The sequence below is a fragment of the Episyrphus balteatus genome, chromosome 3 (assembly GCF_945859705.1).
Source record: "Episyrphus balteatus chromosome 3, idEpiBalt1.1, whole genome shotgun sequence".
NCBI classification, from domain to species: domain Eukaryota; kingdom Metazoa; phylum Arthropoda; class Insecta; order Diptera; family Syrphidae; genus Episyrphus; species Episyrphus balteatus.
In genome coordinates, this window is record NC_079136.1 from 69,513,958 (window position 1) to 69,586,046 (window position 72,089).

A 72,089-nucleotide genomic window follows, 5' to 3' on the forward strand; every position below is an offset into this window, starting at 1 on the left:
GAAATTGGAGGTACAAGGTGATGCCCATCATATCTCTCGACCCATCGTGTTTCGCACAGACCCTTTAATGCCGCTTTTGGCTTTCATAAAGTTGGATAAAGTTTTCTCCTGAATGTCAACTTTGCACGTTGCAATCAGTGCATTTCGAAACCGTCTTGCTAATGTAAGTTTCATTGGAGTTGGATTTCTCAAGGTGTTGGGATCCTTCTTCCGAAAGTTTTCCAATTGTTAAAAGAACTTTCTTTATTATAACGGCTCCATGTACTAATATTTTATAGACAGTAGTACTCATATAACTCTAGCTGTTTCGAGAGCGATGTTTTGAAATTTTTGAGGTTTATTTCTTCATCCGGTGCCATTGTTATCAAGATAATGTTAAAACTATGCATTAATAGAAACTAAAGATCTAATCCAGTGATTTCGGACCTTGCCGTATTTCCATCGTTTGTAGTTCCTTGACCTTGTTTAACAATATCAACGTAGTCTCATGTTCCTCACTTCTTGCGAACCACTTCTTAAATTCTAAATTTATACAAAACATACATCTTATCCATGCATGTAAGGGCGGTATTCCAAATTTATAATATGGTTTTCAATATTATTATTTCTCCTTATGGCATGCAGTTTTGATGTCATTCACTTCAGTGGATTTAGCTTGACACAATAGCACCGTAAATATGATGAATTGCCAGCGATGCTGTTGAAGTTTTCCCATCAATCATAGTTTCATAGTTAGTAGCAAAGTACATGTTAAAATGGATAATTATCTATCGATGTTGGTATCAATTTGTTAATCTGGTTGTGCACTTCTGAAACCTGACAGGTCGGGAAGAGTCGGTCATAGCGCTTGTTTCGTACCTAAATAAGTATGCTATCCCGTGGTGGAAGACATTCTTGCCATTTTTGAATTTGATGGTATGATGGATACAAATACACTTCTTCATCTATTGCAGAGCTTTTTAAATCTTTATATTGATTTCAATATAAAGATTTGATGATTGATTAAAAAATTGGTTCAGTTTTTTGTCTTTTGTGGATCATGGTGTCGAGCTGCAAATAAAGAGAAGACAAGATCTTTTAAATGCTTATTTCTTAGTATCTTTTTTCACTTAGTACCTTTCATCGCATCGTAAATCTTGGACGGCTGTGACCTCTGAAGGATCTTCTGCTCATAGCTCTAAACTTAGTAGTAGAAGTCACTGCCGTAAGTTCCTCCTTACACCCTCCGTCATGTCAAAACTTGTCCCCATAGAAATCTAAATTTCATCAGACCTTCCTTTTTCTAAAAAAAAACTCTTACACTTTAATTCATCAAGATTTATGAAACTTTTTATGGTCAAATTTTGTAATTTAGCTTTCAAACTTTAAAACAAACGAGAGGTTAAATTCGTTCAAACGAGAATTATTTAATTAAGTCCTCCCTTTTACTATATACAACCCTAAATGCACACAAAATGTCAAACTTTGTTAAATATTAAGTCTTTCCATACGGTTGAGTAGTCTTCATACTCATAAGTCAACAAAAAAACACATAATTAAGTGCAAGTTTGCACAACCTTGCAAAAATTTTATCAACTGACGCGTTCACTAACACGCTTCATATACACAGTCACACATATATTTTGCTATGTCGCATAATAATTATTAGAACCCTCGTACTCGCACTCGCATATATATTCCGCGTACGTCACAATGTATCACGATCCGCACGTCAAGAGCTAAGTTAAGAGTTTCCCCATCATTCGCATCCCAAATGAATTCAAACACAGAAAACTAGCATCATAGAGATGCAGCAGGGAGATGCTATGTTTTTGTATAAACACAAAACTGAACGCTGCTATTTTTCTATTTCTCAACCCTTTTACGAGTATCGTCCTGATTATGGCATTGGAAGTTTAAAAAAGTTTTTTTCTTTTTTTTTTTTGCAATTCCCGGTTGGAATTAATTATTATGTATACACATCAACAGCCAGCGTGTAGAATCAGACTGCTACTAAGTAATTGAAGCTCATATCGTCTCCCTGTGCGACAGTTCTCTGGCGTTGGCGAATGGCGATGATGGCATGGGGAGTGGGGGTACTGACTGAAGAGTTTGTTTGTTTTCAAGTTTTTTCCTGCTCAATGACCACCAGTTTAGATAATGTTTTGCTTCTAGTAGAATTGTGTGAAATACATAAAAGTGCAATGGTTCGTTGCGAAAAAGTATTTGTTGTTAACTTCAATATTCATTGAATTTTCAAGAAATTTCATTTTAAGTTGTTGTAGGTATTGGCCCATGGGAATGGGAACCCGGAAAAGCTTAGAAGCGCGACCTTAAAACTTACTCTTCAGGAGGCACTTGAGGGTTCTATAGTAAAAGAAAGTTAAATTTTGCTGTAGATGAACAAATTATTGCGACGAAATTCAGGCATGAGCTGAAACAATATAACCCAGCTAAACCATATAAATGGGGCTATTAGAACCGAGTTCTCAGTGGAGTTTCTGGTTTAAGTCATGACACCAAAGCAATGAGTACCTATCCTAATGGAGCGCCAAATCTGGGAGTCAGTAGAAACATTGTCACAAGGCTCACTAAAACTGCTCAAAAAAAATGTTCAGCAAAAGATTTCCTTCGACAATTGGTATAATAGCACAAATTTACAGGTTTATCTGTTCAACCTTTTAGCACTAGAAACTGTAAGACTTAACCGAGCCCCAAACTCCAGAATTCTGAAGGATCAACTAATGAAGAAGGGACGTGGAAGCATGATCGAAAATTTAGCAACTATCGATGGAGTAAAGTTAAGTTTAAGTAGCACCTACTTTAATGTCACCTAATGTTGGAATAAATCCAGTATAGTAAGCAAGAGTCGTAACTTCAGACAGGATAAGGACATAAGGAGTATTAAATTATCCCTGCTCCACAAGCTATTGAGGTATTTTTTAGGCTCATTGGATTGCACCTTTTTTTTATAACCTTTCCTTCTTCTTGCTAGCGGTTACGTTTTCATCCTTCCTACAAATATACCTTTTGCTCCTTTATCCCATAGAGATTAAACTTATTGTCACAGATCAATTAAATATTGTAATTTGCACTCAACGCAACTTCCTTTTTATTAATTTACCAATCAGCTAAGTTTTTAGCACTCGTGTCCGTAAAAATGAATTAATACAACCGACAGACGGCAATTGTTCACTGTTGAGCTACTTCAGTGTTCAATATATCAAATAATATTATCTCTTTTTTATTGTAATGAACAACATTACCCATATTAAAATCAATTTAAAAATAGTATCAACAATATTTCACCAATTCGATGCATACATCCAACGATCCACAAAACTCAAAACATAAGCCCCCATCAGTTTCAATATACAGATAGAAGTGATATCTATCGTGCGTAAAAACAAGATACACATAATCTAGAAATTAGGCAGTGTTAGCAACGCCACCTTACCATGAGTAAATTACCACACTTCTAATATAAGCTTACTACATTTTAAAATAAGCTGTTTCGCTTCAATAAATAATTGAAAAATCTTAACTGTTCCTCCTATTTATCTTCACACATCCTTATCTTCATACTTGCTATTAAAAGCATTAAAAGAAAATATTCTCTTACGTCTCATCTCCTCTTATTTATCTTTAATACAATTTATTTTTGTAAAATCCTTCACCGAACAGTATATATATATTATATACCTAATAAACTTTATAAAACAGTTAAAGGACTTGATATAATAGATAGAACATAAAAAATGTAAATTATGTATTCAAACAAAAAAAGGATTTTATGATTTTTTTTTTCTCGTTTTGCATGAAAAAATATAAACAGACACTCCATTCCTGTCGCGATAATATTCACATACAGTTCAGCTCGTGAATTTAACGTTCAATCCTTATAATACTCTATGTAGGTATGTATGAAGTTTTTTCAAATTAGTCAGTGTTGCCAATTTAAGAATTTTTATCTGCCAGATATTTGATAAATCGAACGGCAATTAGGAAAGGTAATATTGACTTCAAATCTCCAAAGGAAACAAAAAACCAAATACTAGTTATTTGAGGGTTTCCGGATCGACTTCTATGGTGCACGTACCTGGGCAAAACGAAATGAAGGAAGAAATTGGATCCAAGTTTTATAAAGGGAATTCTGGTTAGATACAGCGAAAATTCAAATTTATACATAAACATAATTTATGATCCAATTAACCAAGATCACATGTTGAAATATCACGATCAGAAATACACAAAAGTCCATCGTCTGCAAAGAGTTTGAGTCAAAAATGCTTCAATACCTTTTCCATATCATTGATATAAACAAGGAACAGTATAACTCCAAGTAAAGTTCCTTGGTAAATACAAATATTTACTGGTATTGTCCCCCAGGGTTACTGCGTTCACTCTAGTTCCCTGAGATCTGCCTTCGAGAAAACTTCGGAAACAATTTAGTTCAGTTCCTCTTACACCAATTTTGGATAACTTTTGGAGCAACATAGACGTGTTTTGAGATCAATGAACGCTGCAATAACTGAATTTGTATCATCTATTTACTTCCATTTGTTTATCAGATCACAAAGCTTAAGCTAGTTTCGCGGGAATGCTCCTCTCGAAAACCGGACTGGTTTACACTTCATATATTTTGACAGTTGAGATGATCTTGAAATTGCATCATAACATATTTCTCCTATATTTTTCGTAAATCGATATCATGTTTATTGGGCGGTAGGAAATATAGCTAAATTGTTCATGCATTTGGCATTATTTCGGTTTATTTTTATGTTCTCAAAATAATTTTAGACTTTCCTGTTTATTTATGTATGTTTTGATGAGTAACAAATCGGAAGCAATTTATACCCATTTGCTTCAATTTATTGAATCAAATTTTTTCAAGTTTGATCCTCATAATTGAGTATACAGTTTACGACAGAATTTGAAATTTCTATGCGAAACGGGTTAAGATAAGAAATGTTTTTCATTACACCCAGGCCTTGAGAAGAAAAGCTAGCAAAATTCAAAATTTTGTTCAAATAATGCGGAAAGATCATGATGTGCATAGAATATTTCAAAAAAATATTAGCGCTTCCATTGTTATACTTACAAAGACAGTGGATTGAAAAGTAAATTAAGTTTTTGTCTTCCTTTGATACACTTAAAGATAGTTTCTTAATTAACTGACTCTATAAATTGTGTGATTTAAGTTGCATGGTATTGGTAATTCCGAGTTTAAAATCGGACCGGAAGGATAAACATAAATTAAGATTTCAATTTAACATAAGGTCAAATTTTATGAAGAAAGTAATAAAAGGATATATAAGTAAACTAAAACGAAATCCAAGTTGACGATGATTGGAAACTGAAAAAATATTTAAGCAATTACGAGGGGTCACTTTGGGAAATCAAAAAATTCGCGCGAGTCGGCATATTTTTTGCTTTTGGGTAATTTTTCTTGTAATTTTTTGAAAAGAAAAGTTTTACTTATAATTTGACATGTAAATTGCTTAGCCCCGGGCCCGGACTGCTTTTTTTTGCCCACTTAAGACCGGCTGAAACAAAAACACACCTAATGTAAACTAAATGGCTTCCTAAGCTTAAAAAACTTACAATTAAAAAAAAGACTAGTTATTATGCAAAACGCAATGATTACAGTCAATTGGCAACACTGTTAACGAAGTCATCGCATTGTTTCTACATCATCATCATTTTCAGCAACAGCAAAAATCTTGAGGAGTTTTGAATAACTTTTTTTTTGTGTTCCTTCATCGCTTCCAAAATTTAATTTGCCAAAAAAGCAAAAGGCGCGGCATCGGTGACGGTGGCGTTGCGTTGTTGGCGTCGTTATCGTTGGCGTTAACTTTTACAAAAGTGAAACTTCTTTGTCAATTTAGTTAAGATCAAGATGTTGAAAAAGCAAGAAACAGTATAACGTTATTATATTCATTAATAAAATATGTTTCAGCCTCTTTTCACACAAAAAACACAAACAAAACACGAAGAAAAAAAAATAAAGAATTAAATTAAAACGAAGGGTGGCTTATTGCTCTCGAAATCCTTGAATTGGCTAAAATTTTATTTTCATAGTTCAGCGACTTTTTAATAGGATTTTTGGCGTTATTAAAGGGGCTTTACTTACTAATTGGGTTATGCACGCAGTCAGCTTTTATTATTAAGGCTTATTTAGGCTTTCGTATAATAAAAGTGTATCACAACGACAAAACAAAAATATATCAGAAGAAAAAAAAAACTGTCACCTGATGGAAAGGAATTATGAGATAATTGTGATGGATTGGGGATCTAGTTAATTTGACAGGTAGGTGTCTCTGAAAGCTTTGCATGTATACAAAATACATATTTACGTTTATAGAACAAAAAACAAAAAAACACGAGACAAAATCACATTCTGTGTCACAGGACATAATTATACAATAATTAACTACGAACAATCACACGATTTTATTACCCTTATTACCGCTAAGGTGCTTAATAAAGGTGTTAATTGATGTGACGGCTATGTTTACTCTTAGGTTTCTCAGTCACGCAAAAACACAAGACCACAAAATTTTTGTTTTGATATTTATACTATACGTCGACAATTAATGAAACGAGTAGAAGAGAAGGCTGACCATGGAATTAATTAGACAGGGTAATATGGTAAATGTCAGTGGAAAAGCTTTGGATATACATTCGCAATAAATAGCAAACGTGGGTTCTGTTTGAGGTAAATTTTTATATAGAAAGGGAAAATATATGGCATGTTTTACATTCATAACAAAATTAAATTCCAGTTTTCTATTAAAAATGATATAGAAAATAGATAGACTCGTATATTATGCGAAGAATGTTGAAAATTGTTTGGTTCATTTATTCGGTCTTTTAGCATGTTTAGGCATATTTTTGTAGTATTTACTTGAACTTGGACCTTGATTCATGAATAAACTAGTAAATTATTTTTAAGTTATTGGTAATTGGCCACCTGGGATAAATTAGAAAAGATATATTTAAACATTTTCATGATCATGATGAATAAGTTCAAATTTATAATTTCAAAACCAGAAGTACCAAAGATTTATGGTTAATCAAAAATCCATAAGCCATGAGAAAAAATTGGAGGAAAAAAACTCTTCACGCCAATGACACATGTCGGTAAGCAGTTAAGTGTGTTTTCGTGGATTGATAATACAGTTCATCCCGGGGAGTTCACGGATTGAAATTTGATTCGGTTGCGGGCCGAGTAGATTCCCGGGGAGTAAATCACGGCGTCTTCGGTAATAGGCATGAATATGTATATTGCTAACTTTGTCAAAATTTGTTTGTCAAAAAATGGAGACTTATTTGTCAGGTCGGCCTTTTTATATGTGCCCTTAATAATTATGAAAATGCACTAAGTCACTGCTAAAAAAATGATTAAATCTAGTATATAACTTAACATAATTTTAGATTTAAACTTCATTTTAATGCGAAATTGCAGTACATAGACGTATTTTTTGTTCCTTAAATTGTTTCAAGAAAGAAATGCCATTAAATTGTTTGAATAAAATTATTAAATTAGTTTTTCTTAAGACCATGCAAATAGTGACTTAGTGCTTAGTCCACTTTCATAATTATGGGCACATAGGTATTTGAATCGCTGTAAACACAAAATTTGTTTGGGCATTTTGGTACCATTTTCAACATTGCTAACAGTGATAAAACTTATGTCAAATGAAAGGTCTTGAAGAGTACTTTAGTTTAAAATAAAGGGGTAAAGTTAAAATCAAGGGTAAGGTGTTTTTGAGTATTTTAAAAAAATATTACTCAAAATGAAAAAAAAATGTTACAAAAAAAGTGGCAACACTTACTATCATCTTTTTCAATAACTAAACATCCCACCTTTAATTCAATATTAAAATAAAGTTATTTTTATTAATAGTTTTCAAAAAAAAAATAAACTAAAATCAAATAATTAGTACTATTTTTTTTTCACTTTTTGTGAAACAGACACCCTGTATAGCTCATAATTATCATAATAAATAAAAATGTATTTTATGAAAACATTTAAAATAATGTCTATAATGATGTTGTCTAAATGTAGGGATGTTGTTTTTGTTGGAGGGATATGTGGTACATATACCAATGATTGGAGATCTACTAGACTGTCTCAGAACCCTCTTTACAAATGGTATACATCCCTTTACCTCTAATACAAATACATCGTTCTCATGGAACATCAAATGAAAAGGATTATCTTCATCAAGGCATAGACTACTCATTATCTTCGCATCGCTTGATGTTGCAGCGTGCCAAGAACGTCAATTATATAGCCATCACAGCATACCATTAAGAATGTTTTCAATGAGTATTGAAACTTGATGATGGCTATAAGTCAACCGTTGAAAAAGAAAGCTTGTACTTTTTTTTATCTATACATAACATGTGTGTTCTATCACTTAAATTACGATAGCTTTAGTGTTGGCTTCATTTCCTTAAATCATTTTGGGTAAGAAAAGGTTTCTTTAAAGCATGTTTTCTATGGATATTCTCCATGCCCAAATGAATATTAACGAAATCCATGATAAGATGTTGTCAAGCTAATGCCAATTTCCTTTCCACCGTTCTACTCAACATATTAGATAAATACACCCCAATCACCTTGCGCGACCGATTTACCGATTATGACAGCGAAGGAGTTTCTTCCAATAACGTATCTTAAAAACTAGGAGAGATAGAACTTTTTGGTGTTCATTGTTTGATTAATTGATAGTGCAGTGCATTAAAAAAGTCATTTTAGAGCTTTGTTTCACAAAAAGTGAAAAAAATTAGTACTAAATATTTTAAATTTACTTTATTTTTTTTACATTTTTTGAAAACTATTACTAGAAATAACTTCTTTTTTTTAATATGGAACAAAAGGTGGGATCCCTTCAAGCAAGAAAACTGAGTTCAGAAAAGACACTCCGACCTCAAAACGAGAAAAACGGGGTTGCACTCACACACTTGCAACACAAAGTCGAAGGAGAAATCGTGGTGAAAAAACCAATACATATAAAATCGGCTCCGCGGTGATTATAATTTCCATACTAATTTGAGCCGCCGTCCGACCCGTTTCGTAGTCGAGGTCGGACTCAGGCGGAGCTTGAAGGGAATTCTAGCTTTTGAAAAAGGTGAAACACTTTAGAGTAAGTGTTGCCTTTTTTTTTTTAATATATTTTTTTTTCATTTTGAGTACTATTTTATAAAATGCTCAAAACTTAACCCCCGTATAATAAATTAAAGTACTCTCCAAGACCTTTCATTTTTTGACCTGATTTGATTATTTTGTGTACTGTGCCTTTTCTAATCTATAGTAAATGTAAAATTGAGTTTGACATTTGTTTTTCGTTTAAAAAAAAAAATACATTGCCATTCTTTCTTCTTTCTCTATTCAAGTTTTCTTAGTTCAAAATCATTCTTCATTTTATCTTAATTCAGCTTTAAACTTTTCTCCTCCATTTCTAGTTTCTAAAGCAGCTTACTGTTTTCTAATCTTAGTTTTTTTTTCTTGGAAAGCTTGCCTTTCAGATTGAAGCTGTGTGAGTTGGACAATTACTGTTTTTGGTGCAAACTTATGCAATTTTTCAGTACATTGTACTGATTCACTAAAACTTTTGTGACCGAAAACTGAGTCTGTTTGTGTTGGTGTTGTTACTTGCGTTGCGTTGCGTTGGTGGATGGAGAATCTCGTTTATTTCGTTTCTAGGTGATACTACTTAGCTTTCATTAAGAGGACATAAGAAAGTCTGTAAGTTCGAAAGTAGCAAAAGAGCTTCCTTCATTGCTTTTGTCTTCAAAAATTTGCTTCAATCTTTGTTAATATGGACTGATTTTTAGAATTTAGCTACAAAGGTGAAAAAAATGTGTAAGTGCATGATTTGTCATCTGTATCTTAATTTATAAATTACCTTTTTTAATACTTAACACCCCTTCTTTAGTTCTAAGCAGGCGACCACCAGTTGATTTTTGCCATTCAGTTGCTTTAGTAAATGAGATCCAGATGTTAAGGCAAAATTATAGTAAGCGACCGACATGGCGCTTACGATGTTCTTGTTTACAGAAAAATCCTTATTATCTCTTGTTTTTAGACTTTTCAGAGACAATTTTGATGTGACAGTTTTCTTGGGGAATTGTTGAATAGATAAACGCAAAAAATTACATCTTATTCGTTCTTAGAGTTTGAAAAAAAAAAAAAACAATTAAATGCTGTTTATAATTAAAATTTTAATTTGGTGCTCACGATAATTTGGCGCTCACGATAATTTGGCGGGATATAAGCAATCTCTGGCATTTTTTGGTATCTTTCTAGCGTTCTCCTACTTATTTTAAAGAGCGTAGCTAGCCACTCATTTATTTCACCACTACTCAGCTTCATTAAACAAAATGGCTAAAGAAGTTTTACCATGCAAACTCTTTAAGGATGGTATTGCTTCATGATAATGAAGAATTGCTCCCAACACATATTCTGGGTCCTTCGGGAATAAATAATGTTAGAATTCACTAAAAGTGATATGCGGACATTAGCAAGAATACGATGACTTGTATAAGTTCTTTACATCCCTCAAATACACAAATATCGGCATTGTTAGGAACTCAAGAATATTCTTCAATTTCCAATACACATTCGTGTGGAGCAAGATTTTGATTTGATCGAACAGCACGTTGAGCTCGCTAACATCATGGTTGCCAATCATATTCCCCACTGTTATATTCAATCTGGAAAAAATTACTTTTTGTACTCACCAAAGAATAGCAAGTTAAAAGTGTTACGAAAAAATATCGAAGGCTTATTGAAATAAAGACTTGCTCTCTCAAAACAAGTTTTAAGCTAAAGATTATGCTTAGGCTTGAGCTTTAACGGTTAAAGCGATCGATTTAACATTGAGGACCCATACAACATCTAGCTGATTTGATAGTAAAATGACTCCAGTGAATTAGAAAATTTGAAAAAGTAAAAAATGCTTTTATAAACTTTTTTTTGCTTGACCTCGAAAGTTTTTCAAATGGTTAGATTAATGAAAAAAGTATTGAAGACCATTTGATTTTATTCAGCCCTATCGGCAATTTCACGTGAGAAATTTCCCCGGGAGTAGGTTTTCTCTCCCGGGAATTTTTCTCCTTATCGGTAATCTCCATCGGAATTTCGTTTTCGGGAAAGAAGTACAGCCAACTTAACAAAACAAAAAAACCTTCGAACACATGTCTTCGAAAATTTTGACAACTCTAATTTGATTGTATTTGGTGCACAAAAACAATTAAAATGTTTAATAGTAAATATTTATATAATTTTTTTCTTTGGTGTTGATTTGTGGATTTTTATTCAATATTTTTTTTTATTTTTTGCCCAACTTATTACTTTGTTTGTTTCTTCAGATGGACATGTAATTGAGGAGCGTTTTTTCAAAACTCAACAAACGCATTTTTTGCGAAAATGAGTTATTGGTATCGAAATTTTTGGCACGACCAGGCGCACAAGATGACAAAATAAAAATGTTAAAAAAGTGAACAGTTTTAATTTAAAAAAATATTTAAAATCGAGCGTTTTTTTCAAAACTCAACAAAATTACTGGAGGTTTTTGCAAAACTCAACAAAATTATTGGAGGTTTTTCCAAAATTCAACAAAATGGCTCGTTTTTGCAAAACTCCACAAAGTTTGCCTGTGGTTGGAAAGCAATTATTATTATATGGGCATGAAATGGGCATCTCAAGAGAGCGACGAGGAGGAAACAGGGCTAAACCCGTTGATTCTGAAATAACAACTGCTGTTAGAACTCACATTTCATCTTTCTACTGCCGCGAAAGTCATTATTCCAGAAAAAAATCCAAAAGAAGCTATCTTCCACCAGAGCTGACTCTCAAAAAAATGTTCAATATTTTTGTATCGGAACAAGAGAAAACTGGAAAACAAAAGTGCAGTCTATCCAAATATAAAAAGATTTTTTACTCGGAATTTATGAGAGTATGATGCTCAGATATCAACGTGCAAAGACAAGACAAGTGTGGCTTTACAACATGGGAATCGTCAACCACATGGAAAGCCAAGATAAAGAAAACGTAACGTTTTATACTTGGCTGGAGACGGATGGCCCAAGAGGAGCAAACGAAGTAGCATCCATCGTTGTGGACTATACTTAAAAAAGCTTGAAGGAAGCCTGAAGACTCAATCTGGGCCAAAGCCAAAAAAACTACGTCTTTTTTCTGACTCTTGTGCTTCTCAAAATAAAAACACGATTTTGATGATTGCACTACAGGGATGGAAAATGACATTTTTTAATTGTACTGAAAATTTTATTTGTATTGTACTGAAATGGGGACAATTGTATTGAAATATATTTTTCATACGAGAAATTAATTTAAAATATAAACAAAATGTTATGTTTGCAAAAACTTTTGAATTTTCCATATACATTTCATTATTTTCTGCGCAAAGAGTAAATTTTATTTAATTTCGGACAAAAAAATTGTGAGGACCCAAAAATAAAAGTGCAATTTTATTTTTTTCTGATTAATGTCGAAAAAATAGAACAATGAACAAATCACTACACTCAAATTGTAACATTTATTTTGGTTAAAAAAATCTGAGGAAAAAAATACAGACGAATTGAATAAAAAGAAAAGAATTTTTAAGACACAGATTAAAAATTTGTATCGAATTAAGACAAATTGTATTTTTGTACTCGAACAAACTCATTTGTATCAAATTCGATACAATTGTATCGACTTTTCCATGCCTGTTGCACTATGCTCTTTTCTGGAAAAAAGCAAAATGTTCAAAAATATAAACCACTATTTTCCAATAACAGGTCACAGCTACATGCCACCAGATCGTGTGTTTGGACGAGTGGAAATGGAATATAGGAAGAAAGAAGTCATCATTTCTCCTGAAGAATATTACAACGTTCTTCAAAATATTGCAACCGTAAGAAAAATCGGAAAAGACTGGACCGTGTGCGACTACAAGCTGGATTAAAAAAAAAACTTATAAGGTCAAAGTTGCCTTTTAAAATAAGCTAGAGTGATATACTACGAAAAGACGGGAAATAAAGTAGCATTATCTGTCAGTGACACCTTCAGCGGATCTCCTGTAACGGATGCACATCTGAAAAGCCAGTTTTTTCAGAGTGTCCAAAAACTGCCAATTTAAAAAAGTTGCCCCAGAAAACAAAGTTTCGGAAAAAAAGATGACTGACGTACAGAAGCTAATGAAATTTTTTATTATTCCGGATGATGCCAAGGACTTCTATGAAACTGTTCTCTCCGCAAACGCTAAGGAGTCCACAGAGGATATGGAAAGACGCTATGGCGATTAAAAATAATGTTTTTTTTTTATTCAATATTTATTTTAGTTAATATTAATATAAGTTCATTGCAATGTATTTATTTCTTTAATAAATAAGATTTTTAATACTAATTTATCTATCTATTTATTTTTAAAAGAAAAATAAACGTTTTTGCAAAACTCAACAAAAACCTGTATTTGTTGCGTTTTGAAAAAACGCGGTGTTTTCGTGTTCAAAATACGGACGAATCTTCCCAAATATTGAAATAGCAATTAAGCCTGTCGATTAGCTGTTCAAGAAAGAACAACTCCTCATTTCTACTTTTTGAAAATTCGACTTTCCGGAATCATTCTGAAAAAATTTTATTCACACAAAACTGTCAGTTTTGTACGAATAAAACGCTTTCAGAATGATTCCGGACGCTTCCGGACTGCCAATCGAAAACGCCATTAAGCTTTGTTTTTTTTTTTGACATGATAAACAAATAACTGAAATAAATTGAGGCATTCCACATAATTTGATAATTTTTTCGACCAAAGCAGCAAACTAATGCTCTCGGAATGGTCTCCTTTAGTTCCATGCTTTTTTTTTTAAGGTTTTCTTATATTTTATTTTTGTCTACTATTTTTCGTTATCCAGTTGCAATATCATTTGCTTTTTGTTGGATTAAGGAAGTAATAATTTAATATTTTTAACAGAATATTTTGAAAGAAAAATACGTACATTTTGGCTTCAAAATATCTGTTCCCCATAAAAAATATGATAGAAATACTTCGGGGGAGAAACTTCATTCCCGATCGGTATTTTTGTGTGGGAATTTTTTCCTAGGAAATTTTTCCATTCAAAAAGTATTGGCGATACCGATTTTTCGGAATAGAGAAATTTTTCCAGGGAAATTGTATTGCCGATAGGGCTGATTATAATTGTTCAATTTGTTACAAGATTAAGAAAAAAAAAAACGAATTTATAATGATTTTCACAAACTTTTGACATTTGGGCCTCGAATAGCTTTTAAACGGTTAGATAAATAAATAAAATGCACGACTGGGGTCGCACGTACTTGCTCTTATGATAAAAGTAGCTTTTATGTCAAAGCTTTTTAGGCAAAACATTTTGAATCCTAGTTATAATTAGATTTTTTAAGGAATTTCATAAGAAACGGAAAAATATGTACATTTTGTTTAAAAATGTTTTTCCGTTACACGTATTTTTTGAGAAAAAAACAAAAAACGCAATGATATTAAAATCACTTATAGCATTATATAATGTCAAATTTAATCTAAGTCGCTAGAGCTATTTTCGAAAAAATTGTAACAACTCATTAATATGTACGGGAAAAGCCGACATCTGCGATTTAAAAAAAAGTTAATGTCATATTTTCGCAATCCGAATTTTTTGAGAAAAACTAAAAACGCAGTTATGTTAAAATTACGTACAGCATTACGTGTGTTAAATTTAATCATTTTAAACTTTAAATTATTCTTAGAAAACCATAACTTTCCTTACAAAAACGTAAACTTTTATCTTCGTGTATTTCTGAATCGCAAATAATTTTATTAAAGAATTGAATTTTCAAATATCTAGATACATACCTATTCTATAAACTATGTACAGTACGAGTACCTACATTCAATATTTTGTTTTCTTTCTTATCTCAATTTCATCCCGAATCAATCAATTTCTTTTGTTCAGACGTGTTTACGACATTCGAAGAGAAGACTGTGAAGGCGCACTTTGTTTAGCATTTTCTGTAAAATCATCATCTCTATCTCTTTTTTTCGTATTTGTTGGGTTGGGTTACTTGTTGGCTTTTCTGAGAGAAAGATAAAATCGACAAATAAACATCAAAGTGAGATGGAATGTTCTGAATGATTATAATAAAACATCCCATCATTTTCAGAAGGATATTGAAAGCATTTTTTGAATGCTCTTTTTTTACCAGAATTAAATATTTGAGATTTCTATTTATTGAATTTAATTAAGGGAACAACAAATCAAATACATCGTGTAATATTATGATATTTTTAGATGAATTATGTTTGTTATCAAGGTTCTTTTTTTTTTTAGTTTGTCTTAACATTTTTTTTTTTCTTAACCCTCGATCCGTCTCTTAACCAAGACATTGACCCAACAAATTTAAATTTACTTTACAGAATAAATTAAGAGAAGAAGAGAACTAAATTTAATTTAATTTCATGAACATCCAATGTTGATTTTATTCAGCAAACTAAGAGGAAATTTATGTTGTTTGTTTTCACTTTTTTTTTCCAACGCAAATTTCTATTTTGAAATTCGAACAAGTGCGAGAACACAAAGCAAAATAAACACAAAAACCATAGAATAACATAAATCAAATGAAGAGCCCTAAATTCGGTATATATTTTCGGATTTTAGTTTTTCGCTGAATTGCAATTTGCAATACGGTCAGTGTTGTCGGAATGCACACACGAGTGCTGTGCACTCAAAGTAATTAAAACAAATAAAAAAAAAAAAATTAAAAAAAAATATATATAATATAACCAAATTGAAATTCATTGGAATTCAATGGCAATGGCAATGGCGTGTAAAAGTGAATATCGTTTAATTATTTTGATTGCTATTGCCGCGATACTTCATCATCATCATGTCGATGGACAGCAAAAAACAAACGTTGGTTTGTATTTCTATCTTTTTAAAGAGTTTTCTTTTTTGTGAAAATTTTAAAGGCATTGTGAAATCACAAAAATAAAAAACACAATGGCGGTCGCAATTTTTTTTAGGTCTTATTTCAGATTGACAAATTTGTATATATGTAATTCGTACCTACGTACTTTTTCTGAGTGCTAAAGGCAAGTGATTAAAAACTAATTGTTTCAAACAACTTCTTGATGATAATATTCACACGGAAAAAAATTTACGAAAAAAATGGACTAAGTTAAAAATAAGAATTATAAGTGGAAGTAGCAGAATTGAAAAAAAATGATAAATAAATGAATTTTTAAACTTATTTTCGATTATACTAAAAGGTATCACTTTTAGAAACTAGTGTTCTCGAAATTGTAGGGAAATATAGTCAAATACGTCTGATTCATTTAAGATTCCTGCCTGAGATACGCCTCGACTTTCCGTTTATCGTGTCCTTAACGAATCTAGAGCGATTGATCTGACTGTTTCGAAACAAATTTTCGTTCAATACCTCGATGTGAACGAGCCAACGAAGTCTGCGTGTTTCAAATTTTTGAACTGCATCCTTACCTTGGGCCAGCTTAAACATTTTAATATGTGAAAATGCTACATACAACAACCCATGCATGAAAACTGACGGTTTTAAGTCGATTCTAATGAATTCAAAAGTTTGGCAAGGAAATTGGTGTCTTTGCATGGTATGTACATCCTATGTGATCATATTCTAATAAGTCAGTCATTTACGATGTTTGCCTTTATAATATGATTGCATAGACTTGTGACGATGAGTCTTGATCCATTACAAAGCCCTTCTGACACACCTAAATGACGCAAAAGCATTATTATAGATTAATTTTTTAGTTTCAATTCGTGTAATTGCAAGTCTGAAATATTGACTAATGTCTCTTTTTCAACGGATATCTCCAATATAAAGTTTTCGAGATATTGCAATTTTCTCAAAAACGGATAACGATTTTGCTTTGAAAAAAAAAATATGTTTTGCGGCAAATAAGGCCGCACTTTGGAAAGAAGAAAAATATTTTTTGGACCGTTATTAACGGTACCTACTTGCCATAGAACCGATTTCTTAATGAAAACGACACAACCGATTTTAATGAAAATTTTTACATAAAAAGGTTTATACTGATATTAAAACTAAGAAAACTTAAAAAAAAATTATTTTGGAAATTTTTTTTTGTGTGCCGGGGATGACAACAACATGTCGCGACAGTGCCAGTACACAAAAAAAAAAGTTGTATGTACTAGGAACCAGACCTATCTTTCTATATGTAAAAAACTTTCTTTTTTTGAGTTTTTTGCATTTTACTCAAAACTGGAGGGTGACAGGGCCAAACAGACTTGAAATTCCAATTCATATAACATATAGAAAGATAGGTCTGGTTCCTGGTACATGACACTTTTTTTTGTGTGCCGGTGTTATTTTTGGATTTAAAAAATAAAATTTTTTTTTTTTTGAAAAACAATTTTTTTTAAAGTTATTTAATGAATTTTATGTGTCAATCTTTAAATACGAGAGCAATTCGCAATTCAAATTAAAACCATTGTACCATGGCGTTTTCCATTGAACCAAAACATTGATGTACCGTCGACGAGCCGGCAATAGTTTTTTCTCAAACGTTTTCCAACGGAAAAAGTATTGATGTATTTTGCCGACGAATTGATTCTTTTTCGTCTTTTAATACGAATTTCTCATATTTTTACACTGATTTTAACACGCACTACAAATTTGACAGTTTTGCAAACTTCAAACGAAATTATTATTTAAGGAAAAAGATAATGGAAGAGAATTCGTTGTTTTTATTAATAAATAATAAATAATCTTACCTACAGTGGAAAAAAAGGTATTTTTCTTGTTTTTTGAAAATATTATTGTCTTATTTTTTTTTTGAAAATTGAATTTGGGTTTGGTGGTTTGGATTTAAAATTTTGTCCGCATACAACTCCACATAGTTTGTTTTCTTTTTGAAAACATATATTTTCCGTATAGGTGTAGAAAAAAATTTATTTGATTGTTGACCGACAAAAATGTTTTGAGAATATAATATTCGTTCCTTCGGGGCCCCCCTGAGAATGGGGGCCCTGGGCACGGGCCCCGTGTGCCCTTATGGTAAAGACGGCATTGTGTTGACTGATGAAAGTTGTGAACTCCAGTCCTCTCTGAGGTTGGTCTTTTATGGAGTCATGACTATGGTAGATTTTGTAACCTCGAGGTAGTTACTGGAAAGGCAATTTCCAAAAACGTTTTCTATTAAATTCTTGTTTGATATTAGTTCTAATGACAATTCAATATCACATCTATTGTGTTCAATGGCAATTCACAATTGCCCAACTTAAGTGGCCCATAGACATTTGTGTGCACACCGCATCACAGAAAGGGGCAGCGATCAGGACACCGAGACCGAAACCAAAAATCAAAATGATTTGACTTGAGTCGCTCCGGCGTTTTTATGGGCAGCTTTAGGAAGGTATTCTGCTGCTCTACATCAGCGCAAGTATTAGCTTCAAGTTTAAACGTTTTGAAACTCGACCAAAAGTAACATCGTTTAATGGAAATCTCTATTAATTCGTTTTTATTTGGCTACACAGGCAAACATTGGAAAAATCTCCCCCAAGTACCTACTATGACTTTTCCACCGAAAGGGAGTAAGGGAAATCCGAGGAAGCTTATATGTTAAAAATACAGTCTCAAAAAATAGAAAGGCAGGCCTAAGAACTCCTGGTACAAGCAAATTAAATAACAACATCAGCGTTCAGTTGCCATCAGAAATGAAATAATAGAAAACCGGGAAGCTTGCAACCGATTTCAGTTTCAATACTTGTAGAGTCGTTTGTGGTAAGTGTGCGCACTTTTGACTTTGAATAAGTATTACAAGCATAATATAGGATGTACATAAAAAAAGTAAATTGATTATTACAGATACATGTTTTGACTTCTTTAATTCAATTAAAATATAACTAATATTTATAAAATTATTTATGTTTTCCTAAGAAAACCAAAACAGGTCATATTGCGCACACTTACCCCTTCGAAGGGGTAAGTGTGCGCAGGGTGTACGGTAAGTGTGCGCAGGTACTTTTGCTTAGTAATCTAAATGAATATCTATTGTTCTTTTTTTCATTTTTTAAAGATATATAAAAACCAAATGAGGGGTCTGAGACTCGCGCTCCCATACGATTTTCTCATTATTTTGATCCATTCTGTACACAGTGAAATTTTGATGCATTTTGAAGCATTTTATGCAAATATATATATTTTCAGTGGAATCCCATGCATTTGCATGCGCACACTTGCCCCCAAATTTTTGCGTACACTTACCCCAAATGCAGTTTTTTATTGTTTTTGATAAAATATTAATAAATAAATACAAAAAACAATAACATTTTTATTGGAACATAAAGTTTAAATAGTAAGCTCAATAAAAAAAATCAATTGATTTCACTTTAAGTCAAAGACAGGTCACTGTCACAGTTTGAAAAGTGTGAAAAATTTTAAGGAAAGTTAGCTTTTTTTTCTTTTGCTTTTTCTCGAAACATTAAAAACAACAGAAGCATAAATATAACGGACATCGACGAAGATCAGATATCTAATTAATTGTGCATCAGCAGAAATTTAAATTTTTACACTAGTTTCGAGAAAATAGCAATGCGCACACTTACCGGCTGCGCACACTTACCACGAACGACTCTAATTGTTTCTGGTGTTGGAGGTACTTTTTATCCAAAAGTTTTATGGGATGCATGGAGACATAGATTGTTGTAGATCTACCGTTGTTTTTGGGACTCAAAATCATCTGAATGTGTGTTTTGTGGTATTGTTCCCAGCATCATATGTTCTACAGGCATGGACGAAAGATTGTACTTAGTTCCAAAAATGTGTCTGTAAATAAATTGTTTAACAATAAACCCGTCATCTTTTTCTTTTGGGTGCAATATTTTTAGTAAAGAGAGACGGTACATTTTTGTAGTGACAATGAGTAGAAAGTTATCGTTTCAAATGGTTCTTGTTCCTCGAGAAATTCGATTCTTCGATTGGAAATTGATTTATATGGTCGGTCAGTAAGAAATTTTATAACTTGTTCTCATTCATCTAATGTTCATACCATGATGATTTTCTTTCTGTTCACATGCTAAAGAGAACGAAGAGCATAGTTAAAAATTCTTTACTTTTTAAGTTTAAAATTACTGCGAATACTGCTTAGTAAAATGTCATTGATTGCTGTTTAATTTTTTTCGGTATGGAATTTTCTTTGGAATGCTTTTGAGAAGTAAGGTATTTTTCGAATTAATAAAATTCACTTAATAACTCCTCTCGTTTTTTCCATGTCAATTTTATCGGAACAGCCCAATTAACAAGTTTTGCTTGGTTCACATTATAACGCCTTTATTTTCCTCATTTCGAATATCTTCAAAATATTTATATTTCAAATTCACAAAAACTTTTCTTTGTCTAAAAGACTGAAAATGATGATGAATTTTATGCTGCGTTGGTGAATATAATAATCCCCAGAACTTCAAATAAAATAAAAACAATAAAATAAATAAATCTCTCCAACACTTTCATTTGTGTTATGATTATGCATTTCCTTTTTCAGCAAAGGACTTCTTTGAATGAAGAAGTTTCCAAGCTTTAGTTTGGTCTCTTTTTCAGCAATTAAAAAAAAAAAAAAACACCTTTAAAAATACATAGCCATCAAACATCCTGTTCAAATTGAGTCTTGGAAATGGAACAAGGTAACAAGCATAACACGACGAACATAGTTATAGCAAGGCTATCATCTGAAAGGAAGTAGTATACTGCGAGTGCCATAAAAAAGCAATATAAAACTTTGATTGCGAAATGAATGCAGAAGAAAAAAAAAACATAATAAATCAAACTTTGTCTTCATCTGGCGCACTATGACTATGCCTAACTAAATCCCTTTATAAAAATTAGTCACTGACAGCTTGAGAAATCTAATAAGCTGCATTATATGAGTGAAAGCTTTGGTCAGTCATTTTCATATTGACAAATTTTCGTATTTAATGAAAAAAGTTTTAATTTTACATCCAAAAACTTTTGATAGTCATTTTGTTAATAATTTTAGAAATTAAATTTACATTAGGTAAAAACTGTAGTAAGCAGTTGTCATGTCAAAATTTTAAATTGAAAATTTTATTTTTGAACTTGACAAAATAAAAATCAAATAATGACCAAAACAGACGTGCAGTTTTTTCCCTGCAGCAAAATAAAATAACAAGTTGAAAAATTTATAAAAAAAGAGAAACAACTGATTGAATTTTTTAAATAAAACAAAATGTTCAATTCATCATATAAAAATATATTTTTGAGGGACACAAAATTTGAACTGGGTTCAAAGCTAAATATTCCAGGTAATTATTATTTGCTGTAGTATTTTTAAAGTAACGCAACTGGAAATACGCCTTCCCACAGGCTCTAGCCTACTACAGTAACCCAAGTCGTTTCAGATAGACAAATACTATGAACTTCTTTAGAAGAGCAAGAGAATTACGACAAGAAAGTCAACTTCAAAATTTGGTTTATATGGAATACAACTAACTCTACTTGGAATTGAACAAATGTAGTGTGTACCGAAAATCTAGGGACCAGGAACAAAAGTACTTTTTGCTTGCCTATTTGAACACAGATGCTGCTGAAAATATATTTTCAATTGTACGTACGGTTAAATAGAGGCCCAAACGAAAAAAAATTCCTTCGGCTTGGAGACTTATCCGTAATCTAAAGGAAATTATTTTCAAGAATTTGTGCTAATCGCAATATGTACGGATGAAAAAACAGAAAAACGTTTGCAAAAAAGTATAATAACGCTCAAGAGGACTTCGACTTCTTGGAATAGGTAGACCTCCAAACGTACTTATGATGGAAAGCACTAAATTTTCCCTAAAGTTTGATGCCACTTGTCCGGGAAATTTGCAGGATAGAGTTGCCGGATTTGCAGCAAAGAGGGAAATATTGGCATTTTCTTTTTGCGTTAAAGGTTTTTGAAATAGCTGGTAGGTAAACTGTTCGTTTTTTTTTGGGATTGCTTATCCACGCCAGTTTTCTATTTCCTGAGAAATTAACATCGATGAGATTGATTCTTAAATCTTAAGACACTCATCAGAACGAAATCTTGCTGAAATTCTTAGATTATTTATAAAATCATCATGTTCGCCAACTGGGTTCCACAATGCATTTTGGACATCAAGGAGATGGATATAAAAGTTGAATCGGAACTTTTTGAAAAGATGTTAAGAGACCCTTCAATTTGATACCAGGCAAATTCAATAAATTAGGAATAAAGTGGCAACAAATTCCTGCCTTTCCAAATTTTAGAAATTTTGTACTGTGGGTGGGTGCTATCTTGACGAACAGTTTGAGTCCAATCTTATAATTTCGGATGTGATTTCGACGTTACTAAAAACCCGTCTAGCAGTGTTTCCGTCATTTGTGGAACCATAAGCAGGTTTTGGTTTGTCTACTAAGAGCCCCGACGAGCTCTCTCAGGTCGTAAATTGCAAACGATACGGATTTTGAAGAAGATATTCAAAAAAACGTATCCTGGCATGAAGTGTCTTTCAACAAAAGTGGAAGTTCATACTTCCATCGAGCACTGTAAAATGCATTTTTTATCACGCTTTTTTGAATCTTCCTTATCTGATTAGACTGTTCGTTTATAGCAAATCTGAATCCTGGAAAATATACCTTGTGGTTGAAATAATTCAGAAGTACTAATATTTTAAAATTTTATCCGTGAAATTCTTCAAATAGAAAATGCTCTGTGCATTATGTTTATTTGGTAAAAAAACAAAAGCGTGGATACAATCAAGTATTTTCATGGATCACTTTTTAATATAAACGATACATTTTTTGAATCATGAAGGACATTATCAATATATAATATTTTTTTATTTTCTGTAAATTAAATTATGTATTTATCCGTTAAACTAGGTCTAATTTATGAATCAACAAATCCCGACATGGAAAAGATATTTCAAAAGGCAATTGATGACGCCAATGAAGTCAACGAAGACATTAAACTATCCGCCGTTACTGCTGCCATAACTCCCGGAAATGCCTTTGAAACCTCCAAAAAACTTTGCAAAATGCTCCGAGTATGTATATACCAATACCTATTTAGACAAAGTGCTTCTTTTTTTTATATAACCAACCAAAATAAAAAAAAGGGAGTTAAAATCCAATTTATCAAGCATTCCACAGTCAAGTGTAATCGCGGTTTTCGGCCCATCTACAACCGTGCCCGCCGCACATGCCATGAGCATTTGCGATGCCAAGGAAATGCCATTTATGGATACCCGCTGGGATTTTTCCACACAATTGCCTACCATCAATCTCCACCCACACCCAACCCAGATAGCTGTCGTTCTACGAGATATAGTTACAACGCTTGGCTGGCGAGGATTTACGATTCTTTACGAAACTGGTATAAATACATTATATATAAAACAAACGCAAAAAAGAAGAAGAATTTTTTCTGTTTTGTGTACATAGATATTTCAAAAACAATCATATTGTTTTTTTGTTTTCCACTCAGGTGAATATCTGTCAATTGTAAATGAATTACTTCAGCTCTACGGAACGGATGGCCCAGTTGTTACACTGCGTCGTTATGAGCTTGATATCCAAGGTAATTACCGGAATGTCCTGCGAAGAGTGAAAAAATCCGATGATTTTTCCATAGTAATCGTGGGATCCATCGACACCCTGCCAGAGCTATTCAAACAGGTGAGAATTTTCAGACTGAGAGTAGTTGGCAAGGGCAACACAATTGAAACCCTCCTAACTAACACTCTCGCTCCAATTAAAAATGCTCTCCATACAGTTGCAACAAGTGGGTCTCATGAATGATGCATACCGTTATGTTATTGGAAACCTTGACTTGCAAACTATCGACCTGGAACCATATCAGCATTGTGATGCTAATATAACAGGCTTTCGATTGGTTTCGCCGGAAAATCAGCGTGTGGTTGATATTTTGAAATCCTTTGATGAAAGTGTGGAGGACCCTTTTCAAAATGGTGGGTATATAAAAAGCAATTTAGATAGATTGTGAAGGTTGTAGCTGTAGCATGATGAATAATTGAAGTTTATTATTTACACTATAGTATCCTGTCCGATGAGTGTTAACATGGCCTTGGTTTATGATGGTGTGCAATTATTGGCAGAAACTTACAAACATGTGAATTTTCGTCCTGTTCAGCTGAATTGCAATGAAGTTAGCAGTTGGGATAAGGGTTACACTTTAATTAACTACATGAAATCGGTAATGATATTGGTTTTGGAAAGTTATTTGTTGAGTAGAAAATTTCATATTAATTTTCCCGTTCACTTCACTTTATAGCTTTCTGTATCAGGATTAACTGGTGAAATTAAATTTGACAATCAAGGTCTTCGGACGGATTTTCAACTTGAGACTATTGAATTAAATCCTTCGGGTTTGTCAAATGTTGGTTCATGGTCGACAAGTGATGGATTTAGTATTAATCGAAAACCTCCTCCAGTTGCGCTTGAAGTTGATCAACGTTCGTTGGTGAATAGGAGTTTTGTTGTTATCACAGCTTTGGTATGAAGAATTAAGAGAACGTAATTATAGTCTGATAATGTTCTTATATTGTAGTCTGATCCATATGGCATGCTAAAGGAAACATCCGTTAGACTGGAAGGAAATGATCAATATGAAGGATTTGGCATTGATCTTATTGCAGAATTGGGAAATAAACTTGGTTTTAATTTTACTTTTAGGCTACAAGAAGATAACAAGTATGGATCGCTGGATCCTGTTACAGGAAAATGGAACGGAATGCTTCTAGAAATCTTAGAAGGGGTAAGTTTAATTACATATGTGATATGTTTTTAGGTTCACTGAAACTGAATCAGAATTATTATTCACTCGATCACTTTAGGTTTTCTAGATAACTTCAAAAAGCCCACACAAACACCCGAAAATGATTATTGATCAGTTGACCTAGTAGATCTGTGCAATGGGTTCCGATTACGTTTGCCATCAAATTGCTATGTATCTCTCTTCAGCATCTAACACAAATCTGCCATCATAATTCTCATCCCACCTTTCTTCGTAACTGGTTTTTATTATATTGATATCTTGGTGGAATCGTTCCCCTTGCTCTTAATTTGAGTCCTCAAGATTTTCGGGAAACATAAATATATGTATAGGTTGCAGAGCAAAAAATTTATGTATTTTCAAATTCATCAAACATCTAAGATTTTGAAAGTCTGTTATCATTTTCTCCACGATTTTTTTTTCTTTTCCAAAAAAAATTGGGACACAGCCTTGAAACTTAACTAGTTTTTTTGGGTTAACCATTTATTGTACATATGTAAGAAGGTTGTGTCCCTGAGCATAGTCTTTATTTGTGGTCCAGCGAATACTCCTTATTTCAATAAATTAAGCCGCAGAAAGTTTAGGAATTTTCCACGAGGTATTGGTATAGGAAAAATCTTCTACTTTTGGCAAGAGGAGCTTTTACAAACTGTTTCATTTGTCCGATCTTTATGTGGACAAGAGAAATCAAGATCATGTTTGATGTTACGCGTACTAAGTGCAAACTTTGATCTCGCTTGCCACTCTTTTTTCTTCAAATGATTTTTACGATCTCTACGTTCCCACAAGCACAAATATCAAGGATATTTTGTGTATCCAGACTATTACCCGACATCCGAGTAAAGTTGTTATTATTTTCGAACTCCAGCAAATCTGCCATTGACGAGTGTTTAAGTCAATATTTTTGCTGAGCATTTTCTAGGCGTAGTGCATCAGCCCAAATTTCGATTTCATAAAGGAGAATAGCATGAATTGTCGACACTCGACACCAACAGGTTTCGCTTACTTGCAGATGGCCCACCTATATTTACCGTAAGTTTGCTTAGTGTAGCTATGACTTTTGAGGCTCGTTCCGCTGAGTTCTTAATTTGCTGCCAGTATAAGAGAGTCTGGAGTCGAAAGAAAAGCTCTAGGTACTTGTTTGCCTCGTAGCTTTTAATAATCTCGGGACCGACTTGAAAATTGACAATCGTCAGTAAGCACCAGTCTAAGTCTAACAGCAGTTTAAAAAACATTACGAATGAACTTTCGAAAAATATTCTGGTTTCAGGAACACAGTCATTGCCGACATAATTGTCTCGGTGCAGGGAACTAAGTCCACATGAACTAAGTCCACTGATGGACTTCGTTCCCACTCCACTCAGCGGGAAAGAAATCCATTTTAGTGAAGTGGACTTAGTTCCCATGCTAGGTGGGAACGAAATCCACTTTCTTATGGGAACTTAGAACACACTCAAAAATAAGAAGAGGGAGCTAATTTTCTTCAACAATTTAAAAACAAGCTTAAACAACAGTTAATTTTTAGAGTCTTTAAACTTATTCTTTCGCGTTTCTTGATGAGTGCCGTCGATTTGTTCATTTGTAAAAACAGTGCGAAGTGTGTAGTGTATTATAAAATAAAAAGTTTACAACAAATTACAATGAATAATTAAATCTAATTATTACGGGTTTTCGAAAAACCAGCGAATTAATTTATGATCGAGAAGATCACCATCTATTTCTACAAGTCTTGCCAAGGAAGCAATGAAGCATAGTAATTAAAGCAGGGAGTAAAGAACTCATAAAACCTAATGAACCTCATCATCCACATGAGTATCAAGAAAAACCAATGAAAAAAATGAAAGTTATAAATGCAATTACAAAGAGGCCTAAACTAAATTAAAAATTAATCCTCCCGAAATGCCCAACGAGTCCAGGTGACGTTTTAACATGTTACAAGAAAGGAACTTTCACGAGAGCTACGGGCTTTCCAAACTAACTAACAAATCCCAATTTTATCAGCACACTATTTTGGAAAACGATTTTACATACACTATAATTTTTGTTGGCTAAGAAAATTACAGAAATATGTAATAGGAGAGATGTCTGACACATTTCAAAAACATTATTTTGTGGATGGAACCTTTAATGTTGTACCCACATCATGTGGCTACAAACAATTAATAAAATTATTTGGATTTGGATTTTGAAGTGCATGTGAATTTTTTTTGAAGCGAAGCGGAAAAAAATTTTGCCCACGGGAGAATCAATTTTGAGGTGTGAAAATAAAAATTCTGACTTGGATTCAGTTTTTTTTTCGATTTTTGTTTTGTTAGGTATTATTTATATTTAAGTACATATTTATTTCGATTATTTACCTACTTTTACTTCAAAATTTTGACAATTTTGCTAGTTAAATTTGGTAGGTATATTTCATTAAAAAAATGTATTATTTGATTAATAAAACGGCAAATACTCACCTTTATATTCAACTTTTTCTTTGTTTTAATGGGAACTAATTTCACATTTATAGGGAACCAAAACCACACTTTTTTTTGGAAAATTAGATTCCCACCTAGAATGGGAACTAAGTCCATTTCATTAAAGTGGACTTAGTTCTCGTGGACTTGTTGTTGGACCATATCGCCATTATTGACACAGTTAAGATATTAATTATAGCCGATATATTGCGGAACAACGCTTTCTTGTATGAGTATCATGGCCTTTAAAAGAAATCAATTTCCGTTTATATGTATTTCCTCATTGAATGAAATTGCATAAAATTCAGTTCATTTGCCTAATTCGCAAATAAGTCCCTTTGATATTTTTATAATTGTTAATTTTATCCATCAAAACATTTTGACAGGTTCATCCAACAATTTATTGCTCATCAATAATTTTTCAAACTTCTTTTGCACATTTTTTTTTTCTGTTTGGTGCTGGGAAGACATATTTTTATGCGGGTGCCCTTCGGAGTGAACTTTCCAGCCTCTCTGTAATCAATCTCCATCAATCATACGTGCTATTTATTTTGTGTTACAGGCAAAATCCTTGGAAGTCTCAAGTTCAGATGAAAATTTGTTTTTCCATGTTTTTTGTTTTTTTTTTCTTATTATTTGTTTTTTTTTTTTTTCGATATAATGTTTAATGACATGCATATAATGGTTAGCAGTTGTGTGCAAAGTTTTTGTATTGCTGAAAAATAAAAATGTAATAATTGCATACGAGTCCTTGGAGATCCTCCAAGGATATCAAAAAGTGAGAGTATCATTGGTCATTGCCAATATTTATGTTCATTTCCTTCATTATTCTCTTCAAGAGCAATTTGAGAGAGCATGGTCTTCCTTAAAGAAAATGTTCTACATAAATATTCACATCACTGTACTCAAATATTCCACGCCTCACATAATGGGAATGCTTTTTCATTATCTTCATATGACGATGGGGCGAATATGTTTCCTCGACGCCCTAAGCCAATAATACGAATAATTTTCCGCTCGACAAATCAATATTTTATTTTCAATATTCTGACTGCTATCGCAGACGAGACGCTGATATTTTTTCCAATTACTCTCGTTCAATACCCCCTCTAAAAATTCTTATATACTTTTTGCAGCGAGCTGACTTGGGCATCACGGATTTAACAATGACATCTGATCGAGAAAGTGGTGTTGATTTTACTATTCCCTTCATGAATCTTGGTATGAGATTTCTGCTGAATGTTAATTTTTGCCGCTGTGAATAATCATAAATCAATTTTATCCGACAGGAATTGCAATTTTATACAAGAAACCAGTTAAGGAGCCTCCAAAACTTTTCTCATTCATGTCCCCATTTTCGGGTGAGGTGTGGCTTCTGTTGGGAATGGCATACTTTGGAGTTTCAATGAGTCTGTTTATTTTGGGAAGAATATCGCCTGGTGAATGGGATAATCCTTATCCTTGTATTGAAGAGCCAACAGAACTGGAAACACAATTTAGTTTTGCAAATTCATTATGGTTTACGATTGGTGCCTTATTGCAACAAGGAACTGAACTTGCTCCCAAGTAGAAATATCTGTTAATTATAATTTAATGGATTTTGTTTGTTTATATAATCTGTCTTTTATTTTTAGAGCTCCATCAACTAGAGCTGTTGCATCATTTTGGTGGTTCTTCACATTAATTTTGGTTTCATCGTACACTGCTAATTTAGCAGCTTTTCTCACAGTAGAATCTTTGAGTACTCCAATTGAAAATGCTGAAGATCTTGCGGCAGGAAAGGGAAATGTTAAATATGGAGCGAAAAAAGGCGGAAGTACATTTACATTCTTTCAAGTAAGTTTTAGACTCTTAAGGTTGTTTCTATTTGTATGTATTTCTATAATAACAAAATATTTAGCAAAAATTACCTACATATTTTTTTAAAATTTCATTGAAGATTTGAACTACAAAGCAAGGTTATTTGCGATCGCTATTAAATCTTGTAGTTTATTAGAATATAGTAGGTTGTCGTATTTGAGTACAATAGTTTGTATCCTTTGGTTCAAACTTCAAATCTCCATATTTTTTTTTTTAATTTTGGTGGTTGAGGTACCGCATTTCGAAGCTCAGCTATTTTAAATTTGTTTTTTGATTACTCAATTTTGATAATTCTCTACAAAATTAAATGTTTTTGAAGCACTATTTCATTAAATTACCGGTGCCAATCTTCAACATTGTTGTTTGTTCGAGGAAGATCCGTATGGCATGCACAAAAATGATTCCAACATTTAATTGGAAATGTCGCCTCTTTTTGATTTCCCTTTGGATCGTATTGAGTGATGAATTTCGTCTCGAAAGAAAAAAGGTAGTCTTCAAGGTTTTCATCCTCTGTTGAGGAAGCTTGTCACATGAAGCACCTTCAACATTTTTCGGCTTCAAGTAAGCTAGAGCTCCTAAGAGCTTAACTTTTTGGTCAAATTCAAAATTAGTTTCATATTTCGTTTTAAGATTATGTGCAACGACTTTTCAATAAAGCGCTTGATTGTAGTGAAAGTTGCAAAAACGAATCCAGCAACTAGGGAATATTTTTTTGAAAGCTTTAACAGCTGCTTGTTCTAGATTAAGCATAACCGAATTTTGATCCAATTCTGGATTGATTTAGACTAATTTAGAAAGCATTTCTTCAAAATCTAGTGCGTTTTTAGCAGGCAATAATGCAAACATCAGCCCAGCGCCACTACTTCCGTTTCCACAATAGTGTGGATTGAATACAACTGAGAGAACAGTGAAAGGCAAGCACCAAAAGTGCCATCAACTAGCCAATGTTTAGCATCTGCTAACAGTTTACGGTTTTCAACGGTGCTAAAAATAAAAATTCTTCCGTCCACAGCACCTTTATCATAAATTAAAAACTTATCGTTTTTCTCCGTCACACAAAACTCAGCAGGTAAATCTGTTTCTTCCAATTTTAGTGGAGAGGTCCATCATTTCCTGCAACTTTTCTTATATTCCAAATGGTCCGTTTCATAGAACTTGTCATTGGAAGATGAGTAACTATGCTTTCGTGTATTTTAGCAGATGCAGTAGCGATAAGCACATGGGGATTATCACTGCTGTTCACAGCACGTTCTTTCAAATAATTCCTGTCAATAATAATTGATTCGACTTGTGCTGCATTTCCACCGTGTCTGTGGCCCGTTTCTTTTTAACACTTCATTATTTTGAGAGGTTATAATTCTGGCTGTGCAATTTTTTTGTTTTTTGGTATTAAAAGTACATTTCCAATAACTGTTACCATTACTTTCACCATTCCTTAATAGTTGGTGTTGACCCTCGAAATAATTTTTTGGATTTTTTTAAAATGTTTAGTTTAAAAAGAAAACTAAAAGTTACTGGCTACTGACTTTTCAAAAAGATATAGCACGTCATTGTGATGGCAACCGTTGATTTCTAATAATTTATTCTATGAATTGTTTTCGAGGAATTGTTATTCAAAGAAATTTGCGATTACCCATTTTATAAGGTTTGACCAGTACGAATCTGGAATATATTCCCACGGCTTGTTTTGAAACACACAATATTTTTTTTTCACTTTTTGGTATAATTACTTTGGTACCTACTTTGGTATAATTTTAGCTTTATTCCAGATAGAACGAAAATCTCTCGACATAAAAATCGTTTTAAAAAGTTGCATTATGTATTTAAGATGGAGTTCATCAAGTCCAACTTAGTTTGATTTTATACATATACAGCTCTCTAACACATACGTTTCATCAACTGGTGTAAAGCTAAAACTAGGAGAGGAAAACATGTTGTTCTCTATTGGGGTACTGTTTGTTTCAGGAATGACCAAATGGAGTTTCGATGGCAGCTTAGGACACAGCCAATATCATCAAAAGTTTTTGGAAAACAGAGATGCTAGTGACAAATCTGTTTTCATGAAATGCCTGGTTCCATTGAAAATTACTGCAGAGGAAGACAAAAAAGTTATTTGTAAAAATTACTGCCCTTCGTCTGCCCATTTATTGTCGCCCTTTAAAAATTATTTTTGAAAAGGAGTCTGGAAGAGAAAACATAATGTATAATAATTTCTACATTGCATGGGTAGATTCGCTTATATGAATGTCTCCTTCACGTTGCATACAAGCTTCCTGTAAGGGAATGGAGAACAAATAAAGCAACGGAAGTAATTGTCAAAGAAAACAAAATACGCATTCAAAAAGAATTCAAGGAAAAAACTGGATTGATTGTCGATAAGCCTGGCTACGGGAAAACCAACACGGGCAATGTGACAAGAAAATTTTTTTAAAGTAGCTGTTTATCAGCTTCAAAACAGGAATTGATGAAGCTTTAATTGAAAAGTTTCATATCATCATGCAATACTTGTCAAGTGGTTTTAATCTCAATCCAACAAAAATTTCAATCTCTTACTGAGAGAATGGCAAGGTTGTTGCGAGTTGAGGGGTATTTCTTCAGGTGTGTTAAAAAGGCTTCGACATGCTTGTATTTCACTTGATCTAGCTCGAGGGATAGGGGTGATTCTTGCTCTTTTGAAAACACTTCCAACTCTTATAAAAGAAATTAAAAGTAAAACATCTTTTTAGTGCCGGTAAGGATACCGTTTACAAATCGTAAAAGAAAAAAAAAGTAATTTTTGTTAGTGAAATTACTATAAACGAACTTTAAACAAATAAACTGAGAGAAGCTCATACGAAGAAGATTATTCAAATCAGAGAACTCAGGGGGTGAACTAATTCCTTTGATGGAAGTTTTGGAGACTCCGTTCTTTATTTGGCAGAGGTTTGGGTCAAACTACGAATATTTTTCCAAATGCAAGTATCGTAGAATGAAAGCAGACAATTGTCTCAAGCAACAATTGTCTCAAGCCTCTGCATTTCATTTTGGATCTTTACGATCTGGGTAACTTCCACAAGCTGTTTATTTCCAGTTGGACAGCTAAGTCTCCAACTGGCCATCAATTTTTTGGAACAATTGTTAGAACTTTTAAAAATTTTATTTTAAACTAAATATTTTTGTACTAATTCATTTGTTTATAGGATGCAAAATACCCAACTTACCAGAAAATGTATGAATTCATGAAAGAAAACCCTCAATACATGACTTCAACCAATAACGAAGGAGTTGAGCGTGTTGAAAATGAGAATTATGCTTTTCTCATGGAATCAACAACAATTGAGTACATTATTGAGCGAAAGTGTACACTAACTCAAGTTGGTGCATTACTTGATGAAAAGGGATATGGAATTGCCATGCGCAAAAGTATTAATTTGAGACACATAGTTTGGAAAACTCATTTCTAAAATATTAAATTATCTTTTTAGATAGTCCATATAGAGATATTCTAAGTCAAGCAGTTTTGGAGCTACAGGAACAAGGCGTTCTATCAAAGTTAAAGACCAAATGGTGGAAGGAAAAACGCGGTGGAGGAGCCTGTTCGGTAAGATTTTCATGTTGTAGAGGGATTTATCTAGACTTAACTTATTTTACAAAATTAAAAACAAAAATATGAAAAAAAAACAACAAATAATTCAAGGATACCCAAAGCGAAGGAGGTGCAACTTCATTAGAAATATCAAATTTAGGTGGCGTTTATCTTGTTTTAATTGTAGGATCATTTTTCGCTCTGTTTGTGGCTGTTCTAGAAATGGTTCTTGGTATCAAGGAGCAATGTGATGAACATAAGGTATTTCTTCAGTTCAAATTGCAGAACCTTAAGCGATATAAACAGATCATATCCTTTACACACATTATGCACTCTATTTTGGGATTCCTACTACAAAACGAAGTTCCGTGTGATGATTGAGTTTTTAAAGTGTTTTTTTTTTTTATTTTTAAGAAACTCCCCAGCTTGGGTACCTTTTATCCTTGTAAAATTATTACTGAATTATAAGCTTTTATACCTTTTTTGCTTGTACCTTTTCCCATCACCATACAAAAAAATAACGAACACCTCACTGATTAGCAAGGAGATAGTAGCGGTGAAGCAAAAGGTTTGGGATTGGCTAATTTAGGAGGTGTTTATTTCGTCCTGCTTGTTGGTTCTATCCTTGCGAGTAGCATTGGAGTTTGCGAATGGCTTTTGAGTATATATTTCATAGCCCGAGATAACAAGGTACCTACCTTTGTACAAAAGAAAACACGAACCTTTAATGCATTTTATACTTTTTTTTTCACTCCAAAATTGACTAAAAAAATATGGCAAGTTTTAATAAATAATATTTTTTTCAATACAGGTTTCATTCAAGACCGAACTAATGGATGAACTTCGTTTTGTCATGCAATGTTCTGGAAATACCAAAGCTGTTAAATATCCAAAAACATCGGGAAGTTCAAGTTCCAGTTCGAGTTCTAGTTCGAAATCAAAGAGATCATCTATAACTATTGATTCGATTGCAACAGAAAATTTAGATGACAGTAAGATGCATAATCACAGTGATCATAACAAAAGTCACAATCACAGTGATCATAATAAAAGTCACAATCACAGTGATCATAATAAAGGCCAGAACCACAAGTAAACAAAAGTATCTTTGAAATTTTGCATCATCGAATGTACTACATTATTTATTATTGTGTGTGAAATTCTAGAGTTTAGAATAATAAATTAGAAGTAGAAAGTTGTGTGACATTTTACTTTCTATAATAAAAAAATTTAATAGTAACGTTTAATTTGTTGTTACTTTTTGTTCTACAACAAACAAAAAAGACTATTGACCACTAGGGTGGGTCAAAAAAATCGAAAATTTTTTTTTTGATTTGGTACTCCGAAAAATCGATTGCTAGACCCCTCTAGAATATACACACCAAATATGAGCTCTTTATATTAATGGGAAGGTCCTCCGCTTTGCAATTTTCCATTTTTACATCAAGCTTCTACAAAAAAAAAATAATTTTTTTGTTAATTGACTTTTTAGCAAATTTCTTTTCATATTCTTGTAGGAAATTGAACGCTCTACAAAAAAGGCCTTATACACTTTTTTCGTTTATCTAACCGTTGAATAGATATTTGAGGTCCAAAAATCGAGAAAATCTTTAAAAATTCGTTTTTTGTTCTTAATTTTGTAACAAATTGAAAAATTATAATGATCAAACGCGCAAGACATATTCTTGTTGGAAATTGATTGCTCCACAAAAAAGGTCTTATTAACTTTTTTCATTAATCTAACCATTCTAAAGATATTCGAGGTCAAAGTTAAAAAAAAATATAAAAACATTTTATATTTTTAAAAAATTTCTAATTCACTGAAACTTCATTATTTTCAAATTAGCAAGATATATTCTTGTAGGGGCTTAAACGTTCTACAAAAAATTCCTTGGAATGAAATTGATTGCTTTAACCGTTTAGAAGATATTCGTATCCAAATCGCAATGCATACGGGTCATAAGAAAACTATTGAAATCAGTGAGCATTGGTTTGGATACGAACATCTTCTAAACGGTTAAAGCAATCAATTTCATTCCAAGGAATTTTTTGTAGAACGTTTAAGCCCCTACAAGAATATATCTTGCTAATTTGAAAATAATGAAGTTTCAGTGAATTAGAAATTTTTTAAAAATATAAAATGTTTTTATATTTTTTTTTAACTTTGACCTCGAATATCTTTAGAATGGTTAGATTAATGAAAAAAGTTAATAAGACCTTTTTTGTGGAGCAATCAATTTCCAACAGGAATATGTCTTGCGCGTTTGATCATTATAATTTTTCAATTTGTTACAAAATTAAGAACAAAAAACGAATTTTTAAAGATTTTCTCGATTTTTGGACCTCAAATATCTATTCAACGGTTAGATAAACGAAAAAAGTGTATAAGGCCTTTTTTGTAGAGCGTTCAATTTCCTACAAGAATATGAAAAGAAATTTGCTAAAAAGTCAATTAATAAAAAAATTATTTTTTTTTTAGTAGAAGCTTGATGTAAAAATGGAAAATTGCAAAGCGGAGGACCTTCCCATTAATATAAAGAGCTCATATTTGGTGTGTATATTCTAGAGGGGTCTAGCAATCGATTTTTCGGAGTACCAAATCAAAAAAAAAAATTTCGATTTTTTTGACCCACCCTATTGACCACTCTTGCTTTACTTACCAATATTATTGAAATGCAACCCTATTTCTTCAAGCACATGAGACTGGTCTTCGCACCAAAATGCAGAATGGGTCCAGCCTATGATCGCTCGGGATGCTTACACATGCGAACCCTAGTTCGTCGAATCAGTCAGTAAAGATGGACAATCACTGATGGTACAGACTAGCCATACTCAACCTTTAATAAATTTTACTAATGAAGCCTTCGGTTATTTCTTTGAAAGGTTTTATATATTTTTAGGAGATAATACTGGCATCTTACAAAATAAAACTATATTCAAAATTGAAAGTGATAAAAAAAACACTCCTTGAAAAAAATAATTCTTTTTTAAGTATTTCCTTTTTTAAAACATTTGGCAACCATAAACTGGCTTTTGATAAACTAAGACTCTAGAGCAAAGGTAAGTACAATAAGGACAAACAATTTTTGGTTAGGGTTAACAAATAAATCCAAGTTACGCGTCAGGACATAGTCTAGCCATAACCAGGTAAGGAAAGGATATGGAGATGGCCGATGGCCCACAAAGGTTGGTAGATGATTTTCTTCTCTTTGAAAAGTAGGTATTATATTAAGTTTTCACACATACATTTTGGTGTTGTATTTTTAGGTTAAGGCCGATTCTTTTTTCATAGCAACAAATATTATTATTTAATTTTGCTCTTAAGAATCATAGGCATGAGAGCTTTTTCTATATTTTCTTAAAAGAAAGTAGAAGGAGTCCTTTATCGTCCCCTTTCTGCGTTAACTATGTGACTACAAGGGCGCCTGTAATCAGGGATGAGAATGCTAAGCCCGAAAAGTGAAGCATTTTGCCCAAAAAAACGAAGTAGATTTGTAAAAAGTGTAGCAGATAATGAAAAAAAAAAAAAATATACAAACAAAACAAATTTATTTTCATTTTATTTAAAACATAAACATAAACATAAACATACATTGACTAGAAAGTCTCACAAATTCATAAATTAGGTACATATATTAATTAAATAGTACATACTATGTAGGTACATTTTTGCATTGACATAAATAGGAACATTCTGTTTTAAATTAAATTAGATTCTCCTCCAAGGGAAACATAACACAAATTCATAAAATATTATAAAGTATATGAATATGATAAGGATTTTAATCGGTTTTTAATACATAGCCCTCCTGAACATATTTAAACTTTGAAAAATATTGCAATAACTTCTTGGGAGGTTCAAAATCTTCCAGCCCAGCCACAAACTCTCTTATTAATAAAAGGGAAGAAGCGGTACTTATGTCTAGTCTATTTCTTTTTTTTGTTTTGACGTTATTGAAATCTGAAAATCGTCTTTCGGCTGCTGCACTGCTATGCGGTAAACTAGCTAGTGTAAGCATATAGTCGGGCAACACCCTAAAAATATCTTCTTCTAATATATTTTTCTGAGATTGCAAACGCGTCCAAAACTCAACAACATCTTCGTCGTCGTTCATTTTTATACTTTTAGTAACCATAAGCGTTCTAAATTCGGAGTTCAGAGTTTCTATGTTTGTTACATTATTATCAAAATAAGGAAATTCATTCAAAAGTGGAAGGATTGTCGGATATGTTTCAGTTTGTATTACTTTTGGATCCAAAAGTTCTAACAATTCTAACTTTTTGTCAGTTAAATCAAAACGAAGTTTCAATTGATCGCACAATTCAACATAAAATGAAACTAAATACATTTTTGTCTGAAATAAATCTACCTCCGTGTCCGTATCTTGATTCTTGATTAACTCTTCCTCATACAAAGCTGACTTTAACCCAAAAAACATTTGTTTTAAATCTAAATAATTGGATTTTTCTTTATAATTCACGAATTGTATTGAAGATTCATCGAGTAGTTCTGCCCTCACAAAGTTTGATAAGACGGTTTTAAAGACCATGAGCACACGTTTCCGCAAAATGTGTATCTGTGTCTTTTCAGACTGAAAAGCTTTATTAAAATTGTTAATAATTTCCAAAATATAGGACAAAAATAACAGTGAAAATTTAATTTCTGGATTATTTAAATTGCTTAAAATTTTTTCAGCTTTTGAAATCGTTTGTGTTTTACCTTTTTTTTCAAAAACTATTAGATGGAAATAGTTAATGAGCGCAAACCATTGTTCTAAAATGCGGTCAACAGCCATTTGGAGCTCCAACCACCTAGTCTTACTTAGACGTAAAATTTTATGTATCTCAAGGTTAAATGCTTCTTGAAATTCACAAAATTCAGTTTGTCGTTTAGAACTGTGAGCAAAATAAAAATAAACATCTTGTAAGAATGTCTCAATTTGATATTCAATTTTCTTTATTGCGGCTGATGCACATAAATGCAGCGAATGACAGGCACAGCCTAAATAAAATATATCTTTTTTTAATGCCTGAAGTCGAGTTTTCACCCCCGTTAGCTCTCCCCTCATCACAGACGCGTTGTCTGTGGCCAGGCCGATAAGATTTTCTAAAGGTATCTTATTTGCGTTTAAAAAACTAATAATTTCATTAAAAATAGTTTCAGCATTGGACTGCTTCAGTCTTATATAAGTTAAAAGTTTATCAACTATATTAGATGTACTTTCATCATAATACCGAACTAATACTACTAAACATGTTTGCGTTGAAATATCTGTGGTTTCATCACAAATAATTGAAAATTTTCTTTTTTTTAATATCGAACAAGTTTCTTGTAAAACAAAAGGAGCGATCACCTGTTTTATCATTGACTGTGTTTTGTATCTTCCACATTTTATTATTTGAACGTGTTGTTCACTGCACACGGATTTCAATAATGAAGGCAACGTTTCCATTATACAAAGCGGAAGAGAATTTTTTGCCATATAAAACACACATTTGAGTTCACATATTAATTTTTTCGTGGATGTGCTACTCTCGAAGTTTTTGGTGATAACATTGCGGATATCGAATGTTATTTTATCATCTTCAAGTCGTTTTTTGTGAAGCGGAGACGACAAATGGCGGTCAAAGAGAGTAACATTATTGGATAATGTTTTTTTGCATAATTTGCAATATGCTAAACCCAATTCACTTTTGAGCCATGGGCGACCAATTTCCCAGGATGATTTATATTTTTGGGGATATTTGGTTTTACTGGGACCTTCTTCAGGAGTAGGTAACTTTGTAGATTGTGGCGTATGTGATGACGACGACGACGGTGGTGGCAATGGTGATGGTGGTGTTGGTGGTGGCAATGGTGACGGTGGTGGTGGCAATGTTGACGGTGGCGGTGGCGGTGGTGGCAATGATGTTTGTGACGAAGGTTGTGAAGTTTGTTTTGCTGTTGCTGCTGGTTGCGCTTGGGAAGGTTCATTTCTTTAAGTAAAAAGTTTTGAAGAATTTATTTTGATAAAATTATTTTTTTCTTTCATACTTACTTTTTTTTTTGTTTAATGAGATATTTTTCCATTTTTGAGCTGTTGCAAATTTCACATCGCATCTACTTCATTTATTGTGCATTGTGTTTGTGCGTTATGGATGAAATGCGATAGATATATATGCCGTTGAACAGTAGTACATGTATCTATTATCTTTTCTCACAATAAATGTCAGAAAAAATAAAGGCATAACCACAATAAATGTAGTAGATTTTCGCGATGAATGCATTCAGATCTTGAAATTTACTTTTTCGGTTAACAAAAAATGAATCAATACAACACATCTTAAATGAAATTTTGTGCGTTAGAAAAAATTTTAAAACGAAGTAGAAATAAGTTGCTACGTAGCAGATACATAATAATAAATAAATGAAGTAGATCTGCTACATATGAAGCAAATACTCATCTCTGCCTGTAATTCAGTTTCCAACTAAGCCCGTTAGGAATATTAAAAGTTTCACTAATAGGGAAAAACATTTTCCGCTAAAATATTTTTTTTTTCTTCACCAAAATTTAAGAAAGAAAAGAGCTGTCGTGTCGGTTTCCTCGCATATGATCTGAGAAAGTGTTCAAAAGTTTGCCGAAGGTGAACAAAATTTCACCCGAAACACTCAATAATGGAAAAGCGAAATTTGATTAGGCCTGTGAAATGGGTCATACGAATTATTTTAACTTCAGTATGCATAAAATGGGAAAAAGGGAGTATACACAATGTGTAGGTATATTATACAGCTTGGTTCTCAGACATTTAGAAGCTTCACTTTGTTAATGTGGAATATAACTTACTTTTTCGAATTTGACATAGGAAAGTGAGATTAGACCAATTTTTAAAAGTTGGTCCTTTTTTTCTTGTTTGTACTTTAAGACAGCAAAGTTCAGTTTCACTAACCATGCCGAAGATTGTCAACAAGAGTTGTGTTCACCGAGTATTTTTCTAGATCAGAACAGGACCGCGAGAAACGTCAGAACAAGTTAGAACAGCCATTTAAATGTCAGTTGTCAAAATAAATAGTTTTATCTATTTGTTTGTGTTTTTACTGCGGTAAAATAAATTAAAAATTGTTTTTAGTTATAAAAACCACGAACACCCGAGAAATATTAGCATAATTAAATCAAAACAAAAAATGACAGCTTTGATTTTGACACTTCTAACGAATCTGTTCTAACCTGATCTGACTTAAATGCAAAAATAGAAAATCCTGTTCTAAACTGTTCTAGTTTTGTCAATGAACAGCAAACTAGAACAGTTCAGCACAGAAAAAAACTCAATGAACAGCAAAAAGCTGTTTTTTTCTGCCTAGAACAGTCCAGCACAGCGTCAGTGAACACAACTAAGGTTGAGGCCCGCTATTACCTTTACTGAAATACTTACGAATTTTGCTCTTCCTTCCAATGTTTTTCTGAGCGTATTGTTTGGAAGCTTTTCTTGGTAAAAAATCCACTGCTTGAGTTCAAAATTATATATACATATTTTTTAAAGCCTTATGTATTTATTAATAAAAACAAATTTAGATATAAAATATCAATAAAAGTTAAATATTTATTTGATTATTTTGGTGGTGGTGATGGTGGTTTTTCTCATATTCACTATGATAATTATTATCTATTTTACTATCATTCCAATCTGTAGGAATAGAATCCAGGCTGATTGATGATCTTTTCGATTTGAAGCCGGAACTAGACCTCGAAAATGTGCTGGAGCTTCTGCTACTTTTAGGATATTTAACTGCCTTAGTATTTCCTGAACATTGCATAACAAAATGATATTCCTCGAGAAATACTTTTTTGAATGGCACCTTAAAAAAAAAGTGTTTGTGAAATATTTTTTTAATTTAAAGTTGGTATATTCAAACCTTATTATCTCTTGCTCTGAAATAAATACTCAAAATCCATTCGCAAACTCCAATTAAACTTGCAAGGATGCAACCGACAAAGAGGACGAAAAATACACCTCCCAAATTTGGCATTCCTAATTCGTTTGCTTGACTGCTTCCATCATCTTCCTGTAAAATGTTAATTTTTTTTCAAAATGAATTTGCTTAAAATAGTTTAAAATGCAAAATATAAAAAATCTTTATCCTTTTTAATCTTAATAAGCTCAGTAATAAAATATTTACCGCACATGCTCCTCCTCCGCGTTTTTCTTTCCACCATTTTGTTTTCATTTTCGCGAGGACACCTTGTTCTTGTAATTCCAAAATAGCTAGACTTAGGACATCTCTATAGGGGCTATCTGCAAAAACCAGGATCCAGTTAAATATTTCAAACCAAGTATTTAAATTGTGTATTAACTTTTGCGCATAGCAATTCCATAGCCCTTTTCATCCAGCAATTGTCCAACTTGAGCTAGGGTACACTTTCGTTCCACAACGTACTCAATTGTGGTAGATTCCATAAAGAAGGCATAGTTTTCATTCTCAACACGCTCCACTCCTTCGTTGTTGGTTGTGGTCATGTATTCTGGATTCTCTTTCATGAATTCATAGATTTTTTCGTAAGTAGGATAATTTGCTTCCTGTTTATGGCAAAAAAGAAGCTTGATTAATTTCTTTTCATTCGTAATATGAACTTACTTGAAAAAAAGTAAAAGTACTTCCGCCCTTTTTGGCTCCATATTTAACATTTCCTTTACCTGCTGCAAGATCCTCGGCACTTTCAATCGGAGAACTGACTGATTCAACAGTCAAAAAGGCAGCCAAATTAGCTGTATACGAAGAAACTAGAATTATTGTGAAGAACCACCAAACTGATCCAACTATTCTTGTCGATATTCCTCTTAAAAAATATTATTTAATAAGATTAAACAATACATTTGTCAAAAATATGTACTTTGGTGCAATTTCTGATCCCTGTTGAAATAAAGCCCCAACGGAAAACCATAATGAATTTGCAAAGCTAAATTGATTTGTTAATTCTGTTGGCTCTTCAATACATGGAAAAGGATTATCCCATTCAGCAGCAGATAATCGTCCTAGAACAAAAAGACTAACTGAAACTCCAAAATATGCTAATCCTAGCAATAGCCACACTTCTCCCGAAAATGGCAACATGAAGGAAAAAAGTTTGGGAGGCTCTGTAACCGGTTTTTTGTATAAAATTGCAATTCCTAGGGAAGAAATAAAGTTGTATTAAAATCATTGAGTAACTTATTCTTCTTGTAAATTGCTATTACCTAAATTCATGAAGGGAATAGTAAAATCAACAGCACTTTCACGATCAGATGTCATAGTAAGATCTGTAATGCCCAAGTCAGCCCGCTGCAAAATTACAAAATAATGTATTCAATTTTCAATAAGAAGCGATTTGTTTCAAACTTGACGATTCTCTAAGTACAGGTAAAATTGTACATAAAATCAAGAAAATGATGAAATTCAGAAATAGTACCACAAAAACTGGGAAAAAATTGTTACACCAATGAAAATTTGTAAAAATGTTTCATTTATAACAGAAACCAAGAACCCAAAAAGTCTATACAAATATTTTAGGTTAAAGGGTTTAGTTTTTGGGAAATAGCGAAAATCCGCGATAAGTCCGATAAAATCAATGGTATAAAAGGTCCCTACTAACAATTTTGCTTCTATAATGCTTTACAGAAGCAACAATTGCATCTGTAAAGCTTTATAGAACCAAAATTGTTTGTCGGAGTACCCTTACGAAATTCATAAAATATGTTCTCTTTCCCATGGGAATTACGAATAAAAGAAATCTATAAAATTTTTTCGTGTGAAAGGGTGTTTTTTAGGTGTAGAGAAAATATTTGTAGATATATTTGAAAAAGTGTGTAATACTAGAGTAATATTACCTATTGAAATTCAGCAATTATGTTACTTTTAAGAAAATAAACAAGAATGTTAAGTGTCTATACAAAATATCATAGTTAAAAGTGTGTTTTTTTGAGAGAAAACAAAAATGATGGGTCACCCTAATGAAATTTGGTAAAAACATTGATTTTGGGATAGAAAGCAAGAATAAAGAGTTTTCATAATTAAAAAGTTTAGGTGAAAGGGTGTTTTTTCGAAGAGACAGAAAAATCTGTAATTGGTCCCAAAAAGCCAAATATTTTTTGAACCGTTATTAGGTATTGGTATCTGCCATAGAACGGGTTTTTGATTCCGGACTCTCTCATAAACAACTTTATCAATTTCAACCAAATTTTGTATACAAAAACTTTAAAGCAGCCTTAATGTTAAAACTAAGAAATAATTTCAAAATATTTGTTTTTGGATTTAAAAAAAAGGTAATTTTTTTTTTTTGGATATTAATTACTTAATACCATATTAAAATTTTTTTCGAAAATTTTTATTTAATAAAAACTATAAAAAAAAAACTATTCCTACGATTTTCAAAAAAAATCCAAAAATTCTCTGTTCACGAACCACTTATTTAAGTGGATCGTGATAGAAGGTTCTTACATTGTTAAAATTAAAGAAAAATAATTTTCGAAAAAAAAAGAACTACTTGATCTTTGGTTGCACTAGTTCTATTTGTTTAGTTAAATATTAATAAAATTATATTTATCTTTTGTGTTATTTAACTTACACCTTCTATAATTTCCAAAATCATTCCATTCCACTTTCCAGTTACAGGATCCAATGAACCATATTTATTGTCTTCTTGTAATCTAAATTTAAAGTTAAATCCAAGTTTTTTCCCCAATTCTGCAATAAGATCAATACCAAATCCTTCATATTGATCATTTCCTTCCAATTTGGCTGGTGTTTCCTTGAGCATGCCATAGGGATCCGTCTGAAGTAACATTTTCTTGAATTTATTAATTTCTGTAGGTATTAGATTGATTCACTTACCAATGCAGTTATTACAACAAAAGTTTTATTAACCAAAGAACGTTGATCGACTTCAAGTGCTTGAGGGGGTGGCTTACGATTCATTGAAAAACCTTCTTGTGAAGACCATGTGCCTATCTTTGACAATCCCGAAGATGTCAATTCAATAGTTTCAAGTTGGAAATCAGTGCGAAGGCCTTCATTGTCGAATTTAAGTTCACCGGATATTCCTGATATTGAAAGCTGGAAGAAAAAATGTTCAAGTGAAAACTCTCAAAAACGGTGAACGAATAAACATAAGTACTCTTACCGACTTCATGTAATTTATTAAAGTGTATCCCTTATCCCAGCTACTATCATCATTGCAATTCAATTGCACAGGCCGAAAATTGACATACTTTAAAGTTTCCACTAATAATTGTACTCCGTCATAGACCAACGCCATATTTACATTCAGGGGACAGGATACTTTGTAAACAATTTATAAATTTTTCAAATAATAACGGTTCTAGTGAATTTGCTTACTATTTTGTGAGGAACTCTGTTCACTGTTATCAATCGATTTTAGAATTTCAATGACACGCTGATTTTCCGGCGAAACCAATCGAAAGCCTGTTATATTAACATCACTATGCTGATAGGGTTCCAGGTCAATAGTTTGTAAATCAAGGTTTCCAACAACATAGCGATATTCATCATTCATTAGGCCAACTTGTTGCAACTAAGATAAAAATCGATTAGATTGATATCAGTCAGAATTCAATATTGTACCGAAGTACCTGGCTGAAGAGTTCAGGAAGAGTTTCAATGGAACCAACAACTACAATCGAAAAGTCATCAGACCTTTTTACCCTTCGCAGGACATTGCGATAGTTCCCATTGATATCTAACTCATAGCGACGTAGTGTAACAACTGGACCACTCGTTCCATATAGTTTAAGTAATTCATTTACAACTGACAAATATTCACCTAAAATTTAAGAACAAAAAAACTATCTTTGAGTTTAATTGTTTTTGGTCGACTTTTTTTTTTGCTATGTGCATACCAGTTTCATAGAGAATTGTAAATCCTTGCCAGCCAAGCGTTGTAACTAAGTCACGTAAAGCTACAGCTAACTGATTTGGATGGGGATGCAAATTGATGGTGGGCAATTGTGCGGAAAAATCCCAGTGGGTATCCATAAATGGCATTTCCTTGGCATCACAAATGCTCATGGCATGTGCGGCTGGTAATGTTGTGGATGGTCCAAAAACCGCAATTACACTTGACTGTATATGGGACTACGTGTTTTTAATTGGATTTAGACACTTTTTTTTTGTTTTTGTACATACTCGGAGCATTTTACAAAGCTTTTTTGATGTTTCAAAAGCATTTCCAGGAGTAATAGCAGCGCTAACGGCAGTTAGTTGAATTACTTCACTGCTTTCATTGGCATCGTCAATTGCTTTTTGGAATACCTTTTCTATGTCAGGGTTTGTGGACTCGTAAATAAGTCCTTGAAAAAAAAAGAATAAGTGATATATTAAAGGTGATTCAAAACATCAGATTGGGTAATCATAAACTTTTCTGTATAGTAACGGGTCTCAGAAGCTTACATTAAAAATTTGTTTTTGGCGTTTTTTTTTTCAAAAAAAAAAACTGTCCGAAAAGTAGGCCTGGGGTCAAATCACGGCACTCGATTACGATCGATAACGTTTTGACTTTTGCTGTCTCTATTTAATCAGTAAAAAAGATAGGACAAATAGCAGCCATACGTTAACAAACGTATGCCCTGATTTGACCCCTGATTAGCTATCGTTTATTTACTGAATAAAAGACTAATACGGCTTCTAAGGACATAAAAACTTTTATTTATATGTATAAACTGTTTAGGAAAGATTGAATCAGGCATGATTTCAAAAAGCTTTAAAGATTCTCAAATTTTAAGACGATTATCATAATTTTGATCATCATTTTAAAAATTACAGAATGACCCAAGAAATATGAACCCATCCCGGTTTTGTATTGTTCCATTTCGATGGCCAACTTAATGCTGGTGCTTTCGCATTTGTTTGTACCAGGCCTGCCTTTCTTCTTACTTCGCGGTCGTATGGGAGGGAACGTTGTATGATATTGCCTCTTTGGCGGGCAGGATCTCTCCTTTAAACATGGCAATACCAACTGAGTCGGTCGTATTCTTTTTTATGGTCGCTATGCAATATTGTGTATACGATAGCTAAAAAATCCCTGAAATGGACTTTTTGGTAACTAAGTAACCAAACACTAAAAAATGAAAATATAATAATAATATAATATAATATACCTATGGATCTAAATTTCACATATTTGTTAAAAAAATTAATGCCGTAAACAATGCAACAATTGATTGACCTCACTCATAGGAATTATTTTGAGTCTAAAGTTTTTTTTTGCCTCCAAGGAAAATTTTGAAATAATCCTGGGTAGGATAAGTTAAGTACGCTTGATTCCAGGAAAACAGAAAAGAAATTGACTCTTGTTACTTCACTTGTTGTTCAGAACAGAACCTGAGACTCGATATTCGATTTTCATTTGGAATAAAGGCATTTGTCGTGATTTCATTTCCGGTAATTTCCGGTGTAATTGTCTGTGATTTTAATTAAGAATTTAAAGGTGTTCTATGTGTCTATATTTTATTACATACATAGTTCCGTTATTTAGATTAAAGTTTTGGTTTGTTTTTGTTAAGTTATGTATAATGATAATGAAACAACGTAATATCGAAATGACATAGTTAACTTAAATCAGCAATTCCTTCGGTATCGATTATGAAACAAAAGCGATTTTATAATTTTTTTTTTTCTAAACTAAATATTTTTCATTAATATTATACGATTATTTTATTTAGGTAATATCAATTAATATTGGTAGATTTATACAAACCAATGCTTGTTTTTTCTGCATCGATACGCTGACTTATAATCGATATTGCAAATATCAAAAAAATTGAATGCCATTCTAGCATCGTCACTGATTTATTTTATATATTTCTTTTTCAGTTTTATTTTTGTATAATTAACTTGACTTTTACTTTGCAAAATACTGAGTGTATATTCCTTTAACACTGCTCGTGCTGAAATTCGGTTAAAAACTAAAATAAAATCCAAAAATACCGAAATTGATGTTTGTCATCAGTTCGATAGATATACAAAGATTGCCTTGCTTCTGTTTCTGTGTTATATTTGAGGGTGTTTTTCGCGAACTTGTTCTATGCGTAAATAGTAAAATAGTGCAATGACCTGAGGGCGTCGTCTGTGGGAGGAAATTGCAGTCACTTTCTCATCAACTGTATCTATTCTCATCTTCATGTCATGCATAGAGATTCTGTTTTTTGTTTAGATTGCAGAAAGAAAACAAAATACACAAGTACAATATTAAGTCGCATGTATACCTACTTGTTGACTTGGATGCGCTGGCGCTGATAGAAAATTATTTATGTGTTTATCAATTCGGAAGCAATTGATCTTTTCATCTTCTAAACTTAAAATATTCTAAAAAAAAGGTTTCAAATGATACATACTTTACTGACGATGACGAAAAAATAATTCAAGGACGGTATGGGTCATAAATAACACAACCACATATAGTTTGTGGTCGCTGAAACAGAATCCGAAGTCTGTTTTTCCCCATCACGTCAGGTTTTCGAGATAACCTCAAAAAATGTCACAATCTGGATGTGCGAATATGTTATTGATATAGTTTTTGGGTCGATAAATCCAGATTCGAAGTCAATTTTTCCCTATCTTGTCAGGCCTCCGAGATATCCTCAAAAAAATGCCAAACCCAAATACAAAAGTTCTTATCTGTTGGTGCGAATATGTCGTATGTTTTTTGGATCGCTAAAACCGAATCCGAAGTCTATTTTGCTGTATCACGTCAGGTTTTTGAGATACCCTCAAAAATGTCAGATTAGAACTTTTTCTTTTTTTGGTTTTGACATTTTTTTGAGGATATTTCGAAAGCTTAAAAAAAATGGCCTCATTGGTCAACATATAACTATTTCACATGACAATAAACTTTAACCTCAAAAATGTCAGATTAGAACTCTTTCGTTTTTTGGTTTTGACATTTTTTGAGGATATTTCGAAAGCTTAAAAAAAATGGCCTCATAAGTCAGAACAATTAACTATTTCACAAGACAATAAACTTTAACCCTTTTGGGGTGCCACCTAGCATAAAAATAAAAATCTGATAAAATAAGCTGATTTTTTTTTATTACTTAGAAACACTTTTTCCACTTAGGAACTTGATTCAAAAATAACGAACGCCCTAATGTACATATGTATATGTAGTGTAAAATTTGGATCAAAATTACAAAGACATCTCCTTAAAAGGTTTTGAACTCCAAACGAAGTTTGCTATTTAATTTCTTGACTAAAAAATCTTAACTTCCTACTATATCGAAATTATTGTTGGAAATGATGATTTAACCAGTCAAATTCTTAAAATTCTAAAAATAATAGAGAAAGAAAATAATAGAGCATCTATTATTATATTGTTTATATTTGAATTTATAAGTAAAATTAAATCAACTGGAAAAAAAAAATAGAATTCAAAAAATTTGAAAAATATGTACATTATGTATGTATGACAAAATTGTTTGATAAACTTGATAATTTCAACAAAAAATAAAAAAAAAATTAGAACATATTTTAAACTATATTTTAAAGTAAAATAACTTCGAAACGCGTAGGTTTATCAAAAAATTACATGCGAGCTTTTTTGTAGAGCGTTCACTTTTACATGAAAATAATTTGGCCTAGCCTCATTGATGAAACATTTTTGAATAAATCTAATACCAACTAAAACCAAAATTTTAATCATCTTTTTATCCAAAAATATTGTTTTTTTTTCTTATATTAACCCTCTATCGGCACACGGGTGCGAATTTGGTAGGACAAAAAGAAAAAAATTACGATTTTTCAAAAAAGTGGTCACAAAAAAGTCTGTTTATAAGGGTGAAAATATTTTTTTTTCGGAATTGTGAATACAATATTCGAATTCCTCGAAATATTCTACATCAATTTCATACTTGATTCTCTATAAAATATTGTGACCGAAAAAAGTTCTAGCGACATGAAAAAGTATAAACCAAATTCGCACCCGTGTGCCTATCACGTCACAAAAACTAAGAGGTGTGCCTAAAGAGGGTTAAAACTATGTATATAAATGCATTGATATCAGTTTTTTTTTAAATTGAAAAAGTCGTCCAGAAACTTTGATTAAACAAAAACGGTTCTTTGGCAAAAACCGATAGTTTTGATTTTCACAAAAAAAAAACTGTTTTCATCAAAAGAAAGACCGTAACTAAGAACCAACACTTGATTTTTTTTTAAACAAAGTTTAAGCCGTTTTTGAGAAAAATAACTTTTTCTTAAATTGGAATATGACAGCTACCGTTATCCCTTTATGATTGGTCCGAAAGATTCATCTCTTTGGGCTGTAGTTGGGATTGCAGGACCCATTTCTATATCATCGTAATATGAAGTATAATTATGACTACTATCTTAACTTTTTTCTTACGAATGCATAACTTGAAACTTGACTAAATCGCAAGAAAAAATATTTTTTTAGGTGCTGGAGCCTCATCAATATAATAATCAAATAAATAAAAAGTGTATTGAGTTTTCCATACCTACCATAGGTAACCAACCTTCAACTTGATAGAAATTTACAAGTAATTTCTAGTTCATTGAAACTAATATTCAATACCCAACAAAAACAATTCATAAATTACATAATAAACATTTTTTTTTACATATCAAAAATAAACATTATTCTTGCCATTGAAAATGTAAAAAAAAAAATGTGCTTCGTTGGTCAGAATTATCACCAACTTGAAGTTATTCTTTTAATTCAATGCGAATCTTCTTCCGCATTGAAACCTATAGCAATGAAAATTCATGGCTCTTACATTAGGGCCATTCTCTCTAGCATTGGTAAGAAATGTTAATTGTTGCATTTTTCAGATCATATATTAAGTGGTTGCAACTCGAGAACTTATCATCAGTTAGTTTGAGTTTGTTGCAATTGCAATAGCTCTTTTTTTAATTTAATTTATTTTATTTATTTAATTTATAAACAAAAAAAATGACAAGTCACTTTGGTGTGGCAATTTTCTGCCTCCTGTCGGTATCAGTTGTACTTGCTGATATTTTGGTCAACGTAAATGTTAACAAACCTGTTCATGATGTTAGTGAACAATTTGTTAGTTTCTCCATTGCTCCTGAATTGCTTTATGGAACTCTCGATGGAACAAATAAGTTCGAATTTAAAAAAAATATTCTCTATGGGATCAAGAATCTAACTGTTTAACTTTTCCTAGAAAAACTCTAACAGACATGGCAGCTTTATTGGGACCATCGTTTATCAAAATGACTGGTGATTATTTCTTCCCAACTGACATTAAGAGCACTCTTAAAAATCCAACTCAAACCATTTGGAGTGGATTCAATAGATGGACTCGGTAAGTCTTTTTCCTCTCAAGACATTGATCAGAATTATGATAAACCTCTTTAAAGGGCTATGAACTGGACAATGGTTGTCCCAGTACAGTACACTCCTCAATCCTGGGATCCAATCGATGCCTTGAGAGTATTGAACATATCAAATATCATTGGAATTGATAACTGCGTCTGGCAGTTGGGACTTGGTAAATTGAAAACCCTCTTTCAGTTTCAAACCTTGGTGTCCTAACCACTTTTCTTTGTTAGATTTTGGAGCTTCTCGAGCCTCTGACTACGTTGCTGATCTTCAAACTCTCGATACAATGGTTGACACATTCCGTCCCTATGTCAAGGAATGGAAAGTAATTGGTGCTGACATTACAGCTGGAAGCAGTGCTGAGGAAACTAAGCGTTACATCGATATGTCTAGCGATGTTAATTCAGCTTTTGGATGGAATCAGTAAGTTCTTATAAGAAACTTTTCCAAATCCAACTTTTCTAATAACTCATTTTATCACTTTAGACCAGCTGGATATCACGTTGAAGAGAACGTTAACGGTTATATCTATGACAAAGATCTCTCTCTAAAAGCAATGATGGAGAAAAAAGTTCCAGTTTGGCTAAGTCTGCCACCCAAAGGACTTATCAATCATCAAACTACTAATGGCTATGCAGGAATTGAAGTATCCGAAGCAATTCGTTGGGCTCAGACTCTGGGTGATGCAGCAAGTTCTGGATTTTCAGCAGTTTTTAAGCCTTTAACCGAAGAAGATGTTAGTTCACCAACTTATGGTTTCTTTGTAAGTGCTTTGTTCAAGAAGATCATGGGTAATCGCGTATTTGCCGCAAAGCCTGTTAAAAGATACACCTACTCATCAAAGATCTACTCTCATTGTGCTAATGGTATTTCTGGAGGTATTGCCTTCATGGGTGTCAATACTGAAGATTATGCTGTCAAGATTTCTGCCAAACCTTCAGCTAAATTTACTGGCTCCGAAGTTTGGCAGTTCATCTTAACCTCAAAGAAGGGAGTTATGTATTTGAATAATGACATTTTGACACTTAATTCTACCTTTGATCCTTTGGTTAAGATCAAGCATCCCAACAAGCCTCTTGCTATGAATCTTCCACCTATGTCTGTTGGCTTTTGGGTACTTCCTCTTGCCAATCATGAAGATTGCCAATTTACTGAGCTACTCACAAATCAAGACACTCAATGGGAGAATCGACACAGGAGACAAACTTCTTCGGACCGACTTTTGAAGAAACTTATTTTGGAGACTTCATTCACTGATCAAATGAAAAATCGTCGTCGTCGTGATACTACCAATGTCCTCAACAAAGAATCAGCTGCTAGCAATGGAAATGTAGTCGCAAGACAGAGGAGATTTATCTTACAGGAGACTCCAGGGGCAAATCCTGCACCACAAAAGGTCAGTCCACAGGTGGCAGCACAGGAAAGAAATCTAAAGAAGAGGGAAAATGTCCATCAGTTGCTCAAGTCACTTGTTCTTAACCCTCTCCTGACTAACCCATTGATACCTTCTCCATTACTTCCAAAAGTAGATTGGACTGCTTCTAAACGTACCCGACGTGCAGCTGATTTCTTGAGCACAATGTTCCCTAAGAGTACTCTAAAGGCTTCCACACGTCGTCAACCAGCACCTAAAGTAGAAGTTCAAGATGAGGCTAGTATTTTCAAGACCACAGTTGCTCAAATGGTTATGCCTGAAGGTGATGTACATTTCGATTATATTACTGATTCAAATGGTGAAGAAATCAGCACCAAGGAAAGTCGGGAAGAATTTGCAGAAGAAGAAAAAGTACCTAAGCTACCAAATAGGGAACTTCCCTCTGAATTCTATGAAGCTATTGATCATGGAAAGTACATTCCAAGAGCTTTTCAATACAAACCAATTGTAAAACCAGAAGTTTCAGATGTATCAGATATTTCAGGCCAAACTAAATACATTACCAGAAATCAGTTGGAAAATCAATCGCAAGAAGAACAGGTGAAAAATGAGAATACCAAGACCTATAAAAATGATGCTGGTGAACAATCAACCTTTTCGAAACTACCATTTGCACCTGAATTCCCAATGACACCATATCCAATATTGCGAAGTGCTGATAATGCTAGAAAGTTTTTCTATAAACCAATTGAAAGTGATGCTTTAAGAGAATATTTGAGTTCAGTTCAACCTGAATGGGAATTAACTCAAAGAACTAAAAGGTCAATTGGTTCTGGTAAATATTCGTACAAAACAATGAAGGATAACTTAATCAATCAAAATGAATATGTTGAACCTTTAACGTACAATAATCCACAAGTGAGTGAGACAATTCTTGAAGAGTCTGTTTTGGGAGCAGAAGCACGTGCAGCTGGTGAAAACGTCAAGAGTAAGGTTTCTAAAATTTTGGGTGTTGTGAAGACTCATTTAAGTGATTTCTTTAGTACATTTTTATAAACAAAGCGAATAACAATTGTACATTAAGGTTGATTTAAAAATTAAAAAAAAAAAAAAAATGTAAAAAAAATCCGTTAACTGTTTTTGAAAAAAAAAAAAAAAATATTTTTTGTTTGGTTTTAAGCAAAGTTTATTAATAAATAAAAAAATATAATATTTAAAAAAATGTTTTCCTTTAATTTTCGAATTGGTTAACCACTACCTTCCAAAATATTCATTGCAACTTGAAAATCTAGCTCAGTATTGTGTACCATTCTCAATTAATATTAAATTATACGATATAGAATTAGTGGGAAATCAAAAATTGACTGATCTTTCGAATTGCAGAAACCCACCTTTTGTCTGTCATCTCGAATTTGAATCTGTTAAATATCTTGGTTTCTATTGATTCTCAAACAAATTAAAAGACAAAAAATGTAAAAAAAAAACATAATGTTTTAGAGTCAAAAACCCGTTTTTGAACTAGACTCTTTTTATCGAAAATTGAATTTTTTTAAAATTTGTTCAAGGTTTTTCAAAGTTGTTTCTAAGAACGTTCCAAGTGTTTGTACCTTTTAGTTTTAAATTTAGAATGTCTACTCTCCTTTTTTCGATTTTTTAGAGTTTTAATACTTTTTCAACTTTTTACTAGCTTTTCGAAAAAAATTTAAAAAAACTTTTCAGATTTTTAGTGTCCAAAATTCGTTCCGAATTCGCACCCTTTCAAACCCAAACTATAAACATCAATATTAAGAACTTTATTTTTCAGTAAATCGTTTCATAGACATTAGGGAGGTACATTTAAAAATTATGAATTGTAAAAAGTTGTTTTCCCAAATAATTAAAAATAATATAGTCTAAGATAAGAGCCCACAGCAAATTTTGGGAGCGGAGGTATAACCAAAATGTGTATATGCAGTTTTATAGACTTATGCGTTTTAATAACGAATTTAAAAGTCTGGCAGCTTTAAATCACGGCTTTATATTGTTTCCGAGGGGTTAAATATCGCGAGTTTTCCAATTAATGTGAGTAGGCTAAATTAACACAAAATAACATTCTGAGTATAAGGACTGATGCTCTGTCATTTCCCCAAAGCCTGAAGACATCAATCTTCACCAATGACGATGCATACTCACATTTTGGTTATACGATACCTCCGCTCCTAAAATTTGCTGTGGGCTCTCGGTCTAATATGTTACTCTCATGTAGGGTTGCCAGCCGTCCGGGTTTTCCCGGACATGTACTCTTTTTTGGCTGTGTGGGGGAGCCTTTTAGTATCTCACTACTTGTATGCTACTCTTAATTCATTTAGCCCTAATTTTTCAATCGTCAGTTAGACTATCATAAGAATACATGTCAATATAAAAAAAAAAACTTTTATTCCTAGGAATAAGCTCTGAGGTTTATTTTTTTAACTGGAATTGCATTGCAACTTTTGTAGTATTATAGCTCAAATGTTTATTATAATACTATACCGAGAAGGCCAAACTTTGTCTCAGAGTTTTTATTTTATTTGTGAAAAAATAAGAAAAAAATGCTACGGGAACAAGGGTTAAAAAGTGATTTTTAGTTAAATTTTAATAGGATTGTTCGGTTATTTTTTTTATAAAATTATGCATTTTTTTTTTTGTCCTAGTTTTGTACTCTTTTTTTTGTCCTTATTTGTCCGGGAAAGTCCGGGATTTTGCATCTCGATTACTAGTTTCGTCAAAATATATCTGGCAACCCTACTCTCATGTACATGTAAGTAACTTTTAACTTACGCTATCTATGATCACAAAATAAAGGCCGGAGAATTGAGAAAACATTTTTTATATATTTTACATTTTTTAAGCTATGTCAACTATAACATTGAACCTAATGTATGGGCAAATAGTCAAAATTGTAAAAAATTCGACGAATATTAACCAATATCAACGGAATTTTTTTTGTAGCCTCAATATTAAAATAAAGAAAAAATTTTTTTTGGTTTTTAAAAAAAAGTTTCAAAGATGAATGAAATATTTGGTTTTAAATCACAAACCAAATTTTGTTTGAAAAAATTTTGAAAATTTTTGTATAGGTAAACAAAAACTATTTTTCAACGAAATGGCTCTAACAATTTTCAAAAAAAAATTTCTAAAAATTCTGTGTTATACAAGAAACTAAACGGTATACCTCGTTTTCAGCTCAAAATCATTTGAGGATATGTTTTTTTAACTTCAAACCAAATTTTAATTATTTTGTATGTTTTATTTAATTTCTTAAAAAAATCATTCATGATTTTTTAAAAGCTTAAATATTACAAGCCTCGGTGATCAACAAAAATTAATTCTAGATCTTTATAAATAAAATTTAACTTATCTTATATTTTATTTTTAAATTTTATTATCTTCTCATTATATAATTTTAAATAAATACTATTCATCCAATGTGTCTGCATCTTCATTTAATATTAACATGCATGCACGAGCATTTACACAAATCTTAAAATTTGTATCTAAAGAAATATCTGATAACTCGTAAGTATACTATAATTACTATCTAACTACACCCTACTTTCTGATATAACAATCTTCAATGCTCATTTTTTTTAAAAATCACTTACTGTCACCAATTCATTCATAAAACTAAATTATTTAAGCTCTAATTACCGCTATGACAAGACGAATATTATTCTCATGACACAAACAAAACACGCATATGTGTTGATGTGTTTAGGAACAAAAAAAAAATAGCTAAATAAGCAAAACAAAAGACTTCAACAGCGAACTTGATTTTACATTAGGGTACACATAATATTCAGCTAAAAGCATTGTGATAACAGCAATTATTTTGTAATAATATTATTAGTTGTTGTTGTTTACTTGGATGTGTTTAAAATCTTTCTCTATACATTTTTACACTACTGTACTGTCTGTGATTTTCCCTAAGGTAAATCAGTTTTCTTCTTTAAAGATACACACAGTTTATACTCAATTGCAAATAGGATTGCCAACTGAGTATGTATTTCAAAGTATCAGGGTTTAATAAGAAACAAGAATATATATTTACTTTTAGTTAAAGTGTGATTTGTTGTTAAAAGCTTCACCTGGCAAGCATACTGCCAAAGGTATAGACATCAACACACAATTTACCTGTTGACTCTCAAAGAAAACTGAATAACTCTGACCAAACCCAACAACTCAACAGGGAAGATAGTTATAGATACTTTTTTTTTTTAGTTCCAAACAAGACTCTCACGACGAAGGTTATCCGGGCAAGAAGATTGAAAGAAAATTTGATTAAAGAAGTGTTAGTTTAGTACAGACGTCAAACAGGTGAGTTGAATGAAAATGCTTTTCAAGCAAAACAAAAAAATAATAAATTTAGCTTGCTTTTTTTTTTTTTTTAATTTGTGCAAGTTTCACAATTTATTCAACTCATTAAATTTAGGTTTGCTTTTGCGTTTTCTTTCACATTGCAAGTAAAATGAAATTTTTGTATGTGCTAGTTTTTGTGATATCAAATCAACACAGATTCTGTGACGTGTACATAATTTCATCAAACTATAAGAAAAAAAATTAAAATTTCGAAATTTTGGATAGTACCTGTTTTTTTTTTTGAATAGTGAAAGTGTGTATCTTTGGATTGTAATTAAATTTCATTTATGTAATAAAAGTACCCACAACCACAAAAGATGCAAAACAAAACCGATGAGAATGATTTAGCATAAAATAGATACATTTCAAAGATAAAAACCTTGAAGTTGCCGGGTTCATTGAATTTTGGTTGATTTTTTTGTCCAACAAATAATTTAAATTATTATTTAATCATGATGTTCGTATTCGTGGACATTTTCATATAATCTCTAACCTTGTCGCTAGACAAAAAATCAAACATCTCCATCTTCAGTTAACTTAAACTAAGCAAATGATTATACAAGAAATGTCAAATTTTAAGTAATTCTCATATTCTTAGACCGGTCTAGTATTTTAAGTGTCACTGTGTTCTGTGTGTATCTGAAGACAAAAAAAAAATATTCTTCAAGAAGAGTTTTTTTTTGTTGGTAGGTATTTTTTTAGTTAGAATTCTAAACAACGACCGTGGATTTATTTTTGTTTGAATATATAATTAAGGCTTCCTCGTTGTTGCTATAAAATTACGCTGTTATAAAATTATTTTTGGTCTGCTTCAAAATATACAGAAACAAGTTATGTTAAGAATTTTAATTTACAAAATTTTTAGTTATTAAGTGAATAATATCTTTTGTCATCCATTTTGATGATACTTTTTATTTATTATATAATGAGTTGGCCTTAATTACAAAAAGCGGTAACCAGTAACTCCAGAGAAAAACGGGAGTTTGAAGGTTCACAATTATTATTTTATTGAGATTTTAGCTTTTAGGTTAGAACAAATCATTCATGCGTTCAGGTCGACAAAGTTAAAAGAAAGAATATCTGATATTATGATGAAAGAGAACAAAAAATGGAAGGTGTAATACCCCTGAGGTTTTTTTTATTGTTAATTCCGATCTTAAATTAAATGTATTTTTATTTGTCCTATAATCTATAAAAAAAAAAGCTTAGTTTATTAAAAAATCATCCGATAGGTTTTGTAAGTGAAATGATCTCCAGTAAAATTATGCCATTAGATTTCTTATGCTCAGATGCATTTTTAGATAATTAAATTCTAAATCTTGTATAGTCAACTTCGCCTTACTCTACTCCGCTTAGCTGAAAAAATCGGTTAACTGAAACAAGAAATTTAATACGGAGCTTTTTCCAATACTTTTCATACAAACTACTTCAGATAATTGAACTTCGCTTAACTGAAAACATCTTTTAACTGGAACAAACAATCTTGACTTAAATGAATATTTTCACCTATTCAGCTCCGCATAACTGAAACTACTCGTATCACCGAAATACAAATTATTTAAATGTACATTATTTCTGTATGTGAAAATTGTTTTATGAATTATTAAAAAATACATACATTTTGAACATAAATAAATTTGTTTTTGTGTAACTCCGCTTATGTGAAACCAGTTTCAGTTATCCGAAGTTCGTTGTTACTATCACTGCTATTTTGTCGATAATAATGACAATGAGGAACAATTTTTATAACGACCTCTGTTGACCTTCGAGATATTTGCGAAAAATTGGTTTTCGTGACCTTTTCACCCCCAGGCTTTTTTAGCCGGCACAAAAGTTAAGACGTTTTAACTATCAAAAAGTGCAAATTGATATTCTTTAGGCAGGTACTGCACGTAATAATAATATCTACCTCAAATTAGAAGCATATTCCATTTGAATTCAATTTCTTTTAAAAATGAATTTTATTTACAAATATTTTAAAAATCATTAGCCGTTTTTTTAAATATAATTAAAAAAAAAGTTATTATTAACCAACACCTAAAATTTCAAAAATATTCAATATCCCGTTTTCGAAACAAAAAAATTAAAATTTTTTTATAAAAATCCAAAAATTAAGTTTTTTTTTCAAAATTTTGTTTTGAATTCATATTAAAATGATATACCTACATAAATGCATTTGCATGAAACCGTTCATGGCAATGATTTTCAAAAAAAAATTTCATTAAAAGATAAAACTTGTTTTAAAACTAACATTATGATTTTTTTAACAAAATCGTTGAATACCTAATTTTCGATAAAATTAAAATTTTCTAAAATCACAAAATATTCAAGAGTAGAATTTCAAAATTACGACATATTTTTCAAAATTACATACAAAAGTTTTCATCAAAATCGTTAGAGCCGTTTTTTGAAAAAAAGAGGTTGTCTTTAAAGCCGGTTTACGGACGATGATTTTACGTGATAACGTCGTCAGAAAACAGGTTGTGTGCTTTTGTTTAAAATGAGTCAATTGAAGCGTTTACTTTTTTCAAACAATCATAATTTACAAGAAAAAAAAATATTTTTTTTATTTTCTCATTATATTAATTTTTTTATTTTAAAAGCTTACAAAAAAAATTATGCAATTTAAAAGCCAAGTATTTCTTCTGAAGAATAAAACCATTTTTAAATTTTTACAATGCGCAAAAAGTATAAAAATAATTTATTGAAAACAATCATTTTCATCAAAAAAAGCAAACAAAATATGAATTTTTATCTTCTCACGTCATTAATTCCATTTTTTTAAACAATCTATAAAAATTTTTATACCATCTGAAAGCTTATTGTCTAAGCTCAAAATATATATATCGATCAGGTCTATGAGACATCTACAAAAGGAGCTAGAATTTTTTGAACTCGATCAAATTTCATTAAAAAGCAAAAAAAAAAACATTTATTTTTATGTTCTCAGGCTATGGAATCAATTTTTTTGTTTGACAACCTGTAAAAAATGTTATACCATGTGAAAGCTTATTATTTCACCTTTCATATGACGTATCAATCTCATTTCAAAGATGCCTACAAGAGAAGTTAGAATTTTAAAGTCAACCATTTCGAATTTCCAGACTGAGATTACGGTACTTCACACACTGGTGGCTGTTCGGGGGGGGCAACAGATCTCCACTGGTGTTTTGAGGTTTTTCGCAAGTTTCTTCATTTAACATTGTGTAGCTTGTAGTAAGTCTACCCTTATGTGGTATATATTAAATGAAAGGTAATTGTATCAGGATGCTCATAAAAGTTTAATAAAATTTCTATTTGCTCTTGGTCAAAAGTTATAACCTGTTGAATTCTAAAATTTTATTTTACCGTTATCTCAAAATTGTGTTTACGAAAATGATTGAAAATCGCACACATATAGTCGTAGTCATGGCCTATCATTACTCGATATACTTTATTCCTGTATCTATTAAAGAAAAAAAGATAAAAATAAAAAACGATGCAAATCAGTTAAAAAACGTGTTTTTTTTTAAACTTGTTTCTTCCGTTATTCAGTTAAAACTCACTAAACGATTCCAAGTTTTTGCACATGTATGCATATGAAATCTACATGTCCTATAAGTTTGAGATTTTTTGAACGCTCCAAAAATTACCCAAAAATACCCCTAAAAAACAAGGTGTTTTTCAAAGATTCATATTTCAAAACGCAGAGTGTTGGAAACAAATCCGTATCAGACGCCTAATTTTTTTTCCCTCATCTTTCATCTGGCATCTTTAGAATTGTCAAAAAAAATTTCCTTTACCCAAAATCATCATTTTGTCATAGCCCCAACACTAGTACAACGTTCAAACAAAACGTTATAGCTTAGTTTCAAAATTTTTTAGAATTTTTTCTTAAATGCAGTTATTCTTTAATTAATTTCATCTATCAATAGCAAAAAAATCAATTCTCTACGACCACTCGTTTAGATGTTAGCCCAAATTTCATCTTTCCGTTTTACCCCTGTTTACCCTATTAAATGACGGAATTTTTAAAAATCCTTCATTTTGATTAAGCTTTAGGTTATTATCTTTCAAATAAGCTATAGAAGATTTTTGTATCTCTAATAGTTTATTTTTAATTTTGAATTGAAATTTTTTGCCGCACTGCGAAAGTGCGAGAGTGTAACGTTAGAAAATGGAGTCACTTTTTTGTGGTTTATAAGACGTTATCACGTCAAAAAACATCTTTTTTATATAAGTTGTATGGCAGCAAGGAACCGTTAATTTTGTGACCTCAAATGCACAAAGTTTGAAGCAAATAGTTTGGTCTGTAGCTCGAGATAGATGTATTAGAGACAGACACAGTATTTAAATTTGGCGTTTAATATTTTTAACTGTTAAGCTATACAAAATATAGCAAAGGTAACTTTGGCATAAAACTGTCGATATTTTTTCATTTCAAGAGCGAGTACATTCAGTTCTTTTTGTTCATCTATTTTAACCTGTTCAGCAACTACAGGTACTACGTTGTTAATAAAAAAGATCTATAGTATTTTATAATTCATAAAAAAATTTAGGTATTTACTTTATGTATTTTAATTAAATCTAAGGGAGATGAGGTATACTTCCGACCGAACTAATTAATCATTTTTAAACAACAACATTTACAACCTAAGATGTTGTGTACTTTTGTTAGGTCAAGTGATTATAAATTTTCAATTAAAAATAATGTGATTGATACAATTTTTCAATAGAGACAAAACAAAAGAAGATGACGAATCCGTATAATAAGTATATTATATATATTTTGTATATTATACATATTTTATTAATTATACCGGTTATAAGCTTTTTATTGATCAATAGGGCAATAGGCTATATCTAATCCGTTTGTTATAGAATTTAAACTTCAAATTTGAAGAAAACTTATTGCTGTCGGTTAGGTTCTCATATTAGAAGTATTTTTATCATTTATGAATTAAAAAAAATTAATAAAAACACAGAGTTATTAGATAATGATTTTTTAAATTATGTTTTCTTTTGATTTATAGAAAATGGAGATGCAAGGTAAAACTGTTCTTATCACTGGAGCCAACAGTGGAATTGGCAAAGAGACTGCCAGAGATTTGGCGAAAAAAGGTGCAAGAATTATAATGGCATGCAGAAATCAGGAAACTGCTAAAGCAGCTAAAGGTATATGAGTTCATAAAATAATTTTTGAATTTTAACTTCCGAAGTACTTATCCTTTATTTTGTTACCATTTTCAGAGGAAATTGAAAAAGAAACCGGAAACAAAAACTTGATTCTTAAGAAACTCGATTTGGGATCCCAAAAATCAGTTCGCGAATTCGCTGCAGATATATTAAAGTCTGAGAAGAAGATCGATGTCCTGATTCATAATGCTGGTATGGCTTTGGCCTTCCGTGGTGCAACTAGCGAAGATGGTATCGAACTAACAATGGCCACCAACCATTATGGCCCATTCTTGCTGACACATTTGTTGATTGATCTTTTGAAAAGAAGTGCACCAAGTCGAATTGTTATTGTTGCTTCTGAATTGTACAAATTAGCTTCGGTGAATTTAGACAAACTAAATCCAATTGGAACATTCCCAGCTGCTTATTTATACTATGTCTCGAAATATGCTAATATCTACTTTGCTAGAGAATTGGCAAAACGTTTGGAAGGTACCAATGTGACTGTGAATTTCTTACATCCTGGTATGATTGATTCAGGAATTTGGAGAAATGTTCCATTCCCATTGAATTACCCAATGATGGGAATAACTAAGTTGTTCTTCAAGACACCCGAGCAAGGTGCTTTGACAACAATTTATCTAGCATCGTCTGATGAAGTTGCTAATGTATCGGGCAAATATTTTATGGATTGTAAGGAATATGAATTAAATGCAGCTGCTATGGATATGGAGAAAGCAAAGAAAGTTTGGGAGGAATCTGCAAAGATTGTTAAACTCACTGCTAATGATCCTAAGATCTAAAAGTAATATATTGACTGATTTTTTTTGTATCGTAGTGGTGTATTAAGAGTTAATAGCTTAATTTTGTCGTTTTTTGTTTTTTTTGTTTTATGTGCAATGCTTTAAGGAAAAAAAAAACAAACAAACCAAGTGTGGTGTTTTATATTGTTCTTATTTTTTTAAATAAAATCTTATTAGTCTGATAATAATGAAGGTTTTTAAATTTTCGTCTATTTTAGTATTTGATCCAGGTCGATATTTATGATCTTTACAAATGTTATTGCTTTTTAAAATGTGTATTTTCAGAAACTGTTTCATAATCAAACTTTTTTGGTTTAAATTGTATCGAAATCAGTCACTTTGAAAACATTCTTTCTAGTCTATCTAAGAGTCAAAAGGAAAGAAGTCAATGAATCGCTTTGGTATAGCGATGGAAGATACCATTATATGTAATTACCAAAATAAAATCTATCGATTTATTTAATTCCGTGTTTAAAAAAATAACGATACAAAATATTGTACTAGTTTTTTGAAAGTGCAAAAAAAATATGAAATTCTAGGCACTAACTATTATAAATTATAATAGTTCCGGTTTGATTCCTTGCTATAAGTGATGCCAGATTTTAATTTGTCATGTGTAACCACTGTTATACTGGTTCAGATATTCACTAAAAAAAATATTGTTCCGGTTTGTGGATATGATAAGCGTGTATTGTTTTATCGGTATAACAATTTATAGTAGTTTAAGGCGGTGTCTACATTATCTGTAATTACACGAACAGATTTTAAAACCGAAAACAACAATGTTATTCTAGTCAGAAGTTTCTTTGAAGTATCACTTTCGTTATAAATAAAATCCAATCGGCCCTTTTTAGCAATCTATCTTTGTCGTACCTATTTCTTTCTATATAAAAGATATAAAAGAACATTAGGTAGGTACATGCATTAAAAATCATGCGTAAGACCTTGTGTGAAGAAAACAACTGTTATATTTGCATGCAGTTGATAAGGCCGGGTAAAGTTTTTCATTTAAATTGTAGCAAGTAGGTAGGTATTATTGAAAATAATAAATAAATTTATGAAAAATATAATTTTATCGTAACTTGAAAAAATATTTTTGGAGTGCAGACATTGAAGAAGTTCTCGAGTTCGTCTTTAGTAGACAAATATTGTTCATCTCTTTTGCTGCGTTTTCCAAAAGAATTTAAGCTTATCCACTACCACGCCACTAACAATTTTGCTTCTATAAGGCTTAACAGAAGCAACAATTGCATCTGTAAAGCTTTGAGTCAAATTTTCTTAAGTGGGCCACCTAAAACCGACTTCTCGAATTTGATAGTTTTTTTTGCATATATTGGAAGATTTATATGTTAAAAATAATATTCCAAAGTATTTTTGAAAAATTTCAATTTTGTTAAAAGTTATAAACGAATGAAATTTTTCAGGTCTTTTTGTTAAAATGGCTATATCTCGGTAATGAAATGATAAAAATAAATAAAACTTGGTACACATATTGCCAATTGTACACACAACAATTTACTTAAAAAAAAATTTTCAAAAAAAATTAATTATTTATAAATAATTGATTTTGTTATAAACAATTGCATTTTTTACTAACTTCTGGAGTTTGTAGGAAAACCATTTTTCTTATATTCGATTTGAAATTTTATATGCTTTCATTATCTGAAAGAAAATTTTAGTGCAATTCATAAGAAAAAAAGTTATGCATGTTTAAACTTTGCCGCATATTTATTTTTAATAGCACTGGTCAACATAATTGAACTTTTTTTTTGCCACAAGAACCAAAATATACTTTTCTAGAGGTTTTTGGGGTGCTGAACTCGAATCCGAAGTCAAAAAATTTGATTGGCCTCCGTTTTTGAAATATTACCATTATAAAAAGAAAAAAAAGCGTAATTTTGGCTGTTTTCGAGGTCATGTTTTTATGTATGATAATTCATTACAAACAAATTTGTTTACCGTGTCTATGAGAACATATTTTATTCTTCCAGAAACTGTTTAAATCTTTTCAATATCTCTTTTATTGGCCGAGATATCTTAAGTTTCAGTCAATAAGCCAAAGACAATCTTAACTTAATCTTAAGTTTAAGTTAATATTCACAAAATTTTTGCCAAAAGATCCAAAATATACTTTTCTGAAGGTTTAAAGACTGGTAAACTCGAATCCGAAGTCAGAAATATTCTATTAGCCTTCGTTTTTTTGTAATATATTCGTAGCTGTTATAAAAAAAAGTTTTTTTTTGCATTTGATAAGGTAATATTTCAAGAACAGAGGCTCATAGATTTTTTTGGACCTCGTATTCAAATTCAGGACCCCAAAAAAAAGATACATTTTGCTGACCAGTGCTGTTTTTGAGCTAAAGACTTACTTAATTAAAAATATCTCGGCCAATAAAAGAGATATCGAAAAGATTTAAACAGTTTCTGGAAGAATAAAATATGTTCTCATAGACACGGTAAACAAATTTGTTTGTAATGAATTATCATACATAAAAACATGACCTCGAAAACAGCCAAAATTACGCTTTTTTTCTTTTTATAACGGTAATATTTCAAAAAACGGAGGCCAATCAAATTTTTATGACTTCGGATTCGAGTTCAGCACCCCAAAAACCTCTAGAAAAGTATATTTTGGTTCTTGTGGCAAAAAAAAAGTTCAATTATGTTGACCAGTGCTATTAAAAATAAATATGCGGCAAAGTTTAAACATGCATAACTTTTTTTCTTATGAATTGCACTAAAATTTTCTTTCAGATAATGAAAGCTTATAAAATTTCAAATCGTTTATAACAAAATCAATTATTTATAAATAATTTATTTTTTTTTGAAAAAATTTTTTTAAGTAAATTGTTGTGTGTACAATTGGCAATATGTGTACCAAGTTTTATTTATTTTTATCATTTCATTACCGAGATATAGCCATTTTAACAAAAAGACCTGAAAAATTTCATTTGTTTATAACTTTAAACAAAATTGAAATTTTTCAAAAATACTTTGGAATATTATTTTTAACATATAAATCTTCCAATATATGCAAAAAAACTATCAAATTTGAGAAGTCGGTTTTAGGTGGCCCACTTGAGAAAATTTGACTCTTTATAGAACCAAAATTGTTTGTCGGGCAGGCAACATTGAGTTCATTCTACCTTTCTCCACCGATTCCTTCAAGATAGTTTCTACATCAAACAAAAGGCTGTGGCACAAAGTTTTACTAAATGGCTTTAGCAATTAACTAAATTGTTTAAAATTTGGCGCTAGTATTCACATTGAAATGACAATTTATTCACTTGATTTGGTACTTTTTTTACGATATTCCTCAAGCTTTATTTTCTCCGACAATAATTCGATATAATGAGAATTCAACATTTTCAAATAAATTTTCTGTTGAAATTCGATATTCGGTTTAATTCCCTGCGTAGACATATATTTTACTCGGGCCAGATTACCTACAAAACTTAAAAATTGAACTGTTACTAGCACCGTCTTAAGATAGCGAATTGAAATTTCACAACGTTAATGTTATAGGTAGATAAGTGGAACAAATTTAGCGGGTGGCCTGACCGAAAATCGAAAAAAATATTTTTTGGACCACACTAATGTACAGCTCATCCCATATACATCACCACAGACGAAACCCATGGGTTTCTGATGTAGTTTTAAGTCAAATTGTCTCACAATAAAAGTTTTCCAGTTTTGAGTGATTTTTTTTGGAACCTACCTAGCATTGCTTTTTTAAATACCTGCCAAGCATTTTTCATAGCTAAATAGAAATATGTACCGTTTTCAATTTTAAAACAAAAAATGAAAATATATCTCTTTGTTCTTTGATTGAGTTCTTGTTTTGAAAGTCTCAAACATATAAAAGCAATTTTGTGACTGCTAAAATACCGTTAAAAATTAATTTTTCAATTCAAAATTTTAACTTCTTTTCGATTCAAATAGATTTTCTAAAATATTATTTTTATACTTTGAGCGGAAATGATAAATTTTCAAAAAATATTCATCAAAACAACATTATTAGGTAAGTAATAAAATTAAAAATGTATTAAGTAATAAAATTAAGTATGTATTGGTTTTTCGGGAAAATTACAAAAACTCGTAAATATTTTGTAGACCGTCCACCAGTTCTAAGCGAGATATTAAAATTAAAAAAAATTGTAATTTCTTAAAAATCTTCTGCACCAAATTTAAAGGAAATTCGTTCACACGTTTGGGTTGTGGCAACATGGTCCAGATGGACACTCACACTGGACACATATGCCGACGCGGACGGCATTTTTTGTTATCTATCCATTTATGGATGGCAATGTTGGTTTTTAATAGAAACTTTTTTAGATAAGAATAAATTTCTTTCAGTACCAGTATAGACCTTAGAGCAAGCAAAAAATCATAAGAAATCCAAATGTACCTAATTTTCAAACAAATTTTGAAATATAAATTTGGGAACATCTTTGGTATCGATACTTTATCAAGAATATAATAAAAAACTAATGAACTGTGTTTGAGTAGAGTCCTGACAGTAGAACGCGAGAGTTGAAGAAAACAAAAAAAAAATAACAAACTGACAACGCCTGGGAAAGTCTCAGATTACACTTTCATTCATTATATTGCAGTGTTGTGTATCAACATGTCATTCAAAGTGTCTCCTACAAAATACATGATACTTGACTTCAATGTGGTCAGTAAAATAAGGAATCTCCCTTGTTTTTTTTTGTAATAAAGGCAAAGAAAAATAATTTAATAAAAAATTGTTTTTCATTAAGAAAATGCTCATAGTAGTTGTTAAAGTAAAAAGGGTTTTAAAGAATTCTAGCCATCTGTTAAAATATGTTTAACGACACTTAATATCTAAAGGATCGATGATACTAATAAAAGTAAGCTCATGAGAGAGTGACCAGTGATCCTATTTGTGTTTTTCTTAAGAAATTTTTAATTTTAAAACCTCACTTGTGTGAAGATATTTTAGGGATATAAACAGAATTGCCACGAGCTGAATCGAATATCGACAACAGTTGCAGTTGTCAGTTACAATACAAAAAACCCAGGAACTGAGAAAAAGGTAAGCTGTTTCTTTGGGGGGTTTTAGGTTACAATATTTTAACAAGAAGTAAGTAAAGTGATAGAGTTGATATAGTTCTGTTTTTAATTTGGTTCGGTAAGTTGAATATAAACATTTGTGGTCAATAATTGGTATAGGGCTATACCAGAGTGGAAGTGAAGAGAAAAAGTGGATGAAGAGATTAATTTCACTTCCGGAGAAAAAACTGAAAACTAAAAAAAAAGAATTTTGTTTTTGTGTATTCTTAGAAAAATCACAATTTTAAATAAAATTTTTGTATGTAATTGTACCTTTGTATAATAGATAGTAGAAAAATAGTAGAGTTACAAATTTTAGTTTTCAGCAAACTAAAACAATTCCAAAAGACAATGGAGCATGTTCTAAGTTATTTTGTGTTTTATTTTGTTATAAGCAACAAAATATTTTGTTGAAAAGCAACTTTGATTAATACAAAACATAAGGAATGCAAATATTAAACAAAAAAACATCGTATGGAAACGTCGACAACTTATAACGGAAAGAAAAAAAAAAGGATATTTTACATACAAAATTAATCAAATACCTATAAAACGAAAATATTGGGACATTTTACATAATAAATACATATATATAATGATAATAACTCAAAACTAAAAACAAGCAATTTTTTCTTACGACGTGAATTTGGATTTTAATAGATCTGTTAGGTGATTACCATCTTTCTTTTGCTGTTCTGGGTTCGTATCCCAAGAGAGATTTATTAAATCAGGCAACAGCTCAAACCAGTAAGGAGATTTGGTTCAAACTTGGTAGAAATTTAATTTTTTTTCATTACGGTATACTTGGAAACAATTAAAATGTTTGAACCATTATACTGTTAAACACTAAAAATTACCTGGGCGGAGACCTATATCATGTCTTATATAGGGTTGGCCACTGATTACGAAATGGCATGTTGTATGTACAAAATCGTATTTTTTGCAAAAATTCTAAAATCGTCAGATTTCAATCGTATTTTGTGGTTTTATTTGTTTTTTTCTCAGTCGATTAACAACCGATTGTCATAGAAATTATGTACCTTGTTAGAATTGAAAATAATTATATTGTTTATAAATTAATTAAAATAGTGCAAGTTTATAATGTCCAAAATTGTTAAGGTTGAACAAAATTTAAAACAGTATTTACAACATTTTTGAGCTTATGAGGTCCAATTTATCAAAACCACATGTTTTATACATCATATATATCTGCTTTATATCTTACATTGAACATTTCAAGTAAACAGCCTTTTTAGCAATACCAAATTAAAAGTTCATAAAACCGAAAAGCCCATGTGTTAAGAACAAAAAGAAGACATTTTAATGAATATAAAATAAGAAGATCCTCCATCTAAGTCACAGCTGCAAAAATATGAGTAAAAGGACCCCTCTGAGCAGGATCCTTATGAATATTTTTATATTCACTTGAAATATTAAACAAAATTAAGGTTTCACAGAAAATAAGGAATAAATATTGCTCTTCAGATCATCAAACTTTTTTCCTTTATATTTGTTTGAGGTTAGGACAGTTTTTGTTCAATGTTTGTTTTTCTCCCTTAGGACAATCAGCGCCATTTGCGACCAAAGTTTTGCCAAAAAACATGATCAAAACTTCTTTTCAATGGACAAAATGGAAACCAAAATGAAACACGCTTAAGAATAAGGCCATATCTTTCCAGTTTACATGTATAGTTTTTACAAATAAACAAAAGTAGTTTTATCTTGATGAAACTTACCTCTGAAAAATGTTAGAATATATGGATGAGATAATAATGAAAAAAAGAGAATATTTTACTCTTTTACCAAATTAATTCTTAGTAAAACAGTTCTTATTTAAGCTATTGCTTCTTACACCCGTTGCTTATGTAATCTCTCTCACCCCTACTCAAAAAACATTGAATTAAAACTTTGGCCTAGTTTCCAATACACCCTAATTGAAATAAAATAAACACTTGCACTTAATAATTAAACAAAATGTTCATCTTCTTATCGTCAGTGTTATTATTTATTCAGCCTCGTTTATTCTGCTTACTTTTAAATTACCTATTATTACAAAAACGATAAAATAAATAAACACAAACATACTCGTAAGACAAAAATAATACAGGTAATAAATATAAAGTGCACTTTTTATTACAGTTTTGGTTACTTAATAACCAGAATTCCTTTTCAGGGATTTTTGGATATCATCGAATACACAATCGTGTAAAGCGACTACAGCGCCTCAGCAACAACTCATCCAAAGTGGATTTTGATTTCGGTGTCACTTCTATATATACTCGTAAATATTGAATGGCACTGTTTTTGTTTTAATTATATTCGATGCTTTTATTAATTTTAAGTCAAACATTAGAAAACGGTTATTTAAATGTCTTTCAAATTAAATACTGCGCACACTTATCCCTTCATAGGGGTAGCTTAAAAAAAAATTTTATAGCTATACATTAGGGTGGGTCAAAAAAAAATCTAAATTCTTTTTTTCGATTTTTTACTCCGAAAAATCGATATTTTTCAATATCTTCTAAACGATTAAAGCAATCAATTTGATGCCAAGGAATTTTTTGTAGAACGTTTAAGCCTCTACAAGAATACCTCATGAAAATAATGAAGTTTCAGTGATTTGGAAAATTTTTAAAAGTAAAAAATGTTTTTATAATATTTTTAACTTTAACCTCTAATATCTTTTAAATGGTTACATCAATAAGAAAAGTTAACAAGACCTTTTTTTTTGGAGCAATCTGTTTCCTATAAGAATATGTCATGCGCGTTTGATTATTATAATTTTTCAATTTGTTACAAAATTAAGAGCAAAAAACGAATTTTTAAAGATTTTCTCGATTTTTTGACCTCAAATACCTACTAAATATGTAAAGAAATTTGCTTAAAAGTCAATTAATAAAAAAATGATTTTTTTTTTAGCTTGATGTAAAAATGGAAAATTGCGAAGCGGAGAACCTTCCCATTAATATAAAGAGCTCATATTTGGTGTGTATATTCTAGAGGTGTCTAGCAATCGATTTTTCGGAGTACAAAATCAAACAAAAGAATTTCGATTTTTTTGACCCACCCTATTATACTATTTTTTCAGGCTTCATATGCCTTCGCATCTTGGAAAAATTAATTTAAAATATTGAGTGAAATATGTTGTTAAGATAGACTATTTTAAGACCTTGGAATTGTAATGTATCTAGATAATTTAGGTACAGATCCAGACTACGTATTTGTTTTAACTTTATTTTTCCCAAACTAAATATCTTTTTAAACTAACAACTTCAAAAAGTAAGTATGTATAAAAAGTTCCGTTGTTGGTATGCTGTCAAACTACTTGTGTTGTGCATGGTCGCAGGCAGCCTCATGTCAGTCAAATGGAAAATCGTAATATCCTCTCCGATATACCCTGGAGTGGTGGAGTCAATCGATACCTTCGATTGCTTACTTCACCTTTTATAAAAGAATGAAGCTAAAAGCAAACGCAACAAAAATCCAGCGGTTGGTTCACTCACCGGTGTTCTCACATATTAAACTCACTTGAGTGTAAAGGCATTTGTCGACTAGTTTGAGTATCAAATTCCGCTATGGGAAATATTCACAAAAAAAGAAAAAAAAACTCGATGGTATAGTTTTTTTTTTTTTTTTGCACAATTTGTTATTGTGTACGAAATTATTTTAAAAGCTTCACACGAGTTCAAAATCAAAAAAAAAATATGTGTTGTAACTCGTATGAACATAAACTAAATTAAAAAAATAAACTTCATTAAGGCTCAAGATAAGGCTATAAGATATTAAAATGATAGACATACAGAGGTTGGGTGAAATATGAACTGAAGACAGAATGAAAAAAAAAAAATTAATAAATTATGTTATTGCGTTTCTGATAGAACGGAGATTTTTTGCCCACATTTTGGTGAAGTCCTTGTTTGCTGTGATCAAATTATTACCACCCACTTGAAAAATTTCAAATTTCTTAGTTTAAGTGTAAATTCATAATGCGCTTGACAGTAACATGTGCAAAAATGACTCAATTCTTTGTCACAATGTTGAAAAAGTGACTGCATATTTGCAAAAAAATGTTAATAAGGATATGAGAATAGCCGAAAAATTTCCCAGATCCTAGCTCTATATAAAATCTGGGGGAGTTGATGAACAAAAGAAGAAATACATTCAAAGTATATTAATATAAAAAATATTAATTTTATTTTTTTCTTGTTTTAATCAAATTATGTCTCTTTACCTTTTTTGGTATTTTGTTAGTTTAATAGGTAAGTTATTTAGTAATTTCATTAAATACAGAAAAAATAAAATTAATATTTTGTTACAATTGTCGATTAAAATATGATCAATTTAGCCAATAAATTTTTAGCCAAGATTTTTTTTAAGATTTTAAAAACTAGCAATTTACGAGACTGAAAAAATCTTATATTGCACAATATTTGCACGTTGGCCACGTGCACTGTGGCGTATACGTGATATATTTTTTGTTTACGGTTTTTTGTTTAAAGTTAGGAGGGGGGGGGGGGGGAAGATGGAGGTTCATACCATCTGGAATATGACACATTTTGAGTACACATTTTAATATACTGACTGTAAAAAGACTGGAAACGACTACTCTAACAAAAATTCTAATCGTTTTTGAAGTGAAAACTTCTTTAGTATCGTAGTGATTTGAAACAAGATGAAACGAAAACGCGACACGACTTCAACTTGTTACAACTTTTTTGTTTTAATAGATAGATGAATGAAATTTGTACTGTAGATAGGTAATTAAATAAATTATAATTGTACAAAATTTCAATTAATTTCATATTCAAAATTCGGAGATAACGGTACAAAGATGTTCTTTTCCAACACACGTTATATCTTTTGATCTAGTGCACATACAAATTTGATTTAACTTTAATACGCATGCTGATAACATAACCTTTTATTTGATATATCACACATAACGTTACGTGCTCTACAAGTTACACAATCTTAAATTGAAAAAAATTTAAAAATAACTCAAAACACCTGTGGAGATCTGTTGGCGATGACCAGCTACCAGTGTAGGAAGTACCGTAATCTCAGTCTGGAAATTCGACATGGTTGACTTTAAAAAATTCTAACTTCTCTTGTAGACATCTTTGAAATAAGATTTATGCATCATTATACAAGGTGAAACAATAAGCTTTCACATGGTATACAATTTGTATAGGTTGTCAAACAAAAAATTTGATTTAGTAGCATGAGAACATAAAAATAAATTTTGTTTTGCTTTTTTTTATGAAATTTCATCGAGTAT

General features: G+C 31.5%; 4 protein-coding genes across 7 annotated transcripts; 3 read left to right on the forward strand and 1 right to left on the reverse strand.

Moving 5' to 3' along the window:
• Positions 1 to 15,484: 15,484 nt before the first annotated feature.
• Positions 15,485 to 33,946, forward strand: LOC129916787 (glutamate receptor ionotropic, kainate 2-like). Of its 4 annotated transcripts, none has more exons than XM_055996922.1 (15): positions 15,485 to 15,918; positions 22,904 to 23,067; positions 23,174 to 23,396; positions 23,508 to 23,698; positions 23,796 to 23,991; positions 24,079 to 24,236; positions 24,315 to 24,536; positions 24,591 to 24,797; positions 28,411 to 28,495; positions 28,564 to 28,840; positions 28,909 to 29,110; positions 32,314 to 32,536; positions 32,599 to 32,714; positions 32,811 to 32,960; positions 33,511 to 33,946. In XM_055996922.1, the coding sequence occupies exons 2-15, from the start codon at positions 22,933 to 22,935 to the stop codon at positions 33,793 to 33,795; spliced, it is 2,670 nt and encodes an 889-aa protein (XP_055852897.1). In that variant the 5' UTR covers positions 15,485 to 15,918; positions 22,904 to 22,932; the 3' UTR covers positions 33,796 to 33,946. The 4 variants fall into 4 exon arrangements, with proteins under 4 accessions (XP_055852897.1, XP_055852898.1, XP_055852899.1 ...); XM_055996923.1 differs by lacking the exon at positions 32,811 to 32,960 and adding an exon at positions 33,240 to 33,389 and having other exon boundaries at positions 15,488 to 15,922; positions 23,140 to 23,396; XM_055996924.1 differs by lacking the exon at positions 32,811 to 32,960 and adding an exon at positions 33,240 to 33,389 and having other exon boundaries at positions 15,488 to 15,922; positions 23,164 to 23,396.
• A 6,313-nt stretch (positions 33,947 to 40,259) lies between these two features.
• LOC129916791 (glutamate receptor ionotropic, kainate 2-like) lies at positions 40,260 to 46,613 on the reverse strand. Its single transcript, XM_055996929.1, has 15 exons — positions 46,424 to 46,613; positions 44,854 to 45,017; positions 44,568 to 44,790; positions 44,301 to 44,491; positions 44,047 to 44,242; positions 43,832 to 43,989; positions 43,543 to 43,764; positions 43,277 to 43,483; positions 41,910 to 41,994; positions 41,567 to 41,843; positions 41,311 to 41,512; positions 41,030 to 41,252; positions 40,855 to 40,970; positions 40,591 to 40,740; positions 40,260 to 40,533 (listed from the first exon to the last, which is right to left on the reverse strand). The coding sequence occupies exons 1-15, from the start codon at positions 46,503 to 46,505 to the stop codon at positions 40,270 to 40,272; spliced, it is 2,760 nt and encodes a 919-aa protein (XP_055852904.1). The 5' UTR covers positions 46,506 to 46,613; the 3' UTR covers positions 40,260 to 40,269.
• Positions 46,614 to 49,539: 2,926 nt separating this feature from the next.
• On the forward strand, positions 49,540 to 52,502 carry LOC129916792 (uncharacterized). Its single transcript, XM_055996930.1, has 5 exons — positions 49,540 to 49,803; positions 49,866 to 50,006; positions 50,062 to 50,192; positions 50,254 to 50,446; positions 50,510 to 52,502. Exons 1-5 carry the CDS (start codon positions 49,631 to 49,633, stop codon positions 52,452 to 52,454), a joined length of 2,583 nt encoding a protein of 860 aa, XP_055852905.1. The 5' UTR covers positions 49,540 to 49,630; the 3' UTR covers positions 52,455 to 52,502.
• Positions 52,503 to 55,605: 3,103 nt separating this feature from the next.
• On the forward strand, positions 55,606 to 61,923 carry LOC129916793 (retinol dehydrogenase 14). The gene is made up of 3 exons (XM_055996931.1): positions 55,606 to 55,733; positions 60,788 to 60,929; positions 61,005 to 61,923. The coding sequence occupies exons 2-3, from the start codon at positions 60,791 to 60,793 to the stop codon at positions 61,733 to 61,735; spliced, it is 870 nt and encodes a 289-aa protein (XP_055852906.1). The 5' UTR covers positions 55,606 to 55,733; positions 60,788 to 60,790; the 3' UTR covers positions 61,736 to 61,923.
• The last annotated feature ends 10,166 nt before the right edge of the window (positions 61,924 to 72,089 follow it).

Bases quoted from the DNA above. Each gene is read 5' to 3' on its own strand.
- LOC129916787 (XM_055996922.1), top strand. From the start codon at position 22,933: ATGGAAAAGATATTTCAAAAGGCAATTGATGACGCCAATGAAGTCAAC. The intron at 23,699-23,795 runs GTGAGAATTTTC...CTCTCCATACAG, and splicing joins TGCCAGAGCTATTCAAACAG to TTGCAACAAGTGGGTCTCAT. The intron at 23,992-24,078 runs GTGGGTATATAA...TTTACACTATAG, and splicing joins GGAGGACCCTTTTCAAAATG to TATCCTGTCCGATGAGTGTT.
- LOC129916791 (XM_055996929.1), bottom strand. From the start codon at position 46,505: ATGCTAGAATGGCATTCAATTTTTTTGATATTTGCAATATCGATTATA. The intron at 40,971-41,029 runs GTTAATACACAA...TGGTTTTTGCAG, and splicing joins TGGAATTGCTATGCGCAAAA to ATAGCCCCTATAGAGATGTC. The intron at 40,534-40,590 runs GTTTGAATATAC...TTTTTTTTTAAG, and splicing joins TCAGAGCAAGAGATAATAAG to GTGCCATTCAAAAAAGTATT.
- LOC129916792 (XM_055996930.1), top strand. From the start codon at position 49,631: ATGACAAGTCACTTTGGTGTGGCAATTTTCTGCCTCCTGTCGGTATCA. The intron at 50,193-50,253 runs GTAAATTGAAAA...TTTCTTTGTTAG, and splicing joins CGTCTGGCAGTTGGGACTTG to ATTTTGGAGCTTCTCGAGCC. The intron at 50,447-50,509 runs GTAAGTTCTTAT...TTATCACTTTAG, and splicing joins TCAGCTTTTGGATGGAATCA to ACCAGCTGGATATCACGTTG.
- LOC129916793 (XM_055996931.1), top strand. From the start codon at position 60,791: ATGGAGATGCAAGGTAAAACTGTTCTTATCACTGGAGCCAACAGTGGA. The intron at 60,930-61,004 runs GTATATGAGTTC...TACCATTTTCAG, and splicing joins AACTGCTAAAGCAGCTAAAG to AGGAAATTGAAAAAGAAACC.